The 72,089-nt window shown below is 46.4% G+C and overlaps 1 protein-coding gene across 1 annotated transcript; it reads left to right on the forward strand.

Annotated features, from left to right (window-relative positions):
- Window positions 1-18,357: 18,357 nt before the first annotated feature.
- On the forward strand, window positions 18,358-60,013 carry LOC142255014 (dispanin subfamily A member 2b-like). The gene is made up of 3 exons (XM_075326441.1): window positions 18,358-18,413; window positions 40,063-40,382; window positions 59,045-60,013. The coding sequence occupies exons 2-3, from the start codon at window positions 40,134-40,136 to the stop codon at window positions 59,222-59,224; spliced, it is 429 nt and encodes a 142-aa protein (XP_075182556.1). The 5' UTR covers window positions 18,358-18,413; window positions 40,063-40,133; the 3' UTR covers window positions 59,225-60,013.
- Window positions 60,014-72,089: the final 12,076 nt, after the last annotated feature.

Consider the following 72,089-nt stretch of genomic DNA (forward strand, 5'->3'; position numbering starts at 1 on the left):
CCAGTTCTTGGCTTTCCTCCTTCTTGCTTTTGCACTAAAACTGGTGAGCCAGTGATCCCACTGGGGGTGTATAGCCAGAAGGGGAGGGGCCTTACACTTTTAAGTGTAATGCTTTGTGTGGCCTCCGGAGGCAGTGCTATACACCCAATCATCTGGGTCTCCCAATAGGAGCTAGAAGAAAAGGAATTTACGGTAAGTAACAAAATTCCCTTCTTTAGGGTAAGTTCACACAATGCGTTTTTCGCTGCGTTTTTCGGGTGCGTTTTTGCTCAGAAAACTGCATGACTTTGCTTCCCCAGCAAAGTCTGAGTTTTCATTTTTGCTGTCTGCACACAGCGTTTTTTTTAGCTGCGTTTTTGTGCAGAAGGTGGAAGCAGCTGCAAAAACACAAGTGAACCGTAGAAAAAAAAGTGTCATGCTCACCTGTCTGCAGACTCCCGGTGCCATGTCCGCTCCCAGCTACTCTCCAGGTACCGTCGCTCCGGCTGTGTGCAGTCTCCCCGGGCACGTCCGATGGCTGCAGGACCTGGTGGTGGATCACCTGATGCGGTCACCTGACGCATCAGCTGAACGTAAGTCTCGTGGTGACGCCGGCGCCCAGACGGTTTCACGTATCAGCTGATCCTGCCGTCAGGAGACTTTATCAGCTGATTACCGGCAGCTCCTGCAGCGATCAGACAGGATCAGATTCCCATCCGATCACTTCATGAGCTGCCGGTAATCAGCACATAAGTACGTTGTTTTTTTTTTGCACTAATGCATCAGCTGATTGTATAAACTGCTTTTATACAATCAGCTGATGCGTGATATGATTCACGTCCTTGAACCTGACACATCATTTGATCGCTTTGCCTTCCAGCAAACCGATCAGATGATATTGGATCTGGATTGGATTGCGCGGGATCCTTGACCCAGGATTACTGCGGAGGGGGGAATCTTTATTTCAATAAAGATGGAGTCACTAATTGTGTTGTGTTTTATTTCTAATAAAAATATTTTTCTGTGTGTTGTTTGTTTGTTTTTTTTATCTTTACTAGAAATTCATGGTGGCCATGCCTAATATTGGCGTGACACTATGAATTTCGGGCTTAGGGCCAGCTGATAATATACAGCTAGCCCTAACCCCATTATTACCCAGCGAGCCACCCATCACCGGGGCAGCTGGAAGAGTTGGATACAGCGCCAGAAAATGGCGCTTCTATGGAAGTGACATTTTCTGGGGTGGCTGCGGACTGCAATTCGCAGCGGGGGTGCTCAGAAAGCATGGGCACCCTGCACTGTAGATTCCAATCCACAGCTGCCTAGTTGTACCTGGCTGGACTCAAAAATTTGGCGAAGCCCACTGTGACGACATGGACTCTCATGGGTTAAAGTTTCTTAATATTCAACCAGACGTATTGTTCTTTTGTGTCTTAACTCATGTTTGCTTAGCTATTGTTTCCCCAGCCCCTTCCAGTAATCATTGTAATGTAGTTGTGTATTGCTAATGTAATTACCTTAGTAGCCATTGTCTAGTCTGTGACTTGCAGACTCCATGTAGATATCCTTAGTCTTCCTACCCACATCATTTAAATGAAGAAGCAAGAACTGTGGAAAAAAGAAGCGCAAATAGGGTCTTACCCGAGTAAAATTAGGGTGATAAGAGTAAAATACACTCACCAAATAGAGTTGTGAAAGTCACAACTACTATGCAAGCATGGAATCCAGGTCAACGGCAGCAGCACACAGGATGGCTGATAACTGAGAGTGGTGAAGTAGGGCTTTCAAAGCCGCGCAAATGACCACTATGACCGATTGTAAGATTAATGTTACTTTTTATTACATATTCAGGTCAACGCGTTTCTGGAGTCTCTGCTCCCTTCCTCAGGACATACAGGAAAAAGTACATCAAATCTGCACTTGAATCAAAATGGATTGAATCAAAGCAGATTTGATGTACTTTTTCCTGTATGTCCTGAGGAAGGGAGCAGAGACTCCAGAAACGCGTTGACCTGAATATGTTAGATTAATGTTACTTTTTATTACAATCGGTCATAATGGTCATTGGCGCGGCTTTGAAAGCCCTACTTCACCACTCTCCACATCATTTAAATGAACATTATCCATGCAGCTTGAAATTCATCCAATGGGAGAAGCAATATTGTCCAACCAATCCGATGAGGATGCAGTGTATCCAAAGGGAAGGCTGTGGCTATAAAAGGGGATTTCTTTAAGTCACCAGGTTGTTGTTGATGGATGTGCATGATCTTGTCTAAGCTCTTAGGAGCTGGCTAGAGGATCAGGATACCTTGTGGCTTCAATCTTTCGACTCCGGTTCCGATTGGAGACCATATCCACAGTCTAGGGATTTCGACTCCGGCTGCCAGGATTTTATCATTATACCAGAGACTACTTAAGGAAGAAACCCAGGTTGGGACAATTTGGTCACCTGGCTACAGACTTTGCAGACCTCACACAGCTTCCTAAATCTGGTGCTATTCCATTCTCGGTGGGTGCCCGCCGAAAGCGGGGTGCTGCTGGATTGGAGTAAGTGGCCCTGGAAGCTCTGAGGCAAGGACATTCAAATCCCTGGTGAGCCAGCGGAAGGTTGAGACTCTGTTGCCTGTTACATTTGTGTGTTTTGCTGGTTATGTGCCATTAATTGATTAGGGATCCAATAAAGTCTTAATATTGTGATTCCCTTCGCCCTGTGTTGTCTGAGTAGTGTTCCACCCACGGTTAAGGAGGTTGTACGTTCAGTTGGGATGAGCCCTGAGCCACGCTGTCTTTCTAAAGGCGGCTGGTTCAGTGGACGAGAGCACCCACTGAGCCCCGTGTCTCCACAATTGGTGGCAGCAGTGGGATACTACTCAGCCTGGTTTATCCAGGGGAGCTGCAGAGGACTGGTGTTCGTGGACACCGTCCAGGGCTCAACAACCAGGCAGGCACATAAGCATACCCAGCAGGCTATAGGGGAGGCATTCAGGTTTTGGACGCTGCCATGTCCAACCCCACCAGCTCAGCCATGGGACAAGGACTAGAGCGGAGATATGACCGAAGCAGTAAATGGATACTACAGGATCTGTGCCAGAGGCGAAAGATTGACTACAGGAACGCTGACACTCGGTCGGACTTGATCCGGAAATTAGTCTGTTGGGATGCCCAGAATGATGCAGAGGACGATGAGGATCCCGCCTATATTGACCCAGAGGATTTAATCTATGTGCCACATCATGGATCTAGTGACAATCGGGAATCAACTTGGTCCAAAATGGCCCAAACCACAGCGTTGTTGACTGCATTGGGGCCTAAATCCTCAAGAGAAGAGATGGCTTGTGTTCTGGAATATATTTATGGAGTTCCAGCTGCCGTACTGCTAACACCAGCCGCTCGAGAAGGATGGTCCCGCTACCCAGCAGAAGCTGCACCGAAACAAAGGTCTACAAACAGGGCCTGTGACTTGCCCAATCTACGGCGCTGTTATACATGTGGGCGCCATGGACATATCGATAAAGATTGTCTCCAAAACAGAGGCCGCATGCTTGGAGCCCGTCTGCCAGTCCAACTAGTCAACATATGCCGAGATGAACCAACGAGACCTGAGGAATGCTACTCCCGAGAAACACCAATAGCTGAGGAAGTGGTTTACCCAGTCCACACCCTACGGCAGGCCGGACACCGTACACCAGCCAACCTCCATCCCCACATCCAGACGGTCAAGGTCGGTGATATACAGGCTCAGGGACTTCGAGACACTGGATCTTCCATCACCCTGGTCAGCCCAGATATTGTTCCCACAGAACATCATTTACCTGGCCGCCAAGTGACCATCACCCTTGCTGGGGGCCAGTGCTTGGACATCCCTCTGGCATGTGTGCAGTTGGACCTAAGGACCGACTAGGGAGAGGTCGAGGTGGAGCTTGTGAACAGCCTCCCCACACCTGGTATTTTGGGGACTAACCAGGAAGTGATCGATGTGGGACTTGTGAACAGCCTCCCCATACCTGTCATTGTGGAGACTGACCAGAGCAAGGCTGATGTGGAGCTTATGGACACCGTCCCCACACCAGTTATTTTGGGAAATGACCAGGAAGAGGTTGATGTGAGACTTGTGGACAGCCTCCCCACACCTGATATTTTGGGGACCAACCAGGAAGCGATCGATGTGGGACTTGTGAACAGCATCCCCATACCTGTCATTGTGGAGACTGACCAGAGAAAGGCTGATGTGGAGCTTATGAACAGCATCCCCACCCCTGTTATTTTGGTGTCTGACCAGGAAGAGGTCCATATGGAGCTTATGGACAGCCTCCCCACACCTGTTGTTTCGGGGACTAGCCAGGAGGAAGTTGAAGTGGGGTTCATAGATGGCCCTACCAAGCCTGTTGTTTCGGTTACCACACAGAGGGAAGTGAAAGTGGGGCTTGTGGATTACCTGCTCACACCAGTTATTTTGGAGTATGACCTAGGACAAGGACTATCCAGTCAGTTTGAAGCAGCCATAACCCACTTCCAAGTCAAGCAGGACCATGATGTGGATCTTTCTAACATCTTTTACAAAGTTAATTCACATTTCCAGTCTCCATCATCCACCTCTGAGCCAACAACCGTGAGTAAGCCTAACCAGACTGTGGCTATTGACTGGGGAAAGATTGATAGTAAGAAATGTATGCAAGCCCAACTCACGGACCCCACCTTAGTGCTTGTCTGCAATATGGCTGCTCAACCTGGGGGAGGTAATCAGGGGGAGGTGTATAGATGCGAGCCTCTGATGCTGACCTGACCATTAAAAAGGACAATGCCGTCAAGAGGAGAAGGATGATCGGAAGCCTATCATGTCTGGCTAATATTAAGAAGGGAGAGGAATGTGACGACATGGACTTTCATGGGTTAAAGTTTCTTAACATTCAGCCAGACGTATTGTTCTTTTGTGTATTAACTCATGTTTGCTTAGCTATTGTTTCTCCAGACCCTTCCAGTAATCATTGTAATGTAGTTGTGTATTGCTAATGTAATTACCTTAGTAGCCATTGTCTAGTCTTTGACTTGCAGACTCCATGTAGATATCCTCAGTCTTCCTACCCACATCATTTAAATGAACATTATCCATGCAGCTTGAAATTCATCCAATGGGAGAAGCAATCTTGTCCAACCAATCCGATGAGGACGCAGTGTATCCAAAGGGAAGGCTGTGGCTATAAAAGGGGATTTCTTTAAGTCACCAGGTTGTTGTTGATGGATGTGCATGATCCAGTCTACGCTCTTAGGAGCTGGCTAGAGGATCAGGATACCTTGTGGCTTCAATCTAGGGACTCCGGTTCGATTGGAGACCATATCCACAGTCTAGGGATTTCGACTCCGGCTGCCAGGATTTTATCATCATACCAGAGACTACTTAAGGAAGAAACCCAGGTTGGGACAATTTGGTCACCTGGCTACAGACTTTGCAGACCTCACACAGCTTCCTAAATCTGGCGCTATTTCATTCTCGGTGGGTGCCCGCTGAAAGCGGGGTGCTGCTGGATTGGAGTAAGTGGCCCTGGAAGCTCTGAGGCAAGGACATTCAAATCCCTGGTGAGCCAGCGGAAGGGTGAGACTCTGTTGCCTTTTACATTTGTGTTTTGCTGGTTATGTGTTATGTGCCGTTAATATTTTGGGGATCCAGTAAAGTCTTAATTTTGTGATTCCCTCACCCTGTGTTGTCTGTGTAGTGTTCCGCCCACGGTTAAGGAGGTTGAGCGTTCAGTTGGGATGAGCCCTGAGCCACGCTGTCTTTCTAAAGGCGGCTGGTTCAGTGGACAAGAGCACCCACTGAGCCCTGTGTCTCCACACCCACGTCATTTTTTTTTAAATTATTTCATGAAATTCATGAAATAATTAAAAAAAAAGGGGTTCCCTATAGTTTTGGTTCCCAGCTGGGTACAAATAGGCAGCTGGGGGTTGGGGGCAGCCCGTACCTGCCTGCTATACCTGGCTAGCATACAAAAATATGACGAAGCCCACGTCATCTTTTGGGGGGGCAAAAAAACTCCTGCATACAGTCCTGGATGGAGGATGCTGAGCCTTGTAGTTCTGCAGCTGTCTGCTCTCCTGCATACACTAGTGGAGAATGAAGGAATGAAGAACATATTGAAGAAGGAAATGACATCAGACCTTTTTTTTTTTTTCAACAATCTTTAATGGCATTGTTCACTGATAAAAAACGCATAAAAATGCAGCAAAAAACGCACCAAATCGCGGTAAAAACGCATGCGTTTTTGCCGCGTTTTCTTTTGCCGCGGGTGCGTTTTTGTGCGGTCTTTGAGGCAAAAAACGCAGCGTCAGAAAAACGCAGTGTGTGAACTTAGCCTTATTTAACAAGAGAAAATACAGGCCAACAACGTTTCAAGGGACTCAGCCCTCTTCCTATCATGTCCTGAGGAAAAGGACTTGAGTCCCTTGAAACACATTCACCTGTATATTCTCTTGTTAAATAAAAGACATGGATTAACCCTATCTGACTCCTGGATTTGGTGATAAGCGCGGCATGATATCCAGTTTTCCTGCAACTTCCAATACCTTCTGTTTTTATGGGACAGGACTGTCCCCTTTGTTGACCGACCAATCAATCTTCCACTTCGAGTCAAAAAATTTCTATCCTGGTGGCTGATATCTCATCTCTTTCACCGCAGACCCTCTTCCCAATTTTATTGGCAGTGCATGACAACAAATATCACAGTTCAGCATCAGTGGAACAAGCTGGTCACCCTGGACGTTGATTGGATGATATCCATAATGAACAAGCTTCCTTGGTTTATATCCAGATCACGCAAACTGCTCGCAATCAGGTCCAGTTTCCTGGTAATCTCTTGGTTTGTTTGCTCTCCTCCACTTCCCTTACCCAGGCTTATCAAGGCAGGAGGCATCCCAGTCATCCTTGTAGCTCCGGACTGACCCAGGAGGCCCTAGTATGCTGAAGTGGTCAACCTGCTTACAGACGCTCCATGGAAACTCCCAGACCGTCCAGACTTGCTTTCTCAAGTCACCTCTTCCTCCAGAATTCAGACTTTAAATTTAATGGCATTGCTGTTGAAACAGTTTTGAGAGCTTCCAGGTTCTCTGATCAGGTTATTCAAACTATGATCAAAGTCTGAAAGTCCTCCTTCTTTCTTATATACCATCGTACCCTGAAGGTCTTTTCCTGCTGGTGCAATCACGTCGCCCTCATTTCCTTTGCTCAGCCATCCCTCCTGGCTTTTTTTTTTCTTTACAGACAGGCCTTAAGGCCGGTCTTGTTATCCGTTCCCACAAAGGTCAAGTTTCTGCCTTTGCCATCCTGTTTCAGAAAAATCTCGCTTCATGACCCCAGATTCGTACCTTTCTCCTTTGTGTAGCCCATTCAGGTCCCCCTACTGTCCCTCAGTGGAGCCATGGAACCTCAATCTGGGAACGGTATTCAGCATTCCCAAACTTCGAACCGCTCCAAGAGGTCTTTCGGCTCTACTGTCCTGAAAGGTTTCCCTTCTGATTGCCTTAATGTCTGAGACTAGTTTCCGAGCTGTCAGCACTCTCCTGTGGTTTTTCAGGCAAATGAAACACCTCCCTCTGGGGTTATGGTTCATTCCTTTTGGTCATTGGTAGCCTCCTGGGCCGTTCGTCATCAGGCTTTTGTGTTGCAGGTTTGCAAGATGGCCACCTGGTCCTCTGTACACATGTACTAAGAAGTTCATACCAATGCCTCAACCAATGCTAGTCTAGTTTTTGCAAGCAGCAGTTGTTAGGTTTTTGACCTGAAAGGAATCTGTAGTCCTGTGTTTTTTGTTTTTCTATCCCACCCTTGGGAAGAGTATTTTGGGTTCTCATCGTAAAAATGCAGTCTCTATTACGGGAGACAGCACACTGTTCCCTTTCCTTTGTTGGCCTGTCCTGTGATATCCTACTTCTCTTTTCCTTTCTCACTAACTGATTAGCTTTGTGCCCATTGGTAGGTGTAAACTGCTGGGAAGGAGCCAAATTCTTTTGCATAGTGGCAGCAGTATGCACCAATGATCTTCCTGAAGACACGGAGACAGAGATTTTAAGGTGCGAACATAAAATCCTCTCTTTCCCCCACTTGCATTATTTTAGAAGATTTATTACTGGCTAGTTACAGGTTTGTACACATTATTGAAAGTAAACCCTATTCATCTGGAAAATGTGAGTGCAGGCTTGGGGGACACAGGACCCTGTGTTATAGGTGCTTTCACTCGAGGTGGATGCTATCTAGTTGTTTGCTCCTTGCAGCTGCTATACTCCAAAGGACTACTTCCTGACAAAGTGTGTAAAAAGTCAATTTTTCACATCTGATCTGTATTGTCTACATTTTTTTTTTTTAAACACCAAATTTTATTCCAAATTTTCATATGCATTACATCTTGTTAAACAATATAGCAAGTATGGATTCACCATGTCCATTAACAGGTTATTGGCAATTAACTATTCCTCCTGTTTCCCTTGTTTTCCCCCCCTTCTATTCTAAAATAACCCCCCCAACAACTTAGCACACTTTTTCCTCCTCCTGTCTAGCCCACCCGAAGAATGTCCAACCACGCCACATTTTGTCATTTATTTTTTTTTCCACCCCATGCCTCTAGTCTAGATGAATCATTTGCCTTCTTATCACTCCTTCACATTATGGCTGTTTTAATTTCCCCAATGTTCCCTTAATGTCTTCTAGTAGATACCACTCTGTGTACGTGAAGGGGGTAACTATTGTTTGTATTTCTGTAGCTTCACATTGTTTTTCAATGAATTTTCTCCATTTTTTAAAGAATGTGTCGGTCAAACCATCTTTGTTTTTTTCTGCTGTCCTCTGTTCAATTCTAAGTAGCATTTTAATCTGCCTCATTACCTCGTATTCTGACGGAACCTTGCCTTTGAGCCATTTGCCCAGTAAAGCCCTTTTTCCTATTATGGCTATACTATGGAACAGCTTTGGTATTCTATCTCTTTTTTCATTCACCCTTGCCATTTGTTCAACATGGTCATCATGAAAAATCCATATCAATGGGTCCATCGCCACCTCTACCCCCCATATACTAGTTATTAGCGCCTGCATTTTTTTCCAGAATTTTTGACTCTCTGGGCATTGCCAAATCCCATGTAACAGATCCGTGTTTAGCATCCTACATTTGGGACAATGTACTATCTTATTAACCTTCTGTTTGTTTGGTATGTTGAAGCCATAGATCGCCCTGTGTATCAGTCTAAACTGTGTGTCCCTCCAGCTCTCATTAACCACCTCTTTTCTCATTCTCATCCATCCTCTTAGTATCTTGTCCCCTGCTGTCTCATCTACCAATTGTCTCGCCCATGTTCCCAGGGTCTTATCCGTGCTTAAGGGAACTAACACCTCTCGTAAAGCTTTATATAGTGAAGTTATGTTAATCTCCCGCTGCTCCTGCATAATAAGTTGGTCCATATCATTCATCCCTTGTTCCTTCCCGACATCTCTCAGTAGCTGCATTATACCTTTTTCTATCTGTTTATATTGTATAACTTGGAATGGAGGTAGCCCATATTTTGTCACGATTTCTTGATAGGACAACCATCTATTTTCCGTCTCATGAAGTAGATCTTTCACCCCTTTTATACCTTTTCTCCTCCATTCTATAAATAATTTGTTTTCCCTGCCCGCTGGGAATTCCGGGAAACTCCATATGTTTAAGTATTTAGATATTCTCCAGGGTGAGTTGAATTTTTTTCTCATCGCCTTCCACGCCATCACTGTATCTCTGCATATTAGTGAGTTTTTAATGTGCCGTGGTATGTTAGCAAGTGACGTATGCAATATTGCCCCCAAATCCCAGGGTTTACAGAACTCGCCTTCCAATCTCACGTCCAAGTAACCATTTGTCTTCCTTAACCAGTCTATTACATGTCTCATGAGGCACGCCAGATTGTACCCTCTAATGTTTGGCATTTTAATACCCCCCTTCTCCAGCGTCTGTATTAGTTTCTCAGCCTTTATTCTTGGCCTTTTCCCCCTCCACAAGAAGGTCGAAAACGCCTTGTTCAGCCTGTTTACGTCTGTGTGTTTTAATAATATAGGGATAGTCTGCATTGGGTATAATAGTTTTGAGAAACTCATCATTTTTAGAAGATGGTTCCTACCCAGTAGTGATAATGGAATCCCCTCCCACATCTTCAGTTCCCGTTCTATTTTCGTTATCAGTGGTTTAAAATTTAACTCATATATCGATGCAGGTTGGCGTCCCACTTGGATTCCCAGATATTTAACGTGGGTTCTCGCTATTGGTATCCCATGGACATCGTCTCCTATTCCCTGAGCTGCCAACACCGCTGTGCTCTGTTGGTGCAGAAACAATATTTCACATTTTGCCTTATTTAAGTTAAAACCTGCCAAGTTTCCGAATTCCTCTATCCGTTGTAGTGTCATTGGGAGTTCCTTCTGGGGTTTATTCATAAACAATATAATGTCGTCCGCGAACAAGGATGACCGTAGCACCTCCCCTCCAATGCTGATACCTTCAAAGCAATTTCCCTCATTCAACATTCTTGAAAGGGGCTCGATCGCCAGGTTGAACAGGAGGGGGGACAGTGGGCACCCCTGTCTAGTCCCTTTAGTCAATGAGAAAGGTCTCGACAGAAATCCTGGGGTCGCCACCCTGACTTTAGGATTCGCATATAATACTCTAATGAATGTTCTAAATGCTCCCTGAATGCCTACCTCATCCATTACTGTTTCCAGCCATGACCACCTTACATTATCAAATGCTTTTTCGGCATCTAATGTGATTATGGCTGGAAATGCTCCCTTCTGTGGTTGTCCGTGCCTATTGGCATCCATTACTACCATGGTTTTTCTTATATTCGTCACCGCCGATCTCCCCTTCACAAACCTTATTGTGCCGGAGAGATTACATTCGGCAATAGCTCCGCCAGTCTGTTGGCCATCAATTTGGCCAGTAATTTTAGGTCCTGGTTGATCAAAGAGATCGGTCTATAATTTGCTGGATTATATAGGTTTTTCTCTCCCTTAGGTATGAGTTTTATATATGCCGTGTTGAGGTGACTCGATATTGCAGTGCCTCCCATTATGTTGTTAAACATACGTGTCAGTATCGGTGAAATCTGCTCCTTCATCACTTTATAGAATTCTCCATTGTACCCATCGGGTCCCGGAGCTTTATGTACGTTTAACTCTCCTATCACCTTTTGGACTTCTTCTATTGTGACTTCTGCATTCAGACTAGTCAGCTCCTCTGTGCTAAGTCGGGTGAGATTTATTTGTTTCAGCCATTCTGCCCCTCCTTCACCACCCTCATTCCCCTTACTATACAGTTTCTCATAGTAATCCCCCAGGATCTGGTTAATTTCCTGTGGTTTTGTGGATTTGTTCCCCCCCTGTCCAGTCATGCTGGTTATTGAAGTCATTGGTCGCCTTCCCTTAGCCAAGTTGGCCAGTAATTTCCCTGCTTTATTGCCGTATCCTGTGTAGGTCAACCTCCATTTGTGACCGTACTAGCTCTTCCCTTTTTCCTGCCCAATGCTCGAACTCTTGTTTCGCCCCCCTCCATTCCTCTTTTGCTTTTGGGGACATAGAGAAAAATATATGAAATATCTGGAAACTAAGCGTGTCACTAGCTTCTTGGTATTGTGCATGTGTATGTCTCTTGATTGTAGCAGTATACCCCATTAGCCTCCCTCTCAGCACTGCTTTTGCTGCTTCCCAGAATAACATTACATCTGTCTCATGTTCGCTGTTGGTGTTGCTATACTCTTCCTACCAGCCTTTCAGAATTTTGACTAAATCTGTATCTCTAAGTAGAAAGGACGGGAACCTCCACAAATAATCCGATTCCCTCTGAACTGTGTCATTTATTTCTAAGGTCACCGGGCTGTGGTCCGATATGACCATGTTCTCAATATCCACTTCCCTGATCCTACTCAAAAATGATTGGTCAACCAGAATATAATCAATTCTTGACCATGCGTCATGCGGATGTGAATAGTGAGTGAATTCACGGTCATATGGGTGCTGTAGCCTCCAACTGTCTTTCAGATTTGTGTCTTCCAGCAGCCTAGCCATCAAGCCTTCTGTCGTTCTTGTCTGCCCACCTTGACCCCTGTTATGTCGCCTATCCTCTTCCCCTAGGACCACCGCATTGAAATATCCTCCCACTATTTTGTTCCGTTCTGTATCCATTCCCACTTTACTTGTGATGCGTTTGAAAAACGAATTAACTATAGTCCCCGTTGCTCATGTTTTTTGTGTCGCTATGTGTCCCCCCGTGTGCGTGGCTTTGCATTTCCTCTAACTCCGCTGTGCGCTTACAACTATATATTGCCTGGGCGCAACCTTGTGTCCCAATCTTGGCATTAACTATAAACCTGTGAATAACAGAGAAAAGGAGTGGTACGAGTCCAATTCATTGATATAAAATAAACTCTTTATTAATTATGCATTAAAACAATATGACAAGGAGTCCTGAATGGGATTAATCAGAGATGCATGCGGGCTAGTTTACATTTATCGTGGTTCAGATTTTACTATAATTTAGTACAGATAAATGACAAGGTTACATGTGGGGTGTATAACAAGTAACGATCATATATTAAGCATATTGCTGTGATCAATTATTACATACACCATACAGCAACCATATGGTCCAATACACTATCTCCTATTGCTGTTTCCCAAGTGACTGAACATCTAGCCATATACCATGTGTATCTACGTGTTTATGGTATAGAGAGTTAAACCCTATATACCCAGCTCATAGCATGTATGCAATAGTTTTCTGTGGGCAACTCCCAACCAATACACCGTATTCATACAAGTATCAAAGTATAGTACCAACCTATTCCGCAGCGGTTCTGGATATCCCACCTGTCCCTACGCGCGTTTCACCTCTTCTTCAGGGGACGTGTGACTAACTATAAACCTGTTGGCTACCCCCCCAACTGCCCTCAGTTGTCTTTCGGTGTGCTTATAGCGTTGCTTTTCCTGAACCCAACTATTCAACCTAGATCTAATATCAACTAACAACCCCTCAACTGTCCCCCCCTTTACAATCAATCATCTCGTCACTTCCATTTTTTCTGTGATGCTCCTGGCTCCGCAATCCCCTCTCAGCCAACTGATTAACATTTACATATAGCCTGTCCCCCATTGTTTTGTTATCTAACCCACCAGAGCAAGGCCTTCCTGGTCAATAGCCATGCCAGCATACAATACCCCCTCCCTCATTGCCCATACCTATTATTTGTTGCCTCTGATCTCAATTTCACTCCACCTCCCATCAGCATAAGTGACCTGGTTACCAGAAGAGCGATTTATCAGTAGATACTAAAGAGAGAGAAACCCGGTCCCTCATATATGTTAGGATCCCCCTACACCCCCGAGGGGGCAGGGCACCTTGGTCAATATAAATTGAAAAGGCGAGGGGAACTGAAGAGAAAGAAAAAAAGAAAGGAAAAGCCTACAAGACGAGAGAAGAAAGGAGGAAAAGAGAAAGAAAGCACAAGGGAGATGGGAAATGAAAATGGAAAAGGAAGTGGGAAATATAAAGGGAAGTGGGAGAGGAAGTAGGAAGTGGAAGTAGGAAGAGGAAGTGGAAAAGGAAGTAGGAAGTGAAAGAGGAAGTGGGACAGGAAGTGGAAAAGGAAGTGGAAGAGAAAGTAGGAAGTGGAAATAGGAAGTGGAAGAGGAAGTAGGAGAGGAAGTGGAAGAGGATGTAGGAAGTGGAAGTAGGACGTGGAAGAGGAAGTGGGAAGAGGGAGTAAGAAGTGGAAGAGGAAGTGGAAAAGGAAGTAGGAAGAGGTAGATTGGGTGGAAGAGGAAGTGTAAGAGGGAGTGGAAGAGCAAGTAGGAAGTGGAAGAGGAAGTAGGAAGTGGAAGAAGTGGCAGAGAAAGTGGAGTAGGAAGTGGAAGAGGAAGTATGAAGTGAAAGAGGTAGTGAAAGGGGAAGCAGGAAGCGGAAGGGGAGGTGGAAGAGGGAGCAGAAAGTGGAAGAGGAAGTGGAAGCAGAAAGTAAAAATGCAATAATAAACAGTAGATGTTACTCATCCCCTGCATTCCGTCAGTCCCCTCTCTCTTGGGCCCCTCAGTTCAAAATATCAATTCTTCTCCTTGCAGCCTCTCTCATGGTGCTCCCTTCTACTGGTTTCCAGGCCTACGCGACGGCGACCTCCTTGCCTTTGGGCTTCCTGCATGTATCTCCTTCCCCTCCATCCAGTCGTTCCGGCCCGATGCCCGGCTCTCCTCCTCTCTTCCTTGCCGATCATGTTGCCTCTCCGGGAAGTCCTCCGTCTGGTTTCTGTTCTCCATCTCCTCCATCCATCTCTCCGCCTCCCTCAAGTCTTTTGTCGCAAAAAGGGATCCATCACGTCTTGTTACTCTCAGTATTGCAGGATAGAGCAGTTGGAATTTTATGCCTTTACGATACAGCGTGGTACAAATCTTACTAAAGGCTTTCCTTTTGCGTGTAACCTCCGCCGATTAGTCCCCGAAGATCAGCACTTTATGCCCTTGTAAAGACAGTGGGGTCCTCCTTCCTCTAAACGCTCGCAGTATCTCTTCTTTGTCTTTGTATTCCAAGTATTTTATTATCACTTGGCGCGGCCTGGCTTGTCCCGTCACTCCCGTGCTGTCTTCCTTCCCACTTGTTCCTCCTGTGCCTGGGCTCTTACAGGGCCCACTCTGTGTGCTCTTTCCACCCTGCATTTGTGCGTCAGACCTAGCACCTTGGGGAGCTCTGCTTCACATATGTTGTCCAATTGCCGCATGCTTATGGATTCCGGCAGTCCCACCAGCCTTAAATTGCTTCTTCTGGAGCGGTTTTCCAGATCCTCTAGTTTGTCTCTCATGGCCTGGGATCCCTCCACCATCTCCTGCAGCTGCCCCTTTAATGCTGTCACCTCGTCCTCTGTGTCAGAGATTCTTTGCTCCATCTCTGACATCCTGGCTCCCTGCTGTGTGATCTGCTCCTTTAAGGGAGATAGTGCTGCCCCCACCATGGCCTCTAGAGAGTCTTTGATCTTGTCTGCCAGGTGCACTGCCACTGCTCCAGCCAGACGAGCATAATCAATTTGCAGGCCTGGGAACTGGTTGTGCTGCTGGGCTGTCTGCTGCTCGTTCTGCCAGGCTGTCTGCTGCTCGTGCTGCCGGGCTGTCTGCTGTCTGCTGCTCGTGCTGCTGGGCTGTCTGCTGCTCGTGTTGCTGGGCTGTCTGCTGCTTGTGCTGCTGGGCTGTCTGCTGCTTGTGCTGCTGGGCTGTCTGCTGTGCGTGTTGCTGAGCTCTCCGCTGCTCTCTCAGCTGCTCCCCCTCCTCCTCCTCCATCCGTCCCCGCTCACCTCCCTGCATATCGCCGCGGCCCGCGGCCGCCATTTTGTGCTCCATGTGCTCTGTGTGCTCTGCTCTCTCTGCAGCCCCCTGCCTCAGCTGTCTGCCGCTGCTCCGGAGGTACCGCTCCATGCACGGTCACCTCCTGCTTCTCGCTTCCCGTTCTCCGCCTCCTCCCGCGGCCGTGGGGCTCTTGTAGTCGGTGTGTTGGGCTGAGGAACGTGCAGAGCTCTGTCTCCCGCGTCCTCACATCACAGCGCCGGAACCGGAAGTCCATTGTCTACATTTTGCATACATTTTTTTTTATATCATCAGAATAAGAATAGCTTGATATTGGGAAAGGTAGCTTGGTCAGCTGTTTTGGTTTTTTTTTTAATTTTTTTGTTAAAAAAAATGACGTGAGTTCCCCCCGATTTTTCATATCCCGCACAGGAACAGCAGCAGCTGCAGGCTACAAGCCTCAGATGTCTGCTGTACCTTGGCTGTTTATAATAAATAGAGGGGTCCTACTCCCTACTCTTTTTTTTTTTTTAATTATTTCATTTATTTAAAAAAAAAATTTGACATGGGTTCCCCCCATTTTTCTAAAACCAGCCAAGGTACAGCAGACAAGTGGGGGCTGATATTATTAGAGTAGGAAGGGCCATGGTTATTTGGTTCCTTCCAGCCTATCCATAGCCCACAGCCGCCCCAGAAGTGGTGAATCCATAAGATGCATCAATTCTGGTACTGGACTTGGCCCTTCCCGATTGGTGCAGTGGCAATCATGGTGATAAGGAGTTAATAACAGCCCACAGCTGCCACTAAGTCCTAAATTAGTAATGGATGGTGTCTACAAGACACCCCCCCATCATTAATCTGTAAGTTAAAGTAAATAAACACAAACACCGAAATAACGCTTTATTTGGAATAGAAGACAAAAAAACACCCTCTTTCACCACTGTATTAACCCCCCAAACACCCCTCCAGGTATGACATAATCCACACGAGGTTCCACGACACTTCAAGTACTTACATCTGAAGCTCACAGCACGCGGCATAGAACAAGACTGCCCATTGTGAGCTCCACGCAGCAACTGAATGAGCCGCCAGATAAGCGGTGACGTCACTCAGGTTACCCCCAGCTATAGCTGGAGTCCTCTATCTGTGACAGCAAATCACCTGTATCACGTCCCGCTGATCACTCAGCTCACTTCAGTCACGGCCTGATTTGCGGTCACAGCTTGAGTCCTTTACCTCATAGACTTTGCTGGGGGAAGGAAATGCATGCATTTGGGTGCATCTTTGGGACCTCATAAATGCACCAAAAACGCCTTAGAGCCAACAAAGTCATCCAATATATCATCCTCAAACACATTAATGGCTGATAAGTCAAAGTGAGATATATTTTTATGTGTCCAGTGTAATTAAGGAGGATTCTTCTGCCTTCAGGTCATTGCTGGGAGAAGGAGCAGGCCCGGCTTGTGAGAATAATTCATGAAAATAGCTTTCTACGATAAATATATAAGGAGACCACAGAGAGTTAGGGGTGACAGATGTATGAAGATGGACTTATTACTGATGTATAATGCCACGTTCGTGGAGGAATTATATTCCGCATACCATCTCTCCCGCAAAGAGTCTGTGGAGAAGAAAGTAGAAGATGGATCAGTGGTTGGTTACATACAAATAAGTGATCAGACTATTGCAGGCCAAGTTCCCTGAAGGGACTTTTAAATCCAGTATAATTCTAAAACGTTAAAATTACCCTTTTTTAGGCTATGTGCGCACTAGAAAGTGACTTTTTCTTAAGAAAAAAACGGACCGTCTGCAAGAATCCCGCACCCGCGTATTTGCAGATTTACCGCGGATTTTCCGCAAGTTGATCCCCGTGGATTTTTACCATTATCTATAGCAAAAACTGCAGGTACCTGAGGAAAAGAAGTGACATGTTCATTAATTCCACAGCAAAAAATATTTTTCAGAATTTCTGAATTTTTTTTGTACCACTTAAAGAAAAACTATGACCAGGGTTTTGCTCTCTCATCTGAGAAAAGCATAATGTAGAGACAGAGACTCTGATTCCAGTGATGTGTCACTTACTGAGCTGTTTGCTGTTATTTTGATAAAATCAATGTTTTCTCTGCTGCAGATCTGGCAGTTATACAGAGCTCATGAATATGCTGGACTACCTGCAGCAGGACAAGTAGTCCTGTAATGATAATCTACTGCTGATTAAACATTGATTTTTTTATCAAAACTACACTAAGCAGCCCAGTAAGTGACACATCGCTGGAATCAGGGTCTCTATCCCTACATTATGTTGCTCTCAGATTAGGTGTTAAAAACCTAGTGACAGATACCCTTTAAAAGAAATAACAACTATATATGTTATACATGTTTGGTACCTATGTAATCGTACTGACCTGGTGAGTCATACTGCCAGGTCAGTTTTATGGTAAAATAAACTGTTAAAAATAACAGATGCAGATTTTCACTCTTTTTGCTATATTGCCACACTTGGAATTTTTTTTCTCGCTTACCATTATATTACATGATAAAACGTATGCTGTCACTAAAAAGTACAACTCATCCCACAAAAAAACAAGCTATATTGACAGAAAAATAAAAAAAGTTATGGCTCTTGGAATATGGGGAGGAAAAAACGAAAGCGCAAAACAAAAAATTCACCCATCTTTATGGGGTTAATTAATTCAATTCAATAACCAATTAAAAACTTATGTTATGTATCTGCTTATTCTCTATAATCTATACAATTACATCTTTAAATACTTGCAGTTAATTCCAAAAATAAAGGAAAATTAACTTTTTCTATACATTCCACCATCTAAGTAAAACATGCCAAAATATGTCCCAAAATCCCAGTTTAGGGAATACCAGTTTAATGCATTTGGCATACACAGAACCAATGACATTTTATTTCACTGGTTTTTATCTTTTTATCTAAACAAAACTACATTCTTGTGCTTGGATGGTTTATCAGATATGAGCGTGGTCTGAATAAGGGGAGAGTTGTTCTCCAATTCTAAGAAGTCTGTGTCCTGCCCCTTGCAGCGTCTTTAGACTATCCAGCACTTCTGCACATCAAGAGATAAGGAGCTGACATGCAGTAAGTATGATGGGTTTGTTTGTGTCTATTCTTACAGTAACTGTTTCCCATATATATATATATATATATATATATATATATATATATATATATATATATATATATATATATAGATAGATACATATAGATATATATATACAGTATATGCAGATACTAAGATTCCATTTTATGTGATATTAATTAAAGGGAGCCAAACATCAGGATTTTCATGTATAAGGTGCAGCCAGTGCAGTACTGGCACTATCATGCACAGTGTGTACATACCATTAGGGTGCAGCTCGGGTGTTTAGTCAGTGAAATCCAACTTTGTAAAGTTTAAAAATTCATGCACTTTTTGATTGACGTGTGCACCTCCCTCCTAATGTCCGGGCGTGTTATGGACGTTTATCCCCGCCCCCTGTTCCTCCCTCTTACTGGCCGTATGTAAATTTTTCTCTTCAGAAACATGGCGCCGGAGTTGGCACCTACGCATAGCGCTTATCTCCGGCGCCATGTTTCTGAAGCCCGCTGTACTTAGTATTTTGCAGGAGAAGGCGGTGCATGCGCCCTCGCTTCTTCAGATCCCGTTGTGACCGCGGGAGCGCGCATGGTCACAATAGGACTGCAGAACAGCTGATGAGAGGACACGATTAGCTGCAGGTAATCGCGTCCTCTCATAAGCTGCTCTGCAGTCCTGTTGTGACCACACGCGCTCCCGCGGTCACAGCGGGACCTGAAGAATTGAGGGCGCATGCGCCGCCCTCTCCTGCAAAATACTAAGTACAGCGGGCTTCAGAAACATGGCACCGGAGATAAGCGCTATGCGCAGGCACCTACCCCAGCGCCATGTTTCTGAAGAGAGAAATTTACACACGGCCAGTGAGAGGGAGGAACAGGGAGCATGGATAAACGTCCATAGCACGCCCAGACATTAGCAGCGAGATGCACACGTCAATCATAAAGTGCACGAATTTTCAAACTTTATAAAGTTGGATTTCACTGACTAAACACCCGAGCTGCCCCCTGATGGTATGTACACACTGTGCATGATAGTGCCAGTACTGCACTGGCTGCACCTCATACATGAAAATCCTGATGTTTGGTTCACTTTAAGCAAAGACCCTTTGTGTTTTATTTTCCGTGTTGCATGTTACATTACATTATGAGAACCACCAAACCGTGCAAAGCAGACCACACACATTCAAGACTGCAGTGAAAAGCTCTGTTCTTAAATTCAGCTCCGTGTGCAAAGACACTAGATTTAAAGTGAACCTGTCAGGTGCAATATGCATCTAGAAATACGAGCAGTTTTAGGTGCATATTAGTAATCCCTGCCTAACTGTCCCTGTGTCCAGTAGCATAAATAAAGAGATCTTTAGAAAAAGTATTGTTAAAGATCCTTTATGATATGCTAATGAGCGCAGGGATTAAGGCCCTGTCACACACAGAGATAGATCTGTGAAAGATCTGTGGTTGCAGTGAAATTGTGGACAATCAGTGCCAGGTTTGTGGCTGTGTACAAGTGGAACAATATGTCCATGATTTCACTGCAACCACAGATCTGCCAAAGATTTATCTCTGTGTGTGACGGGGCCTTTAGTTGCAAGGGTGTTATATCCCCTGACTAGTCTGCCATCTCAGCACATCCCTGTGAATGTGCTAACATGCTATGCAATGGCCAGCGTCATTGACATGGACGCGCATACTTGTCCGGTGTCACCGCCTCCGATGCCAGGTTTAGGCTCAGTGCGCATGACCAGAAGTCCCGACACGTCCGGTCATGCACACTCGACCTCTCTGAAGCTGGGATGCATACACCCGGCTTCATACTGCGCATGACTGGAAGTGCCGGCACTTCTGATCATGCGTACTGAGCCTAAATCCGGCACCAGAGACGGTGACAACAGAAAAGTATGCGCGTCCATGCCGATGACGCTGGGCATTGCATAGTGTGTTAGCACATTCACAGGGGCATGCTAACATGCTGAGAATGCAGACTAGTCAGGGGAAATAACGGCCTTGCGACTAGTCCCTGCGCTCATTAGCATATCATAAAGGATCTTTAGAAATACTTTTTCTAAAGATCTCTTTAGCTGTGCCAGGGGTGGGGAACCTTTTTTCTGCTGGGAAATTTCTACCAACCTTCGGGGGCCGCAAAAAATGTTCAACTTGAAAATTACCCTAATATATTTGGTGAAACAATTAATTAACTCACCCCTACTGTGGTGGCTGGAGCGGCTTCTCTTTGGTGCGGCTGTGATGTTTGGTGACATTGTTCATGTCGCTTCTCACAGCTGCTTTTCCAGGTTTGTCTCAGTCTGGAGCACAGTCAACTTTATGAAATTAAGATTGGTAAACTAAATACATCACATAGGAGACGCTGTACATACACACACAGCCCTCACACACTGACCGTATACTGAACACAGCCATGTCACACTGGCTGTATACCGCACACAGCTCTGACACACTGGCCGTATACTGTACACAACTCTGACACACTGTCTGTATACCACATACAGCTCTGACACACTGGCTGTATACCACATACAGCTCTGACACACTGGCCGTATACCGCACACAGCTCTGACACACTGGCTGTATACCGCACACAGCTCTGATGCACTGGTTGTATACCGCACACAGCTCTGACACGCTAGCCATATACCGCACACAGCCCCGACACACTGGCCGTATACTGCACACAAAATTGACACACTGGCTGTATACTGCACACAAAATTGACACACTGGTTTTATTGTATACTGCACATGACACACACTGGCCATATACAGTACACATGTATACCATACACAGCACTCACACATGCTGTACACAGCACTCTCACGCCGTACACTGCACTCACAGATGCTGTATACACCAATCACACCCTGTATACAGCAATCACACCCCATATACAGCACTCAGACACTGGACATATATAGCATACATACACTGAACATTGAAGTCACTAATATATTAGATATACGGTTGGATATATTAGATATAAACACACTTAGCTCAGATATAAGTACCTGTTGCTTAGTTGCCCCTGGAAGATCAGGTGCAGCACAAGTTCCTGACTAACGGTCCTCCTCATGCAAGATGGATGCAGCAGCTGAGCTCAAGGGCTACAGCAGGAAGCAGCCGGGCACTGACTGGTTAATGTCAATCAACGCTGGCTTTATTCTGTCTCCTGACTCCTTTGCGGTGCTAGACCTGAGCAGCCAAGCGCAGAGACCTGAGTGCACAGGACGGGAGGGTGAGAGGCTGAGCACATGGCACTATGCAGCCCCCTCAGTGCCGTGCAAGCCCCTCCCCCATAACTCTGTTTCTAACTGTAATTTGACAGGAGATCATGCAGGAGCCAGAGGTCAGAGGGAAACTCACCCCCCCCCCCCCCCATGCAGTCTGCCGGCAGGCTCTGTATGACTGTACAGCTTGCACATCGCTATGGCTATGGGCAGCCATATTTGCAACGCATATGGGGATTTAAAGGGTCGGTAGCCGACAGGAGGAGCGTCTGCCCGAGCACTGCGGCCACCATGAATCTGCAAAGGGGCCGCAGAAAAAGCCATAGCGGGCCGCATACGGTTCTCCACCCCTATGCTACTAGATACGGGGACAGTTAGGCAGGGATTAGCAGTATACACCCAGAACTGCTTGTGGTTCTGAGTGCATAGGGGACCTGACAGGTTCCCTTTAATCAACTGACAGACTTTTAATTGAGTGACAATGCATCTATGGAAGACTCCCCCTAAAAGATGACCTGTCATCAGCTATAGGGTCAGAAAATTTATCACAGTGCTTGGGAGGGAATTAAAAAATAATCCGATAAATACTCCTCTGCTTTCCAATGGATTTTCCATAGCTGAGAAAATGAATTTAAAGCGGTGGTCCAAAACTAAAATTTACTTTAATCCTAAATCTCTGTCATAAGCTAATCTTTTCTCTAATACATGTTACTTAAAACGTCCCTCACTACACTATCTTACTGCTTTATTATTTTTTTTATTACTTCCTCTTTGATGACGCACCAGTTGAGAATGTCAGTGCATGTAGGGATACTCAAATGAGTCATCAGGGGGAAAAGGCTGCGGTCATTGCTGCAGACTCTTTTTCCCCTTGCTGAAATTACGTCCATTTAAGCAGCCCAGTAAGTGACACATCTCTAGAATCGGGGAATCGTAGCTACTTCACTGTGTGTGAAGCCGCAGGAACAAGGAACATCTTACCTGCCGCCAGCGGCTATATGGAAGGAAGGAGGTGGGCGGGATGTTTACATCCTGCTCATCTCCGCCCCTCCGCCGCCATTGGCCACCTGCCGTGTGACGTCCCTGTGACGCCGCATGACCCGCCCCCTTAGGAAGGAGGCGGGTTGCCGGCCAGAGCGACGGTCGCAGGGCAGGTGAGTGCATGTGAAGCTGGCGTAGCGATAATTATTGCTACGCCAGCTATCACAAGATATCGTACCTGCGACAGGGGCGGGGACTATCGCGTGCGACATCGCAGCATCGGCTTGCGATGTCGCAACGTGCAAAGCCCGCCTAAGCAAAAACAATCATACAATTGGTATATAGAGATTAGATCACTATTATAAAATTATTTATGAATATATTTATAAAGGACATGATGCTTGACTATTTGCATGAAGATGATCAGTTGCTCCACAGAGAAATAGTAACCATGGATATCCTAAGGGATTCGACCCAGAGATGAGTACCGACATGTGGAAATTAATCCATAAAGTAAGAGGTTGATGTCTAGATAAAACATATAAATACAATAGTTAAAAACAAGAAAAGTACTACAAGAGCACCCCAGAACCACAGCTATCACAAAAATGAGGCATACGATACATTCTCATTAAGGCCCAAGGGGGTGGAGGGTTTTTAGGGTCCAAATCCACTTTGTTTCCATTCTAGCTAATTTTTGACTAATTTTACCACCATGAATGTTAGAGTCGAGATGGTCAATGCCTCTGACCCTTAACAGTGTTGGATTGGATTGGTGATGTTGCCTGAAGTGGCGGGGAATGGTCTTCAGAGATGAGATGTCAGAACAGTCAGTAGCCGCCACTATCCCATTCACATGTTCTCTGATGCGTACCTTAAACTATCTGGTCGTCAGACCAACATAAATTTTTGGTCAGGGGCACACAGCGTAATAGATAACTGCTGTCGTGGTGCAAGTTATAAATTTATTAATGCGGAAGGTGTGGGTTCCTGCAGAATCTGTAAAAGAATTAGTCCTATCCATATTAGGACAGGCCACACAGTGGCTACACGGTGTGCACCCAACACGTGATGTTACAGAGCCGAAAGGGGAAGGCTGAACAATTGACTCATAGTGACTGGTGACAAGATGATCACGGAGATTTTTAGACCTGCGGATACTCAGCATGGGTCTATCAGGAATGATCCGGGTCAAAATAGGATCGGCCTGCAACACAGGCCAAAATGTTTGCAGGCAGGAACGCATAGCTGAACATTGGCCATGATAGTTGGTAATAAAGCGCAGTACTTCCCGTGATTGTGGTTTTTTGGAGGTATACAGTAGGGTGTGTCGGGTAGAATATCTTGCCCTATTGTAGGCCCTCTTTATGCACCGTTTACTGTAACCTCTAGCATAGAACCGATGTTTCAAATCAGTGGCTTTTTTTACAAAACCAGAATCCACAGAGCAGATTCTGCGAAGCCGCAGAAACTGCCCTACTGGAATGGATTGAATCATGTGATGTGGGTGTGATGACGTCGCATGTAGAAGCATGTTACCCGCTGTTTCTTTCCGAAAGATGTCGGTTTGAAGGACATTAGAGGAATCTTTAGTGACCATGACATCAAGAAATGAGACTGACTGTGTGTGGAGGGTATATGTAATATGTATATTCATGTCATTGGAGTTCAGGCATCCCATAAACTCATGGAGCTCTATCTCCGTGCCCTGCCAGATCATAAAAATGTCGTCGATGTACCGCGTCCAAAAGAGGACCTTTAAATATAGCGGCTTGGTCGCATCAAGATGTTCAGGACGCGCCTGAACAGCACAGTGTGCGTTGTCAGGTCCTATCACACCGCGCACTTGTCTGCAGATGATTCACGGCTGTTCCTCCAGAACCTGCAGTGCTCAGTGCCGGCTCCGCCTCCATCTGCTGTGTCAGTGATTCCCTCCTACTGCACAGGGAGCTCTGGGCTGGTGGTAAGATGCAGAGAGTATCTAAGTTTGTGTACAGAGAGGGAGGAAAGTAAGTTACTGTGGAGGCAGGTGGCAGAGTGTTCATTACTGTGCAGTGTGGAACATGTATGTAATATGATGATGTGTGTGGGGGAGGGTGCTATTACACTGTGCAGTGCGGGGACCTGATAACGTATGTAATGAAGTGATGTGTGTGGGGGAGGGGGGCTATTACACTTCTGTACAGTGTGGGGGCCTGATAACATGTATGCACAGTGCCTTGTGAAAGTATTCGGCCCCTTTGAATTTTTCAACCTTTTCCCACATTTCAGGCTTCAAACATAAAGATAAAAATTTTAATGTTATGGTGAAGAATCAACAACAAGTAACACAATTGTAAAGTTGAACGAAATTTATTGCTTATTTTAAACTTTTTTTAAAAAATAAATAACTGAAAATTGGGGCGTGCAATATTATTTGTCCCCTTTACTTTCAGTGCAGCAAACTCACTCCAGAAGTTCATTGAGGATCTCTGAATGATCCAATGTTGTCCTAAATGACTGATGATAAATATTAGCCACCTGTGTGTAATCAAGTCTCCGAATAAATGCACCTGCTTTGTGATAGTCTCAGTGTTCTGTTTAAAGCACAGAGAGCATCATGAAGACCAAGGAACACAGCAGGCATGACCGTGATACTATTGTGGAGAAGTTTAAAGCCGGATTTGGTTACAAAAAGATTTCCAAAACTTTAAACATCCCAAGGAGCACTGTGCAAGCGATCGTATTGAAATGGAAGGACTATCATACCACTGTAAATCCACCAAGACCATCCAAACTTTCATCTCAAACAAGGAGAAGACTGATCAGAGATGCAGCCAAGAGGCCCATGATCACTCTGGATGAACTGCAAAGCTCTATAGTTGAGGTGGGAGAGTCTGTCCATAGGAGAACAATCAGTCGTACACTGCACAAATCTGGCCTTTATGGAAGAGTGGCAAGGAGAAAGCCATTTCTCAAAGATATCCATAAAAAGTGTTGTTTAAAGTTTGCCACAAGCCACCTGGGAGACACACCAAACATGTGGAAGAAGGTGCTCTGGTCAGATGAAACCAAAATCGAACTTTTTGGGCAAAATGCCAAACTATATGTTTGGTGTAAAAGCAATACAGCTCATCACCCTGAACACACCATCCCCACTGTCAAACATGGTGGTGGCAGCATCATGGTTTGGGCCTGCTTTTCTGTAGCAGTGACAGGGAAGATGGTTAAAATTGATGGGAAGATGGATGGAGCCAAATACAGGACCATTCTTGAAGAAAACCTGTTGGAGTCTGCAAAAGACCTGAGACTGGGACGGAGATTTGTCTTTCAACAAGACAATGATCCCAAACATAAAGAAAAATTTACAATGGAATAGTTAACAAATAAACGTATCTAGGTGTTAAGCCCCCGTCACATTTAACGACTTTCCAGCGGTTCCGACAACGATACGACCTGGTAAGGATCGTTGGTAAGTCGCTACGTGGTCGCTGGTGAGATGTCAAACAGTCAGATCTTCCAAACGATGCAGTAACGATACAGCAACCATAGCGACCTGTATAACGATCTCGGTGGTCGTTGGGACCCGTACATGGCTGTACATGTCTGAAATCTGAGTCGTCAATGAGATCGTTGGTAAGGCGTCAAACACACCAATACACTGGGCAGGACCTCGACGATCAAAAAATGGTCCAGGCCACTCTGACACGACCAGCGATCTCACATCAGGGGCTTGGCCGCTGCTATGTGTCAAACGTAGTGAGATCGCTGGCGAGGTGGTTGTTGCGTCATAGAATCTGTGACTCAGCAGCGATCTCGCTATGTGTGAAGGTACCTTTAGAATGGCCAAGTCAAAGTCCAGACCTGAATCCAATTGAGAATTTGTGAAAAGAGCTGAAAACTGCTGTTCACAAACGCTCTCCATCCAACCTCAGTCAGCTCCAGCTATTTGCAAAGGAAGAATGGGCAAGAATTTCAGTCACTCGATGTGCAAAACTGATAGAGACATACCCCAAGTGACTTCCAGCTGTAATCGCAGCAAAAGATGGCGCTACAAAGTATTGACTTAAAGGGGACAAATAATATTGCACGCCCCAATTTTCAGTTATTTATTTTTTAAAAAAAGTTTAAAATAAGCAATAAATTTCGTTCAACTTCACAATTGTGTCCCACTTGTTGATGATTCTTCACCATAACATTAACATTTTTATCTTTATGTTTGAAGCCTGAAATGGGGGAAAAGGATGAAAAATTCAAGGGAGACGAATACTGTTGCAAGGCACTGTAATGAGGTGATGTGTGTGAGGGAGGGGCTATTACTCTGTGCAGTGTGGTGGGGTGCTGATAACATGTATGTAATATGGTTATTTGTGTGGGGGGGGGAGGATATTACACTGTGCAGTGTGGGGGCCTGAAACATGTAATGAGTTGATGTGTGTGGGGGAGGAGGGCTATTACACTGTGTAGTGTGGGGGCCTGATAACATGTATGTAATGAGGTGATGTGTGTGGGGGAGGGGGGCTATTACACTGTGTAGTGTGGGGGCCTGATAACATGTATGTAATGAGGTGATGTGTGTGGGGGAGGGAGGCTATTACACTGTGTAGTGTGGGGGCCTGATAACATGTATGTAGTAAGGTGATGTGTGTGGGGGAGCGGGGCTATTACTCTGTGCAGTGTGGGGGCCCGATAACATGTATGTAATGAGGTGATGTGTGGGGGGGAAGGGGGCTATTACACTGTGCACTGTTATGGTCTGTACTGTGTGTTGCACTGTATACTTAGTCTTTGCTGCTGGTGGGTGTTATATTGTCAGGGAGGGTATTTTTAATTAATGTACATTTAGAAAAGTTTTATTCAAATATTAAATTAAAAAGATATACATTAAACAGGAAAGACAAATTTGGTTATCGATCACCCCTGTAATCTGAGAGGTCCAGCATCAGTCGCCCATCATACTCTGTATAGATGTTGGGGAGTTATGGACCCATCATACTGTGTATAGCAAAGCTGTGGGGAGTGGGGACATCATACTGTGTATGGCCTGCGACACCCATCCGTGCCGCCAGGATGTGTTTGCCATTTTTTATACGTACCGGCGGCACGGAGACACATACAGCAATGCTACCCTATTGTAGCAGGCACGCACACATAAAACCACACGGAACGTGTGTCCGTGTGCGTTTGTACATGTGTGCGTTTTTCTACACGCTGACATGTCAGTGTTTTCTCCGGCAGCACGGGTGTCACACTGCCCGCACCCGTACCACACGGGTGTAGTGTGGATGCGGTCCCGTGTGACACGCGGCCGGAGAAAACACACGTGTCAGTGAAAAAAAAAAACCTTAACTTACCCTGCCCTCCTGTCTCTGCCACTGCTGCCACTTGCTGCCGACCGCCGCTCATTATTCTCATTTAATATTCACTTCACTGCGGCCGGCAGCAGCAGCAGCGGGGAGACGGCAGGACCGGAGACCGAAGATCAGCATCACGGACAGCAGGAAGGACCACATGAGTATGCAAATTACCGGTTCTCCGTATGTTATCACGGATAGCATGCGGAGAACACACGTGGCCCGCACGTACCAGAGACACGTACTTACCTGCATGCAACACGCAGGGGAAATACGTGTCTCTCGGCACGTGCGTGATTTTCACGTGAGCGTGTCGGAGGCCTATACTGGATTTGTGGTCCCATCATACTGCGTGTAGGGAAGCTGTGGGCCTATTATACTGTGTATAGAGGAGCTGTGGGCCTATCATAATAGGTGCAGGGGAGCTGTGGGCCTATCATACGGTGTGTAGGGGAGCTGTGGGCCCATCATACGGTGTGTAGGGGAGCTGTGGGCCCATCATACGGTGTGTAGGGGAGCTGTGGGCCCATCATGTGGTGTAGTGGAGCTGTGGGCCCATCATACGGTGTGTAGGGGAGCTGTGGGCCCATCATACGGTGTGTAGGGGAGCTGTGGGCCCATCATGCGGTGTAGGGGAGCTGTGGGCCCATCAGGCCTGTGTTCAGGGGAGCTGTTGGCCCATCAGGCCTGTGTTCAGGGGAGCTGTGGGCCCATCAGGCCTGTGTTCAGGGGAGCTGTGGGCTCATCAGACAGTGTGTAGGGGAGCTGTACTTGGGAGACTCAGGAGCAGGGGTGTAACGATCGCAGTTGCAGGGGTTGCCACTGCGGCCGAACCGGGGCTTCAAAAGGCCCGTTCTGGACCTCAGCACTTGGTTCTGCTGGATGTGAACCACGCCCAGCTGAAATGTGTTGCAGCACTGAGCCCAGTTTGGACCCTGCGCTGAAAACTGCGGCGGAACACGGTCACTGTGTCGCGGGCGGAGGAGGGGACGCCGCGCTCTCCCTTCTGCTGCTCGGGTCCGGCTGGCACTTGCGGCCTGCTGCCGCCGCTGCTCGGTGGCTCGAGCGATGGGCCGGATCCCGGGGACTCGAGCGGCGCTCCTCGCCCATGAGTGAAAAGGGGGTTGTTTGGGTGTGGGGATTGTTTATTGTCCGTGACGCCACCCACGGTTGTGGTGATTTGTTGGCACCACCGCTGCTCTGTATGGGGATCCCGGGAAGGATGGTATGGAGCAGCCAGTTGTTGTGTTGCCCCTCCGTGGGTAGGGGTTGGTGATCCCGGGGCCCAGTGATGAGGTGGGAGATGCAGGGCTTGGTGGGCGCAGGGACGCGGGGGCAGCGCTGTGCCTTGCGGCACTGTGGTACTCACTCAGCCTGAGACGTTGACACAGTTTTTTGGTAAACCACACGGCTGGAAAGACGGTTCCCACGGACGGCTGCACTTGCTCTCCCAGTAGGTGACGGTGATGTCCCTTTGTCCTGCACCTAATGTTTCTTTGTTGGTAGTGATGGGTTCCCACCGGTAACCCGCTCCCCGGCTTGGATATGGGCCGGAGGAGCCCTACTTTGCCCGCAGGCGCTGGCCCTGAGAGACTGGTGCCCTGGCGGTGGCGGTGTCTCTCCGTTACGGTCGGACTGTTGCCTTCAATCGGGAGTTGGTTGTTTGGAGACAGACATCCCCTTCACTGACGGATTTGGCAAATTATGGCGACTCCTAGCCTTGCCGGGGTCCGAGAGGCCCCTGCCCTGGTGCTGACTGTTCTTCGTATACTGCTCCAGACCGCCGGGCCACTACCCGTCCGCGGTCCTTCCAGCAACCTCCGAGCAGTCCCCCTCCAGACTGTCACCGCCTCTGTCCTGCACACAGCTGGACTAACTTCAGGCTTTTCTACTCTCACTTTTACTCCTTTTCTTCTTTGCTCCACTACTACTTCACTTTTACTTCACTTAGCTCCTCTACCACTCCACTGTTTACTCCTTCTTGTCCAAACCCTATCTGTCTGGTTCCTCCCGCCTCCAGGGCTGTGTACTCCTCGGTGGGCAGAGCCAACCGCCTGGCCCACCCCCTGGTGTGAACACCAGCCCCTGGAGGAAGGCAACAAGGATTTTAGTAGCTTTGGTGTTCCTAACTGGGATATAGGGTGTGGTGGTGTGATGACCTGTGACCCCTGGCTTGCCCAGGGCGTCACAACTGCAGCCGGCTCTGGGAATAACACATGTCCCGGCTACTTAAAAAATGCATATTCACTTCTCTCTCCACCCATAATCCCGCCAACCTCTTTCCACTGAAGCCGGTGCTGAGAGGTGGGCGGGGTTATGGGCGGGGAGAACAGTAATAGCAGCGCAGTGATGACCCGGCCTCGGCTTTGTGTATCTGCTGGGCTATTGTCTGCTGCTATTAAAGAGAGCGATTTCATTGCTCTCCTGCCCATCTGGAAATCAGTGGATTCCCCACTGGGCCACTGACAGCCTCTCCTCCAGTATACAGCACAGATGCTGTATGCTCCATATAAGTTCCGCCCCTCCCGTCCATCAGAAGAGGGGACAAAGCTGATCATTGCCTCCTCATCAGCAAAGCCAGCCCCTACCACAGGAGTAAGCCCCGCCTACCGGGAGTATGCCCCTCCCACTGCCTGTACAGTGAGTGCTGCAGAAATATGAGAGACTTCTGAGGAGAGCGTATCCCTCCCTCCTGCATGTCATCGCTCTGTAGTCGGAAGGAGGGGGAGGTTTCAGAGGACATAATGCGACCAGAAGTGAGTACTGGAGCTCCCTGAATGATTTCTCTAGCCTCACTATCCTCTTCTATCCTTCTATTTGCCCCTCACAGCTGCACTCTCCTCCCCCTCCCCCACTGTCCTGTAGCTGATGATGCCTCATTGCTGTCAGACATCCAACTTTCATATTTCTTTGTATATTTAGTGTGTTTAAAAATGCAGACATATACAGTATATAACATAAACATAACAAATATAGTGTGTATGTCTGCATTTGTGTGAAGACGTGACTGTGTACATCCGACAATTTAATGATAAAATTCAGACATTAAAAAGCATAAATAATACTAAAAGCACAAACAAATCCACTTAAGGCCCTGTGCACACGCTGCGGTTTTTGCCACGGTTTTGCTGCAAGAATTGCTGCAGAAAATGTTCATAACCTTGCCGCAGTTCTTCCCCAGCAAAACCTATGGTAAAAAAAAAGGTGTGCACACTGCGTTTTTTTCACCTACAGGTTTTGCTGCAGAATTTCTGCAGTAAAAAAAATGAGCATGTCACTTCTTTTCTGCAGGTACCTGCGGTTTTTGCCATAGATAATGGTAAAAAACTACAGGGACCAACCCGCGGTAAAACCGCATGAGGATTTCGGGGCATTTTTTGCCACAGGTCCGGAATTCTTTCACAGGGTGTAGAATTTTCTTAAGAAAATTCCATTTTCTAGTGCGCACAGGGTCTAAAAATGGAAAAACTTGTGTACCATTAAAAAAACAGCTACCATTTTTATATGCAAAATGAATAAATCTATAGTGTTATTCTTAGCACAAATATGTACATAAAAAAAGGTGAATGGGGCCATATACAAAGATGAGAACATAAACTAGGATGGGGGAGAAAGATACAAGCATGGGATGGGAAAACTGGATGCTGAGGGAATAAGGCCCCTTTCACACTGCGTTTTGCCTTACGTTCAGTGGTCCCGTCGGGGAATCCATCCAAACTGCCCCTCCCCCACCCCGCAAAATGTGTTTCGGACGCATGCGCCGACGGGGCCATTGATTGTAATAGAGCACACTACGTTAGCGTGTTCTCTGTTTTGTACCATTTTTGCACATATACGTTTTCTGCAGATGGACACCCAATTGTAGTCGTGTGCACCATTACAGTCAATGGCTCTGTCGGCGCTTGCATCCGAAACACGTTTTGCAGGGTGGTGGAGGGGTGGTTCGGATGGATACCCTAACGGGACCACTGAACGTAAGGCTATGGCTCTTTCCCTCGGGACCCAGCTTCTGCATGCTTTGCTACACATTTGTCCCTGAATCCCACTTTCCCATGCTCTACTAAACAACTTTCCCTCAACACCCAGCTTTCCCATGTTCTATAACACATCTTTCCCTCAGCATACAGCTTTCCCATGCTCTGCTATACATTTTTCTTTCAGTCCCAGCTTTCCTATGCTCTGATATCAAGGGCAAGCTGGGTGCTGAGGTAAAGATGTACAGCAGAGCATCGGAAAACTGGATGCTGAGGTAAAGATGCATAGCAGAACATCGGAAAGCTGGGTGCTGACGGAAAGATGTATAGCAGAGCATGGGAAAGCTGGATGCTGAAGGAAAGAGGGATATCAGAGCATGGGAAAACTGGGTGCTGAGGAAAATATATATAGAAGACCATGGGAAGGCAGGGTGCTGAGGGAAAGATCCGAGTATCAGCATAATTATCCTGTACTCCGAGCTGGGGGGAAGTAAGAGGAAACGGGGGGGGGGAGGCTGGTCCAAATTTTGCACCTGGGTCCATTGAACTCTAGTTACGCTACTGCTCAGGAGACATTGTTAAATGTTAAGTCTTAAGTGAAAAAGCATTATTGTTACAGGGGCGCTCAGGGTATTGTGACTGTTAAAGGTGCACTGGGGGCATTATTACTTTCTAGGTGCAAAATGTGGACACTTTTCTAGGGCACTTGCAAGGGCAATAATATTTTCCAGGGGGCCAATTTTACCATCTAGAGAGTACAAAGGAGGCAATATTACTATCAGCAGCAGTGGCTCAGTATTGGGGATGAGGAGTTTGTGCAGGTCGGATATAGACGAGGACAGTGCTGGAAATGTGAGAAGTCAGATGTGTCTTTGTTGTAATCTCTGCAGACAAGCCCTGGCTGGAGAAGTCATGTCGGTCTGGGCCAGATGGAAAAGATGAGAAAAGTGAAAGGGTCCATCAGAAAAAACATTAGCTGTAAGTCACTATCTGTAATTATACAGTTATCTCTTAGACCTCCAACACACTTCCGTGAAACACGTGCATGTTTGGTCTGTTTCCGTATATACCGGAGATACGGACAAACGTGCACCAAAGTTATGCTATGTTTGAGGTCACACGTGCGTTATTCCATATGGTCCGTGTGTCCGTGTCCGTGATACGTATGTGTTTCCGTTTTGCATGGAAGCATGTCCGTTTTCTGCACGGAACACGCAAACACGGACCCAATGGAAGTCTATGGGTCTGTGAGCACACGTACGTAACACGGATGCATCTCCGTATGCTCCGTGTACGTTTTGTGCTTTTTTCTAGTGAGGTAGGTCATTTTTTCTTGTGTATGTTGGTCAATCTCCCTCAGTCCGTCGGTCGGTCTCTCTGTCTTGTCTGTCCCTCTCTCTCTGTCCATGTCGGTCAGTCTCCCCCCTCTCTCATACTCACCGTTCCCCGATCACCGGTGCGACGCTGCACAGCTGTTAAAAAAACTCCGGCGGCTTTTACTATTTTGAAAAAGCCAGCCGCTCATTAACCAATCTCGTATTCCCTGCTTTCCCCGCCCACCGGCGCCTATGATTGGTTGCAGTGAGACACGCTCCCACGCTGAGTGACAGCTGTCTCACTGCAACCAATCACAGCCGCCGTTGGGCGTGTCAATATCAAGCAGAAAAATAAATAAATAATTAATTTTAAAAAACCACGTGTGGTTCCCCTCATTTTGATACCAGCCAGGGTAAAGTCAAACAGCTGAAGGCTGGTATTCTCAGGATGGGGAGCCCCACATTATGGGGAGCCCCCCAGCCTAACAATATCAGCCAGCAGGCGCCCAGAATAGCCGCATCCATTAGATGCGACAGTTCTGGGACTGTACCCGGCTCTTCCCGATTTGCCCTGGTGCATTGGCAATCGGGGTAATAAGGAGTTAATGGCAGCAGCCCATAGCTGCCACTAAGTCCAAGATTAATCATGTCAGGCGTCTCCCTGAGATACCTTCCATGATTAATCTGTAAGTTACAGTAAATAAACACATACACCCGAAGAAATCCTTTATTTGGAATAATAAACACTAGCAAATACCCTTGTTCACCACTTTATTAAGCCCAAAAAAGCCATCTATGTCTGGCATAATCCACGGAGGTCCCGCGTCGCTTCCAGCTCTGCTACATGAAGGTGACAGGAGCAGCAGAAGAACCCCGCCGCTCCTGCTAGATCCACTGATGTCACTCAGGTTACTCGCGGCCACCGCTGGATCCTCCAACTGTGACTGCAAATTGCCCGAGTGACAGCGATGAAGTCACAGGTGAGTTGCGGTCACGGGTGGAGGATTCAGCTAGCCACGGGTAACCTGAGTGACAGCAGCGCTAATCGCGCTGATCACTTCAGTCACTCAGGGGATTAGCGGTCACCGGTGAGTCCTTCACGGGTGACCGCTAATCAGTACGCGACACAGACAGAGCCGCGGTATGACAATGAAGTCGGTTGAAGTTCACCCGAGTTCATTCTCATCGCGCGTCGCTGTCTGCTGTCAGCGGGTATGTATCAATGACATTGTGCATCACACACGGAACATTTCACACAGACAACACACGGACATGTCACTTACGTATCTCACGCACACACGGACATTCAACACGCACACACGGCTAGCATATGCAATACACACGGATGTCACACGTACCATAAAAACGGACTTAAAAACGGAAAACAGACCTTAAAAACGGACCGTATGACATGTGCGTTCTTTTCACAGATGTGTGTTGGAGGCCTTACATGTACTGCAGACTGGTATTTCCCACTATATGATCACCATATGGTGGTAATATTGCTGTTAGCCTTTGTGTAGATATATTTTCAGTAACAGTGCGGTCATGTGCTTGCGGTCATGTGCTGAGTTGCCTGTATACCCACTGTTAAGGTGCACTACCATAGTTGTTACCTGGTTAGGGTTCCATTCAGATGTTTTGACCCCCCCCACCCCCAAACTGAACCACTGGCTATGCCTCTGGGTTGGGTTATTCCTTTATTGTTTATGCATTGGTTGTCAAGTCCAATATATGTAGAATCATTGAATGGTAGGGTTAGAAGGGACCTCAAGGGCCATTGGGTCCAACCCCCTGCGAGTGCTGGATTTCCTAAATCATCCCAGCTATATGGTTATTTAGCTTCCACTTGAAGACTTCCCTTGATGGAGAGCTCACTACCTTCTGTAGTAGCCTGTTCCACTCTCTGAATGCCCTCCCTACCTTCTGTAGTAGCCTGTTCCACTCTCTGACTGCCCTCACTACCTCCCATGGTAGCCTGTTCCACTTTCTGACTGCCCTCACTACCTCCCGTGGTAGCCTTTTCCACTCTGATTGCCCTCACTGTCAGAAAGATTTTCCTAATGTCTAATCTGAATCTCCTCCCTTTTAGTTTCATCCCATTGCTTCTTGTACTTCCTTGTGATAATGAGAATTGGGTAATTCCCTCTGCACTGTGACCACCTTTTAGATATTTGTAGACCGCTGTTAAGTCTCCTCTTCTCTTTTGCAAACTAAATATTCCTAGTTCCTTTAGCTGGTCTTCATATGACCTGGTTTGAAGACTTTCTACCATCTTGGTTGCTCTTCTCTGGACTTGCTCCAATATATCGATGTCTTTCTTGAATCGGAGTGACGACACAGTATTCCAGTTGAGGTCTGATCAGGGCAGCGCATAGGGCAGACCTGGGCAAGGGGCGGCCCGCGGGCCACATCCGGCCCGCCTACTCTCTGTGACCGGCCCGCCTGGCTCAGGGCGTCCTTGCTGGCCGGTCACTGATGAGGGCAATCTGACCTGATGTCCGGAGCTCCAGGCTCCGGGAGGCCCGTGGTCAGATTGCCCTCATCACACGCTGCGTGCCGGGTAGGAAACAGAGGACAGATCCTGCAGCTCCGCACAGTCAGTGCAGACAGCGGAACACAGGAATCTCTCCTCTGTTCCCTGCGGCAGCTTTTCTCTGTGACACACGCGCGCCCTGATATCGTCAGTACGGCGCGCGTGTGTCATTTGAAAAGTTCCCGCCCGGCAGCAGAAGACGCTGCAGCAGCCGGGGCCGCACGGAGAGAAGCAGTGGCTCCTAGGAATACAGCGTCGGTGCAGCCTGGGCATGTGAAAGAGAAGCTGCTCAGCGGGGGGAACGTACGGAGGTGCCTGAGGAGGGGACAATAAGAAGACAGGTGAGTGGTTACTAGTAACCTGCGGGGCAATGAAGGGGGGGTTAACTGTTGACAAATATTTGGGGTGTAGTGGTTTAGTATACGGGAATGTAGTTTTACAGGTGTGGTATATGGGGGGGTGTAGTGGTATACTATATAGTGGTGTAGTGGTGTAGTATAATACAGGTGTATATAGGGGTGTAGTGGTGTAGTATAATACAGGTGTAAATAGGGGTGTAGTGGTGTAGTATAATACAGGTGTATATAGTGGTGTAGGGGTGTAGTATAATACAGGTGTAAATAGGGGTGTAGTGGTGTAGTATAATACAGGTGTAAATAGGGGTGTAGTATAATACAGGTGTATATAGGGGTGTAGTGGTGTAGTATAATGCAGGTGTATATAGTGGTGTAGTGGTGTAGTATAATACAGGTGTAAATAGGGGTGTAGTGGTGTAGTATAATACAGGTGTAAATAGGGGTGTAGTGGTGTAGTATAATACAGATGTATATAGTGGTGTAGTGGTGTAGTATAATACAGGTGTAAATAGGGGTGTAGTGGTGTAGTATAATACAGGTGTAAATAGGGGTGTAGTGGTGTAGTATAATACAGGTGTTTATATAGGGGTGTAGTATAATACAGGTGTATATAGTGGTGTAGTGGTGTAATATAATACAGGTGTATATAGTGGTGTAGTGGTGTAGTATAATACAGGTGTAAATAGGGGTGTAGTGGTGTAGTATAATACAGGTGTAAATAGGGGTGTAGTGGTGTAGTATAATACAGGTGTAAATAGGGGTGTAGTGGTGTAGTATAATACAGGTGTATATAGGGGTATAGTATAATACTACACCCCTATATACACCTGTATTATACTTTCCCTATATACACCTGTATTATACTACACCACTACACTCCTATATACACCTGTATTATACTACACCCCTATATACACCTGTATAATACAGGTGTATATAGGGGTGTAGTGCTGTAGTATAATACAGGTGTAGTATATAGGAGTGTAGTATAATAGTGATGTTGTATAATAGTATATAGTGGTGTAGTATAATATTATTATTATTATTATTATTTATTATTATAGCGCCATTTATTCCATGGCGCTTTACAAGTGAAAGAGGGTATACGTACAACAATCATTAACAGTACAAGACAGACTGGTATAGGAGGAGAGAGGACCCTGCCCGCGAGGGCTCACAGTCTACAGGGTAATACAGGTGTATATAGGGTGTAGTGGTATAGTATAATACAAGTGTAGTATATAGGGGTGTAGTGATGTAGGTTATCACTGGTGTAGTATATAGTGATGTAGTATATTACAGGTGTATATAGGGGTGTAGTGCTGTAGTATATTACAGGTGTATATAGGGGTGTAGTGATGTAATATATAGTGGTTTAGTATATAGAGGTGTAGTTTATTACAGGTGTAGTGTATAGGGATGTATATTACAGGTGTATTTTGTGGCGGGTGTAGTGATGTAGTATATGGGGATTGTGTGTGCATGTATGTATACATTGTGTGTATGTGTATATATATTATATACATACACAGTATGTATGCGTGTGTATATATATATATATATATATATAGTAGAACCGAGTTAATTATATTAGTCCGGCCCTCTAAAACCATCCCAACTTCTCATGCGGCCCCATGGGAAAATTAATTGCCCACCCCTGGCATAGGGGAATAATGACTTCTCTTGATCTAGAGTCAATGCTTGTCTTGATTCATGCCAGAATTTTGTAGGCCTTTTTAGCTGCAGCTCCTCATTGTTGGTTCATGTTGAATCTGGGATCTACTATTATGACCAAGTCATTTTCCCAGGTGCAACTCACCCTCCCATCCGCTCAGTGGTAGCTATTCCGTCTCTACTTCCTGCCATATCTGTCTGTGTCCATACCACTGGGGCCAGCTGTCACAGCACTGTGTCTCCCTGAGTCGCACCTGGTTTCTACCTGCAGCCAAATCCACCCTCACCATCAAAGCTCAAGTGAAAACCTAGTGTGCGCCATAGTCAAGCCCCTCAGGTGTACTGTGTGTTGCGGCCCAGTGGATCCACTACCCTCTTGCACCCGTGAGCATTACAGTATGCTCAATAGGTTCTTGTTACTGGGCAGTATTCTTCTCGTGGCAAAGTGACAGCACGCTCTCTCTCATCAGCTGTGATGAAAAGTGATGAGCTGGCAAGAGAGTGCACTGTCAGTGTGTATTTTAAGGAGAGAACAGACCACCCCCAATAGTGACTTCCTGAAGTGGCACTGATCATTGCTTTTCCGGCACACTGAGTAGTCATCTTACAATACACATTGACAGGTCACTCTTTTACTGCACTGTTATTGTGTACGGAGAAAAAAAATGAATAGTGTCAAAGCTCCTACTGAGCAGACATCAAAATTAGCAACCGATGCATGTTCAGTAGAGCAGAGACTAATCCTGCTCTTGAAATAGAGGTCTCTGATGACGCTTCATTTCAGTGAAGGGGCATCCAAGGATGCACATTCAGCTGATATGTATTGTATCTGAGAAACCTGCCATGTCCCAGCACCTCAATATACACCACAAACCAATTAGATGCCGTGCCAGTTACAGGCAGCGCAAAGCAGTGATGTCATGTGTTAAATAGCAGGCACGCCAAAGTCAGCTGCCAGTCTCTGTGCTGGCTAAAGAGGAGGAAAACGCACATCATGTGAGTGGGGGAAGGTGAGAAGAATGTTTGTTTTTTAATGCGTAGAGAAAGAGAACTGTGGCAGGATAGGGAACAATATTACAGGATAGGCCCAGGAAAGGAGACATTATTAATGGAATTGGACTGGATGCTGACATTGTTATGGGAAGGGACTTTAGAGATGAGCAAACCTGAGGTTCGAGGGTTTGGGTTTGGAAACACGATTCAGGTTCAAGATTTGAGTGAGTGATGAGTACGAACCAATCAAGCGAGCAGTGCTGTGCTGTGCTTGGATATATATATCTTTGTTTTATTAACAAACATGAGCCGAACAAACACTGCATGCGGCTCACACAGGGCTGAGACTTTCTCATTCCCAAGCACAGAGCTGGTCACTTGAGTGGTTCATACTTTTCACTTGCTCGAACCCGAACCTTGTTTTGTTTTTTTTGGGAAGTTGGTTTCCAAACCAGAACCTTGAACCTCAGGTTCGCTCATCTCTACTCAGGATCGAGGACATTATACAAGAAAGGGGCCCTGGATGGGTGACATGTAAAGTTTTAAATCCTATAAAGACTTACAAGGCCTATACAGTGTGTGAATAGGACTTGCGCCGCCAAGAACAATGGCAGCCTATAATTGTTGAATGATCTATTACAGATCTTTTGATGTGTTAAGTGCGGTCTTCCAGTGTAAAACAGGCTATTAAACGACCGCCGATAGGTACATATTTGGCAATGTATACCTACCTACCTTTTAGAATTTTTATGTAAACAAGGCAGCAAATGCAGCAAGGGCAGGGTGATTCCCATCTAATGCATCACTCCTTCATATATGCCCCTCTAGAACCACCCCACTATGATTGATTGATGTCTGTCCAGCCCTGCTGATAACAGTGACAGAGCTCTCTTCCAAGACAAGACATCAGTGTGAGAATCTAAAATATGATCCTTTGTCTTCAGTGTGCACTAGTTTAGTATGTTTTCTTGCACTTGGGATGATACACTCCAACCATGTTATCTTTCAGGTAGTGTAAATACAGAACAGACAGCCTTCACCTTTCATCCATTAATGATCAACCTATTGTTTGTCCTTCACCACCTTTGAATCTCTCTCATTAGCTTATCTTTACCCTTTACTTCCATTTCACAATGATTTCTTTCTGATCCGGTAACCAGGGATTTACATCAGGAATGAGTTCATGTATAATTGTTGGGTTTTAAATCCAAAACGTAAAGCAAATAACCCGTCATTTGTTCCTCCCTCTCCAGTCTTTTTCCATCCTATACCTTCCCAGTAGAAACGTCAATAGAAGGTCTTCAACTGCTTTCTCTCCTGGAAAATGGAAACCAAGGAAGATATTTCTACCCAACATCTTAAGGAGCCTCTATCTGTTTACGTTGATGACAATGAATCTCTGAAAGTAGAAATGGTTCCTCTGAAAAACACCACCATTCAAGCTGACTCCACCATGGTGACCATAATATCTGATCAACCTCCTGTAAAAGATCACATCATCTGGTCCATACTTAACACTTTCTATATGAACTTCTGCTGCCTTGGACTTATTGCACTTATCTTTTCTGTTAAGGTGAGTGTGAGACTATTTTTTTCATATAAACAAGTTGCCAAAATGATAAAGTGAATGAAAGTCTGGATTAATAACTACATTTTCATTCTTATATATGAGCAGCACAGACTGGGGCACATTGGCTTTGTAGAACCATCCAGGTGCTGTTAGGTCATGCTGGGATTTGTAGTTATAGCGAAGCAAATAATGGAAGCATAACAACCAATATTGGCTCTAATTTTTTTGTGCTAATCTAGTTAGGGAGGGTTTGCATCATTTGTCCTTAGACCATAGCCCCTGTATCAAGGGGTCACACCAATAAATCTATATTACCACAAAAGACCATATGGGACGGTGTATAACCTTAAAATTTCATTTTTATTCTATCAAATATCAAAAATCATTTAACAACCATATGTATGTATCAACGATGGAGTCATCAGAAATATCACACTGGACATGTCATTATGCCAAAGTTATCACAGTAATAACCAGCTCCCTAATCACATAACCAATATCTAGCCCAATAACAGTTATAATCATTCTATGCAATATTATATAGGATATGTGATGTCGGCAAAATTTGCCCCCACTGGGTGCTCCCACTAGAGCAATGTTTAAGGCTGTGTGCACACGTTGCGTTTTTTACCGCGGAAACGCTGCGTTTAGAACCGCAGCGTTTCAGTGGCAAATTGCATGCTTTCAGCTTTCCCAGCAAAGTGTATGAGAAAGCCGAAAAATCAGTGCACACGCTGCTTTTCTAAACGCAGCGTTTTGGATGCCAAAAATCGGTGCGGAAAGAAAAGCAGCATGTCACTTCTTTTGTGCGGTGTAGCTGCGTTCTCTCCCCCATTGAGTCAATGGTGTGGGTCAGAACGCAGCTACACCGCAGTGAGCTGCTTTTTTGTTGCGGTCCGCGGCCTTTGTCGGCACGCCAGAACGCAGGCATTTACCTGGAAGTGAGGTCAAGAGGTTTCCTGTTGACCTCACTTCCTGGCAAAGTCCAGGAAAGCCCCCGGTGTCGCCAAAGTGCCCGCCCCGACCCCCGACCCCCCTCCCGAAAATCCAACATGGCCGCGCGCACAGTAGCGCACCGGCCGCCCTGCTCCTATGATTTCTGTCGCATGTGCAATAACACATGCGACAGAAAAATGCCCCCCAGGCCCTGCCCGGTCACCCCCTATTCCCCCCGGTATTCCCCCTTACCTGTCCGGTCGCAGCGCTGATCCCCCGCGGCCCCCTCCTCCTTCACAGTGCACGCTGGCCGGTCACATGAGCAGAGCAGCTGACAGCCAGCACTGTGTTCAGTGTGAGCTGTGCTGGCTGCTCGGCAATCTGCAGCTGTGACCCGGGGAGAGTGGGTGCAGATTTTTGGCACCCACTCTCCTCAAATGGAGGGTCTGCCCTCCTAGAAAATGGGGGATACGTTCCCTGAACGTGCCCCCATATTCTAGAAGGTCCAGAGGCGACGTGGGACGTCCATATGGATTTCTGCGGACCCATTTTTTTAAAATTTTTTGAATAAATTGGAGAACAAGGGAATGATTTGGGGAGTGTTTTTTCTAATAAAATTTTTTTTGTCATTTTTTTTTGCTTTTGTTTACTGTCAATTAGTTATGTCGGGTATCTAATAGACGCCGTGACATCACTAATTGCTGGGCTTGATGCCAGGTGACATTACACATCTGGTATCAACCCCATTTATTACCCCGTTTGCCAACGCACCAGGGCGCGGGATGAGTTGGGGCGAAGCGCCAGGATTGGCGCATCTAATGGATGCGCCACTTCTGGGGCGGCTGTGGCCTGCTATTTTTAGGCTGGGAAGAGTCCAATAACCATGGCTCTTCCCACCCTGAGAATACCAGACCCCAGCTGTCAGCGTCACCTTGGCTGGTGATCTAATTTGGGGGGACCCCACGTTATTTTTTTTTTAATTCTTTATTTATAAATAAAAAAAAAAAGCCTGGGGAGCCCTCCAAATTGATCACCAGCCAAGATGAAGCTGCCAGCTGTGGTTTGCAGGCTACAGCTGTCTGCTTTACCCTGACTGGCTATCAAAAATAGGGGGGACCCCACGCCATTTTTTTTCATTGGTTTTTTTTTTATTGGATAAATACTAAGCTAGGCACCCTTTAGTGCCACATGAAAGGTACTAAAGGTGCCAGCTTAGAATATGCAGGCGGGGGTGGGACGTTATATATATTTGACATCCATTCATCCATTGACGCTTTTTAGGTTGTGTGCCCACAATCAGGGTTTGCAGCGTTATGGGCGCTGAGTGTTTTCCCTGCGTCCATAACGCTGCGTTGTGCAGTAGAAGCACAGTGGAAGGATTTTTAGAAATCCCATGCCCACTGTGCTTCTTTTCTCCGCAGCATAAACTGACTGGTGGCGCAGCTTCCCGAGCCTCAGCATGTCAATTTATGCTGCGGAGATGAGTGTGCTCTGCAGGTAGCATAGAGCTAAAGTCCACAGCATCCTGAACCCAAATCGTGGGCATGGGCAGCTGCGTTCTCCCGTGGACAACACTCACATCTCTGCAGGAAGGCTGACACTGTGTACTAGACGCCGTGTCGCTGGATCATGGCCACATAGCCTTAGGCCTCTTTCACACGTCAGTGATTCTGGTACGTTTGTGCTTTTTTTTTTAAACGTACCAGAATCACTGACATACGCAGACGCATTGTAATGAATGGGTCTGCTCACACGTCAGTGATTTTTCACTGCATGTGTCTCCGTGCGGCGTACCCGCGTGTGCGTGATTGCCGCACGGAGACATGTCCATTTTTTTCTGGCATCACTGATGTTCCACGGACCACGCAGTGGTGTGGTACATGAAACACGTGCCAGAAAAAATGTGCTTTCTTCGTCGCTCCATTGGGAGACCCAGACGATTGGGTGTATAGCACTGCCTCCGGAGGCCACACAAAGCAATTACACTTAAAAGTGTAAGGCCCCTCCCCTTCTGGCTATACACCCCCAGTGGGATCACTGGCTCACCAGTTTTTCGGCTTTGTGCGAAGGAGGTCAGACATCCACGCATAGCTCCACTGTTTAGTCAGCAGTAGCTGCTGACTATATCGGATGGAAGAAAAGAGGGCCCATATGGGGCCCCCAGCATGCTCCCTTCTCACCCCACTGGTGGTTTGTAAGGTTGAGGTACCTATTGCTGGTACGGCGGCTGGAGCCCACATGCTGTTTTCCTTCCCCATCCCCCTGAGGGGCTCTGAGGAAGTGGGATCTTACCGGCCCCAAAGCCCTGAGGCCGGGCTCCATCCACAGACCCATTGAACCTGCTGGATGTGGAGCGGGAGTGCCGTTCAGGGACATGGCCCTGCACCATTCAGGTACTCTGTGTCCCCGTACACACAGGCACAGCACACTCCAGACTTGCTGGGTGTGCTAGTGCGCCGGGGACAGTAAAGGGTTACAGTCACTGCAGCCTAGCTGAGTGACTTTATTTATTGGGAACTACCGCGCCGGACGCTCCGGGAGCGGCGGCGCGGCTGGGACTTGTAGTGCGCCGGGGACTTAGCGCCGACCGCGCTTTTACGGCGGCGGCGCTCATAAATCCAGTCCCCGGCTTTTGCGGCCTAGCTCAGCTTCGTTCCCGCCCCCACCCTGTCAATCAGGGTAGGGGAGAGACGCTGTACAGTCAGCAGCGCCGAGGGCTGGAGCCTTATTTACATGCTCCAGCCCTCTCACTAGACACTGTGGGACGCCGGTTTCCCGCTCTGACTTGGGGCACGCCCACGGCCCGCCCCTACTCACACGAGCTGGAGAAGGACGCCGGCAGCCATTCCTGCAGCCCGAGCTGAGAGAACGGACTCTGGGCAACCAACAGGAATAGGGCGACCACACACCCGCTTATAGGCGGGCGGTAAGCGGCACCTGGGGTGCTGACACTAAATACCGCAGTTTGTCTATTTGTATTTAAGTACACTGCATAGGTCGCTATTTCGGGCTATATGCCCTCTTAGATGGCGACACATCAGCAGCAGGAAAGCATGGGTGCTACGGCACAGGCTTTCTATGCTGCTTGTATTGCACGTACTGAAGTGTTCATGTGTATTTATGCTTGTATGCTATACACTGCACTGTACGGTCACTAGTCTTGGCTATATTCGCCATAGAATGGCTAGACTACAGCAGCAGAAAAGCAAGGGTGCTGAGGCACAGGTTTTTTTCTATGCTGCTTGTATTGCAGGTGTTGCAGTGTTCATTTGTACTTATGCTTGTATGCTATACATTGCACTGTATGGTCGCTATTCTGGGCTATATTCCCCTAGATGGCTAGTCTACAGCAGCAGAAAAACAGGCTTTCTATGCTGCTTGTATTGCATGTGCTGCAGTGTTCATTTGTACTTTATGCTTGTATGATATACATTGCACTGTACGGTCGCCATTCTTGGCTCTATAAGTCGGCAGCAGCATATAAGCAACACAGGCTTTCGATGCTGTTTTTGCTGCATGTGATACTGTTCCACGGCACTGCTCCCCATTGGGTGCAATGCTCCCCTGTAGCACTTGGTCAGCCGGGGTCTCTACTTGACGTGGCCAAAAGAACCACCTCTCAACCCTGTCCAAGGACAGGGACGGAGTTGCAATGGGATAGAGACTTGCAGTCCGGACAGGCCATGGGCAATCTGGATCATTGCTCCCTGGCCACCCTCACTTGGATTAAAAATCGGTGCTCCGGGGGGGTCCCAGGAGGCTCTCTGTATGATGAGGTAGACGTAGCTCATCAGGACTTTGATCCTGACACCGCTCTCACTCCGGATACACCGGATGGTGACGCCATAAGGAATGATCCTATAGCGTCCATCAATGGAATGTTGGATCTTTTCTCCCTCAGCTCCCCCAGCGGAGGAGTCAGCTTCACAGCAGGAGAAGTCCCATTTCAAGCTCAAACGTATATTGAGTATTGTTCTGGCCACGCTGACTGCAGAGAAGCAGTCCAGGAACACCACGCTTCCCAGATAAGCGTTTTCTCCAAACGTATTAAGGATACACGTTATCACTTTCCCCCTGACGTGGTCAGGCGTTGGACCCAGGGTCCAAAGGTGGATTCTCCAATCTCCAGGCTTGCGGCTAGAGCCATAGTTGCAGTGGAGATGGGACTTCACTTACAGATGCCATTGACAGACAGATGGACTCTGGTTGAAATCTGTCTGTGAGGCTATCGGCGTGTCGGTTGCTCCGGCATTCACAGCCGTATGGGCACCCTAAGCTTTTCAGCTGTTCTTGCGCAGCTGGTCTTGAGCACAAGTACATCTGTGCCGCAGGGGCGTCCGTAACCTCGCAATGTCTGCATTGCGACTTACCCTATTAATGCTGTCCTGGAAGGACAGCCGAGGTTTCGGTCCTTCCCAGGCTCGGGCAGGTCCCAATTGTCCTCGTCCAAAAGGGCTGAAAAGCCTCAGAGGGGCTCAGCTGCCGGCCGGGCTCAATCACGCCCAAGGAAGGCAGCCGGAGGAACCGCTACCAAGGCGGTCTCCTCATGACTCTCAGCTCTCTCATCTTTCCGCATCCGCGGTTGATGGCAGACTCGCTCGCCTTTGGCGACATTTAGCTGCCACAGGTCACAGACCGGTGGGTGAGGGACAGTGTGCCCACGTGCACAGGACAGAGTTCTGTTCTCGTCCTCCGACTCGATTCTTCAGAACGTCCCCACCTCCCCACCGAGCAGATGCTCTTCTGCAGGCAGAAGGAGTGGTAATCCCGGTTCCTCTTCAGGAACAAGACACGGTTTTCCTCCAATCTGGTTGTGGTGCCAAACAAGGATGGCTCTTTCCGTTCCGTTCTGGACCTAAAACTGCTCAACAAGCACGTGGAGGCCAGGCGGTTCCGGATGATACCCTCCGCTCCGTCATTGCCTCAATGTCTCAAGGAAATTTCCTAGCATCAATAGACATCTAAGATGCTTATCTCCACGTGCCGATTGCTACAGAGCACCAATGTTTTTCTACATTTCGTGATAGGAAACGACCAGCTTCAGTTCGTAGCTCTGCCATTCGGGCTGGCGACAGCCCCACGGGTGTTCGCCAAGGTCATGACGGCAGTGGTAGCAGTCTTGCACTCACAGGGACACTCTGTGATCCCTTACTTGGACGATATACTTGTCAAGGCACCCTCTCAAGAGGCATGCCAACTCAGCCTGAATGTTGCGCTGGAGACTCTCCAGACGTTCGGGTGGATCATCAACTTCTCAAAGTCAAACCTGTCACGACCCAATCACTAACGTATCTTGGCATGGAGTTTCATACCCTCTCAGCGGTAGTGAAGCTTCCGCTGGACAAGCAGCGGTCACTACAGACTGGGGTGCAGACTCTCCTTCAAGGTCAGTCGCACTTCTTAAGACGCCTCATGCACTTCCTCGGGAAGATAGTGGCGGCAATGGAGGCGGTTCCGTTTGCGCAGTTTCATCTGCGTTCACTTCAATGGGACATTCTCCGCCAATGAGACGGGAAGTCAACATCCCTGTACAGGAAAGTATCCCTTTCACAGACGGCAAGGACTCTCTGCAATGGTGGCTTCTTCCCACCTCATTATCACAGGGAAGATCCTTCCTACCACCGTCTTGGGCGGTGGTCACGACAGACGCGAGTCTGTCAGGGTGGGGAGCGTTTTTCTCCACCACAGGGCTCAGGGTCCGTGGACTCAGCAGGAGTCCACCCTTCAGATCAATGTTCTGGTAATCAGAGCAGTGTATCTTGCCCTACTAGCCTTCCAGCAGTGGCTGGAAAGAAAGCAGATCCGAATTCAATCGGACAACTCCACAGCGGTGGCATACATCAATCACCAAGGGGGGACACGCAGTCGGCAAGCCTTCCAGGAAGTCCGGCGGATTCTGATGTGGGTGGATGCCACGGCCTCCACCATATCCGCAGTTCACATCCCCGGCGTAGAAGACTGGGAGGCAGACTTCTTCAGTCGCCAGGGCATGGACGCAGGGGAATGGTCCCTTCACCCGGACGTGTTTTCAGGAAATCTGTCGCCGCTGGGGAAGGCCGGACGTCGACCTAATGGCGTCCCGGCACAACAACAAGGTCCCAACCTTCATGGCACGGTCTCGCGATCAAAGAGCGCTGGCGGCAGACGCCCTAGCGCAAGATTGGTCGCAGTTCCGGCTCCCTTATGTGTTTCCACCTCTGGCACCCTTGCCCAGAGTGCTACGCAAGATCAGATCCGATTGCAGCCGCGTCATACTCGTCGCCCCAGACTGGCCGAGGAGGGCGTGGTATCCGGATCTGTGGCAGCTCACGGTCGGCCAACCGTGGGCACTACCAGACCGACCAGACTTACTGTCCCAAGGGCCGTTTTTCCATCGGAATTCTGCGGCCCTGAACCTGACTGTGTGGCCATTGAGTCCTGGATCCTAGCGTCTTCAGGATTATTCCACGGGGTCGTTGCCACCATGAGACAGGCTAGGAAGCCCACGTCCGCTAAGAACCACAGAACGTGGAGGATATTCTTATCCTGGTGCTCTGCTCAGGGAGTGTCTCCCTGGCCATTTGCATTGCCTACCTTTCTTTCTTTCCTGCTATCTGGGTTAGAAAAAGGTTTGGCGCTCGGCTCCCTTAAAGGTCAGGTATCGGCGCTATCCGTCTTTTTTCAGAGGCGTTTGGCACGCCTTCCTATGGTGCGCACGTTCCTACAGGGGGTTTGCCATATCGTGCCTCCGTACAAGCGGCCGTTAGATCCATGGGATCTGAACAGGGTACTAGTTGCCCTCCAGAAGCCGCCCTTCGAGCCTCTGAGGGAGGTTTTCACTTTCTAGACTATCCCAGAACGTGGCTTTTCTGGTAGCGATCACATCTCTTCGGAGAGTGTCTGAGCTGGTAGCGCTGTCATCCAAGACTCCCTTCCTGGTCTTCCACCAGGACAAGGTAGTGCTGCGCCCCATTCAGGAGTTTCTCCCGAAGGTGGTATCCTCTTTTCATCTTAATCAGGATATCTCCTTGCCTTCGTTTTGTCCTCATGCAGTTCATCGGTATGAGAAGGATTTACATTTGTTAGATCTGGTGAGAGCACTCAGAATCTACATTTCCCGCACGGCGCCCTTGCGCCGTTCGGATGCACTCTTTGTCCTTGTCGCTGGTCAGCGCAAAGGGTCGCAGGCTTCTAAGGCCACCCTGGCTCGATGGATCAAAGAACCAATTCTTGAAGCCTACCGTTCTGCTGGGCTTCCGGTTCCTTCAGGGCTGAAGGCCCATTCTACCAGAGCCGTGGGTGCATCCTGGGCATTACGACACCAGGCTACGGCTCAACAGGTGTGCCAGGCAGCTACCTGGTCGAGTCTGCACACTTTCACCAAACATTATCAGGTGCATACCTATGCTTCGGCGGACGCCAGCCTAGGTAGAAGAGTCCTGCAGGCGGCAGTTGCCTCCTCGTAGGGGAGGGCTGTCTTGCAGCTCTAACATGAGGTATTTCTTTACCCACCCAGGGACAGCTTTTGGACGTCCCAATCGTCTGGGTCTCCCAATGGAGCGACGAAGAAGAAGGGAATTTTGTTACTTACCGTAAATTCGTTTGCTTCTAGCTCCTATTGGGAGACCCAGCACCCGCCCTGTTGTCCTTCGGGACTTTTGGTTGTTTTTCGGGTACACATGTTGTTCATGTTGAACGGTTTTCAGTTCTCCGACGTTACTTCGGAGTGAATTTGTTTAAACCAGTTATTGGCTTTCCTCCTTCTTGCTTTTGCACTAAAACTGGTGAGCCAGTGATCCCACTGGGGGTGTATAGCCAGAAGGGGAGGGGCCTTACACTTTTAAGTGTAATTGCTTTGTGTGGCCTCCGGAGGCAGTGCTATACACCCAATCGTCTGGGTCTCCCAATAGGAGCTAGAAGAAAAGGAATTTACGGTAAGTAACAAAATTCCCTTCTTTAAAATAAAAATCATTTTAACTCACCCGGCGTCCAGCGATGTCCTCTGCAGCCCGTTCTCCCTGCTGCTTCTGAGCCGGCTCATTATTGTCGCGGATATTCATGATGTGCGACACAGCCGACCTGGAAGCAGCTGCTGCGGGGGTCAAGGCCGGCTGGATGCTGCACCGCGGGAGCGATCAGCACCATGGACAGCGGGAGCGGGCACAGGTGAGTTAATCTCTAAGTGCAATCACGGGCCACGGAGAACGGAGCCCGGATTGCACTTAGACAACCCATGTGTGCCGTGATTCACGGCACACGGAGGGACATGTGCGTGTTTTACATGCCAGTGAAAAACGTCAGTGTTTTTCACTGACGTGTGAAACGGGCCTAAAAGTGAGAATATTGTTGCTACAGCAACATTTTGGGTGAAGTAGCTGTGGATTCAAAATGCTTAATATACTCCTGAATAAAATCCTTGAGGGGTGCAGATTCCAAAATGGGGTCACTTGTGGGGGTTTTCTGACGTATAGGTACCCAAGGGGCTCTGCTAATGTGACATGATGCGCGAAGTTTATTTCAACTTAACCAAAATTCAAATGGTGCTCGTTCCATTCCAAGCCCTCCCATTTATCCAAACAGAATGTGGAGAAGGAAATGACATCACAGGTTTTTTTTCCAAAGGTCTGTGTTCAACCAACTTAATTAACACTGACAAGTCTTAAAAAACGCACCTAAAAAAACGCATGAAAAACGCATGCGTTTTCGATGCCTTTTTCTCAAAAAGCATTGTTTACAATTCTCCCCTCTGCCAGAGGGTGCGTTTTTTTCCGCGCTGAAAAAAAAGCAACGTGTGCACATAGCCTAAGTCCCCCAGTAATATCTATCGCATTTCTATGTTCAGTGTTATGGGCTCAGCGTTTGACAGAAGAGCGCTCCCCCTGTACCAACCGCTGAATCACCTATTGTATGGATCAAAATGCCACGTTTTTACTGACCTGAATACTGTAGTGATTGGCCTGAGTGTCCTTAATCCCGACACGCGTTTCTCACTTCTTCAGGGGACGTGTGTAGGCATCTTTGAAAATTACGCCTTTTTATAGCGATACATGTGACTCTGGAGTGGGTGAGATTCATCTTGACACACAATTGTTTTTGTTTCAAGATGAGACCTATGTTCAGAGTCAGGGGACTGCAATGGGGGCGTCATGCGCCCCCTCTTATGCAAACTTGTTTTTGGGCTTATGGGAAAGGAACATCTTCCAGGTGGACCCGGTGGAGTCGATGTATCTGGTCCAGAATTGGATCAGGTACATCGATGACATCTGGTTCATCTGGGAGGGCCCGGAGGAAGATCTACATCAATTTATGGATAAATTAAATGACAACAACAAAAATATCAAACTCACATATAAATATGGTCGAGAAGTGGAATTTCTGGATGTAAGAATTAGAGCAACGGAGGAAGGGGATTTGATTAAAAATGTTTTCAGGAAAGAAACAGCGACAAACACACTGTTACATGCCACATCCTGCCATCCCCAATCTACATTAAAGGGAATCCCTGATTAGGCAGCTGGTTATTAGTGTCATAACTTTGGCATAATGACATGTCCAGTGTGATATTTCTGATGACTCCATCGTTGATACATATGGTTGTTAAATGATTTTTTATATTTGATAGAATAAAAATGAACTGTCAGGGAGGTGTCTGATTGGCACCAAATTTATTCTGCAGCAGAGGAACGACCCAAAACATACAATCAATGTGATTAAGAACTATCTTCATTATAACAAAGAACAAGGAGTCCTGGAAATGATGAGATGGCCTAAAAAGAGCCCTAATCTCAACGTCATCCAGTCTGTTTGGGATTAGGTGAAGAGACAGAAGAATTTGTATGAGCCTCATACTGTGTTATCCACGAAAATAAGACCTAGCAGAGGTTTTTGTACTAAGGCTTAAATATAAGCCCTTCCCTGAAAATATGCTTTAGTCCCGATTCAATAATGAAGTGTCCATGCAGCTAAAAAAGTTAAAGATACTGAAGGACACTTCATTACAAAAAGCAGACACCCCCAAAAGAAAGAAGAGAAGACCCCGCAATCATACTCACCAGACCCCGAATGAGAGGACCTGTGTTCCACTGCAGGTCCTCGTGCTCCACTGCACTGCGTACCAGATTCCCCTGCAGGCCGGAAGCAATAGGTATCTCCGGATGTTGTGCGTGTGTGTGTATGCGATCTGAGTGTGTGTGCAGTCTGATTGTGTGTGTGTGCGATCTGATTGTGTGTGTGTGTGCGCGATCTGATATGTGTGTGAATGCCGGTCGGAAGCAAGGGAGGACCCCGCTGTGCAGCATATACCTGCTAGGAGCACCTGCCGAGGATTGCAGGAGGACCTGGGAGCCACGCAGATGTCTGGTAACTATTGTTTTCCTGGGGGGGGTGTCTGCCTTTTTTTGAGGGTAAATTTACCCCCAACCCATGTTCCCCCGGAATAAGCCCTACCCGAAAATAAGACCTAGCACATTGTTCGGGGCAAAAAATAATGTGGCTTATTTTCAGGGAAACTTGGTACACAGAAGATCTGTGGTCAGTTCTCAAGGATGGAACATCATCCCTGTTGAGATTCTTTAAAACCTGTACAAGTGACAAGTGTACCTAGAACAATTGATCCTGATTTGTGGGCAACATCACAGATATTGATTTGATTTAGATCTCTCTTGTTTATTCACGTTGCACTTTGTTAATTGATGGCAATAAACTAGTAACAATTCTATCTTTTAAAGCATTCTTAAGGTCCAGTCACACTAAGCAACTTACCAGCGATCCCAACAACGATAGGGATCGCTGGTAAGTTGCTAGGAGGTTGCTGGTGAGCTGTCACACTGCGACGCTCCAGCGATCCCACCAGCAACCTGACCTGGCAGGGATCGCTGGAGCGTGGCTACACGAGTTGCTGGTGAGCTCACCAGCAACCAGTGTCCAGCCACACGTGCAGAGAGCAGGGAGCAGCGCACACTGAGCGCTGGCTCCCTGCTCTCCTAGTTACAGCACACATGGGGTTAATTACCCGATGTGTGCTGCAGCTAAATGTGCACAGAGCAGGGAGCAGCGCACACTGCTTAGCGCTGGCTCCTTGCTCTCCTAGCTACAGCACACATCGGGTTAATTAACCCGATGTGTCCTGCAGCTACATGTTTACAGAGCAGGAGCCGGCACTAACAGTGAGAGCGGCTGAGGCTGGTATCAAAGGTAAATATCGGGTAACCAAGGACAGGGCTTCTTGGTTACCCGATGTTTACATTGGTTACCAGCCTCTGCAGAAGCCGGCTCCTGCTGCCTGCACATTTAGTTGTTGCTGTCTCGCTGTCACACACAGCGATCTGTGCTTCACAGCAGGACAGCAACAACTAAAAAATGGCCCAGGACATTCAGCAACAACCAACGACCTCACAGCAGGGGCCAGGTTGTTGCTGGATGTCACACACAGCAACATCGCTAGCAACGTCACAAAAGTTGTTCGTTAGCAGCGATGTTGCTAGCGATGTTGCTTAGTGTGACGGGGCCTTTACTCTGAGGCATTCTTTCACTCCTGCTTACATTTTTGAACAGTACGGTCTGTTTTTCCTCTGAAAAGATGCAGGCTTTCAACAAATACTTACTTATACAGTGGGGAAAAAAGTATTTAGTCAGACGCCAATTATGCAAGTTCTCCCACTTAAAAAGGTGAGAGAGGCCTGTAATTGACATCAGAGGTAGAGCACAACTTTGAGAGACAAAATGAGAAAACAAATTCAGAAAATCACCTTGTCTGATTTAGCAAGATTTGTTTTGCAAATTATGGTAGAAAATAAGTATTTAGTCATCTAAACACATGCAAGATTTCTGTCTCTCACAGACCTGTACCATCTTCTTTAAGAGGCTCCTCTGTCCTCCACTCTTTACCTGTAGTAATTGCACCTATTTGAACTTATCAGTATAAAAGACACCTGTCCACAACCTCAAACAGTCACACTCCAAAATTCACTATGGTGAAGACCAAAGAGCTGTCGAAGGACACCAGAAATAAAATTGTAGCCCTGCACCAGGCTGGGAAGACTGAATCTGCAATAGGCAAGCAGCTTGGTGTGAAGAAATCAACTGTGGGAGCAATAATAAGAAAATGGAAGACATACAAGACCATTGATAAACTCTCTCGATCTGGGGCTCCATGCAATATCTCACCACGTGGGGTCAAAATGATCACAAGAACGGTAAGCAAAAATCCTAGAACCACACGGGGGGAACTAGTAAATGACTTGCATAGAGCTGGGACCACCATAACAAAAGCTACCTTTAGTAACACACTACACCACCAGGGACTCAGATCCAGCAGTGCCAGACGTGTTCCCCTGTTTAAGCCAATCATGTCCGGGCCCGTCTGACGTTTGCTAGAAAGCATTTGGATTATCCAGAAGAGTATTAGGAGAATGTCATATAATAATAATAATAATAATAATAATAATTTTATTCATTTATATAGCGCTATTAATTCCACAGCGCTTTACATACATTGGCAACACTGTCCCCATTGGGGCTCACAATCTAGAGTCCCTATCTGTATGTCTTTGGAGTGTGGGAGGAAACCGGAGAACCCGGAGGAAACCCACGCAAACACGGGGAGAACATACAATGGTCATATGGATGAAACCAAAGTAGAACTGTTTGGTAGAAACACAACTCTTGTGTTTGGAGGAGACAGAATGCTGAGTTGCATCCAAAGAACACCATACCTACTGTGAAGCATGGGGTTGGCAAAATCATGCTTTGGGGCTGTTTCTCTGCAAAGGGACCAGGACAACTGATCTGTATACATGAAAGAATTAATGGGGCCATGTATCGTGAGATTTTGAGTGCAACCCTCTTCAATCAGGAAGAGCATTGAAGATGAAATGTGGCTAGGTCTTTCAGCATGATAATGATCCCAAGCACACCCCCAGAGCAATGAAGGAGTGGCTTTGTAAGAAGCATATGAAGGTCCTGGAGTGGCCTAGCCAGTCTCAAGATCTCAACCCCATTAAAAACCTTTGGAGTGAGTTGAAAGTCTGTGTTGCCCAGTGATGGGTCCAAAACATCACTGCTCTAGAGGAGATCTGCATGGAGGAATGGGCCAACATACCACCAACAGTGTGTGCCAACCTTATGGAGACTTACAGGAAGCGTTTGACCTCTGTCATTGCCAACAAAGGATCTATAACAAAATACAGTTAGGTCCAGAAATATTTTCGCGAGTTGGGCTCTGCATGCCACCACACTGGATTTTAAATGAAACCTCTACAACAGAATTCAAGTGCAGATTGTAACGTTTAATTTGAAGGTTTGAACAAAAATATCTGATAGAAATTGTAGGAATTGTACACATTTCTTTACAAACACTCCACATTTTAGGAGGTCAAAAGTAATTGGACAAATAAACCAAACCCAAACAAAATATTTTTATTTTCAATATTTTGTTGCGAATCCTTTGGAGGCAATCACTGCCTTAAGTCTGGAACCCATGGACATCACCAAACGCTGGGTTTCCTCCTTCTTAATGCTTTGCCAGGCCTTTACAGCCGCAGCCTTCAGGTCTTGCTTGTTTGTGGGTCTTTCCGTCTTAAGTCTGGATTTGAGCAAGTGAAATGCATGCTCAATTGGGTTAAGATCTGGTGATTGACTTGGCCATTGCAGAATGTTCCACTTTTTTGCACTCATGAACTCCTGGGTAGCTTTGGCTGTATGCTTGGGGTCATTGTCCATCTGTACTATGAAGCGCCGTCCGATCAACTTTGCGGCATTTGGCTGAATCTGGGCTGAAAGTATATCCCGGTACACTTCAGAATTCATCCGGCTACTCTTGTCTGCTGTTATGTCATCAATAAACACAAGTGACCCAGTGCCATTGAAAGCCATGCATGCCCTTGCCATCACGTTGCCTCCACCATGTTTTACAGAGGATATGGTGTGCCTTGGATCATGTGCCGTTCCCTTTCTTCTCCAAACTTTTTTCTTCCCATCATTCTGGTACAGGTTGATCTTTGTCTCATCTGTCCATAGAATACTTTTCCAGAACTGAGCTGGCTTCATGAGGTGTTTTTCAGCAAATTTAACTCTGGCCTGTCTATGTTTGGAATTGATGAATGGTTTGCATCTAGATGTGAACCCTTTGTATTTACTTTCATGGAGTCTTCTCTTTACTGTTGACTTAGAGACAGATACACCTACTTCACTGAGAGTGTTCTGGACTTCAGTTGATGTTGTGAACGGGGTTTTCTTCACCAAAGAAAGTATGCGGCGATCATCCACCACTGTTGTCATCCGTGGACGCCCAGGCCTTTTTGAGTTCCCAAGCTCACCAGTCAATTCCTTTTTTCTCAGAATGTACCCGACTGTTGATTTTGCTACTCCAAGCATGTCTGCTATCTCTCTGATGGATTTTTTCTTTTTTTGCAGCCTCAGGATGTTCTGCTTCACCTCAATTGAGAGTTCCTTAGACCGCATGTTGTCTGGTCACAGCAACAGCTTCCAAATGCAAAACCACACAGCTGTAATCAACCCCAGACCTTTTAACTACTTCATTGATTACAGGTTAACGAGGGAGACGCCTTCAGAGTTAATTGCAGCCCTTAGAGTCCCTTGTCCAATTACTTTTGGTCCCTTGAAAAAGAGGAGGCTATGCATTACAGAGCTATGATTTCTAAACCCTTTCTCCGATTTGGATGTGAAAACTCTCATATTGCAGCTGGGAGTGTGCACTTTCAGCCCATATTATATATATAATTGTATTTCTGAACATGTTTTTGTAAACAGCTAAAATAACAAAACATGTGTCACTGTCCAAATATTTCTGGACCTAACTGTATTTAGATGAACTTTTGTTATTGACCAAATACTTATTTTCCACCATAGTTTGCAAAAACAATCTTGCTAAATCAGACAAGGTGATTTTCTGGATTTGTTTTCTCATTTTGTCTCTTAGTTGTGGTCACTTATAATGTCAATTACAGGCCACGTTCATCTTTTTAAGTGGGAGAACTTGCACAATTAGTGGCTGAATAAATACTTTTTTTCCCCACTGTAGAAGCTGGCCATGGACTATGCTTCTCAACTAATCAGTCCAAGGCAGGTCTATCAAATAAGGAATAACGTTTGGAACACCATTCTAAGTCTGAACTGGGTGCAAAAACCTAAAAAACATCACTATGGGGAGATAAGGTATGCACACCAGTGACTATGTAAGGGGAATACATGAAATAGCAGAAACTGCTGTGTGAATACTGACTTGAAAAATCCAATAGCTATATGTAAGAATGAAATGTGAAAAGTGGAATCTGCATTACTGCCATGAACATATGAATCAAGAGAAATTTAGCTACTGAATTGATCAATGCAATAGAGCCCCAACACTACGCCAAAGTGTTTCTCTACGTTGGGGTCCCTAGCTTGTGTGTGTCCTCTCATGCAGTTAAAAAACTTACCGTTTTTGGGAAGCTGAGACCCAGGCTATTTATGAATCAAGAGAAATTTAGCTACTGAATTGATCAATGCAATAGGATTTTTCAAGTCAGTATTCACACAGCAGTTTCTGCTATTTCATGTATTCCCCTTACATAGTCACTGGTGTGCATACCTTATCTCCCCATAGTGATGTTTTTTTGGTTTTTGCACCCAGTTCAGACTTAGAATGGTGTTCCAAACGTTATTCCTTATTTGTTAGTAGTTTTTCGTTTGTGAACCCTCCCCAACCACACCTATTGCCAATCCATATCATACGCATAAATAGCCTGGGTCTCAGCTTCCCATACACGGTAAGTTTTTTAACTGCATGAGAGGACACACACAAGCTAGGGACCCCAACGTAGAGAAATACTTTGGCGTAGTGTTGGGGCTCTATTGCATTGATCAATTCAGTAGCTAAATTTCTCTTTGTTCATATGTTCATGGCAGTAATGCAGGTTCCATTTTTCACATTTTCACTCTTACATATAGCTATTGGATTTTTCAAGTCAGTATTCACACAGCAGTTTCTGCTATTTCATGTATTGCCCTTACATAGTCACTGGTGTGCATACCTTATCTCCCCATAACAAGGCAGGTCTATGGCCGGCTTCCAATTCACTAACAGGTCTCTCCTTTAAAAAAAAAAAAAGTCCACAAAACATTTTAGCTTTTTTCTTTTGTTGTTTCACAGCATTTTGATTTTTCCATGATTTCTCAGTACATTGTATGGTAAAATGCAGATTCTCATTCAAAATACAATTCATCTTACAAAAACAAGCCAATATCAATTAAAAAATAAAAAACAGTCTTGGCTCTTAGGGACGGAAAAAAACAAATATACAAAAAGGGAAAATCGTCCAGTTACAAGTGGGTTAAAGGCACTATTTCTGCATAAATCTAATGTTATTGAAGTGGAGCAAACCAAAAATAACAGCACTTACTAAATTTTGCAAAACTTTTTTCGGCTTTTGTTTTTATGGTTTTCATCTTGCAAAAAAATATATATGTTAACTTTATTTTGTGGGTCAGTATGATTACAGTAAAACGAAATTGGTATAGTATTATATTTTATTATTACATCCAGAGAGCCTAAAGTTTTTATTTAAGTTTGTCTACAAAGGTGTGAGGATTGGGGACGATCGGATGAAAAAGGGAGGCCAGCGAATAGTCATCTATAATCATGGCTGATACTGAAGAGTGTCAGCTGTAATATACTGCCAACAACTGATGCTTTTGGCACAAGCTCAGCACCTGAGCCAACGCTGTACATGTACAGTGGATTGCATGACCTGCAGAAGACATTCTACCAAGGGGTTAAAAGTAGATAGGTTGATCTGAACAACTTTTTTTTAATTCTATCCTCCCATGTGTAACCTTAAAATCTTCAAACAGACCAATGCTAAATTCTCCCAGCTTAACGTCAACCAGCAATATGGAGTACAACACTTGAACCCGCGACTTTAGACAAGAGGAGGAATATTCTCTGACATTTGGCTTATTTTGTAGGAACCTGTTGGGCTACCAATTCTTCTCTAGATTCCCAGTGTACTGACTTCACAGAACTGGAACTATCAGGTCATTTCTAATCCACAAAGGAGCCAATTCTTGACTGTGACCTCAGTCTCTATGACCATCACTACTAGTCAGGTTCTCAACCTTCCATTGCTCTAATTATGTGCCACCAATCTAGCACTCTTGATGATCTTGGTCTCAGTTTCTTCTTCTGGGACCCACTGTACAGCTTCAACTGATCCTTACAGTCACTTGCTCCTACTGGTCTTGTCTTACAACCCACTGAAACATTCTTCAGGGGACAAATTCAAGCCACCTTGGGCCTTATAAAAGACAGCTTTCTGCACCCTTCTACCTGTGTTGTGGTGTAGCTCTTCAGCTCCACAATGCAAGCGTGGGAGTGCTTGATATAGGTCCTTAATCCTGGGCAGCTTCTAGCCTAAATGTTTCTGGAATGTAAATAGTTTACTTTACCAGAGAAATCAATGGTCAACGTGTCTTATTCTGTCCTGGGAAAATTGGGTTATTAAGAGGACCTGCTTATAGGTCTATTTTATTAATAGAATGAAGGAAAGAAAGATAGTACAGCTACTCACAGATGGTGGCAACAACTTCCTTTAGTTTATCAGTGGGACTCCTAGAGTTGGGATCACCAGCAATCACATTTGAATTTATTGTCCTAAATATGAAAATTTTCTAGAAAGATTTGGTGCAGAGTCTGACAGTACGGATAGTCAATTTCCATTAACTATGTATTTCTTGTTCTTTTTTTCTTGCAGTCTCGAGATCAGAAGTTAGTTGGAAATCAAAATGGAGCCAGAAACTATGGAACCACTGCCCGTTCCTTAAATATTGCATCCTTGGTCTTGACCGTACTATGGTTCCTCATTACAGTCACCATCATTTATATCAATCTGGTTCAGCTGAAAGCTACCATTAGGGGCTGGTTTGGGTTGTAAAGACTACTGACACCAAACATTACATCTGTACAACTTTTTGGATCTGATTTGCTCAAAATTAGATATGGGAGAATTAAGTTGCAGGAATCTGGTCCATCAGCCAGGTCAGTACAGGAGGCCTGCAAAACTTCCTACCTTCTCTTTTGATTACACAAGGCTGATAAACATTATCATTGCTACGTGATGACCACACTGCGTCGAACCTACCCTAGCTAATAACACGAAGAGTTGGGAATTCCGGAAGATGAGGAGAATTGTAGGCCTCATTCAGTGGCAATGGAATACTGACCGGACCTGTGAACAGGAGTCCTGAAAATCGAATCTCCCATCTCTAGCCAAGACTGAAGTCTAATATCATTATTAGTATTAAGACTACATTATATGTTGTAGAATAAAAGTATACTTATCTCTATCATGTTGGCCTTTGTTAAGCTCACTCTATGCAAAAATGTGATTTCGAAATTTTTTTTTAATACATTTTGTATGTTCATGTTTTTAATTTTGAATTGTGGTCAATGGCAATAAAACTACCATGAAATAGTCCAGATTAAAGGGTATTCTTAAACCCATAAGGACCAAGCCAGTTTTGTACTTAATGCCCAGTCCATTTTTTGCAATTCAGGTAATAGCTCTGGAACGCTTAAGCGGATCCCCGTTAATCTGAGATAGTGGGTTTTTTTGTGACATATTCTACTTCATGATATTGGTAAATTTAGGACAATAATTTTGATTTTATTTGTGAAAAATCAAATTTGATGAAAATTTTGCAATTTTCAAACTTTTAATTTTTATGCCCTTAAATCACAGTTATGTCACACAAAATAGTTAATAAATAACATTTCACACATGTCTAATTTACATCAGCACAATTCTTGAAGCAAAATTTTTTTGGGGTTAGGAAGTTAGAAGGGTTTATTGAGCGATTTCTCAACAAAATTTACAAACCCTTTTTTTAGGGACCACATCACATTTGAAGTGACTTTGCGTCACCTACGTGACAGAAAATACCCAAAAGTGTCACTATTCTGAAAACTGCACCCCTCACACTGCTCAAAACCATATCTAAGAAGTTTATTAACCCTTCAGGTGCTTCACAGGAACTAAAGCAATGTGGAATTTAAAAAAAAAATTGTAATTTTACCTAAAAATGTTGCTCTAGACCCATTTTATTCACTTTTAAAAGAAATACATTAAAATGGGCCAAAAATTTGTTACCCAGTTTCTTTTGAGCGTGGTGATACCTCACATGTGGTCAGAAACCTCTGTTTGGATAAATGGGAGCACCCAGAACAGAAGGATCAATATTTGAATTTTAGAATACAAATTTGGCTGAAATTGATTGCTGGCACCATGTTGCCTTTTCTGGGCCCCTAAGGTACCTAAACAGCAGAAACCCTCCACAAGTTATCCCATTTTGGAAACTAGACCTTTCAGTGATTTTAACTAGGGGTTAATTGAGTATTTTGAACCCACAGATATTTCACAGAATTTGATATTAGGCCGTCATATTGAAAATTTTCAGGCTTTTTTCACAGAAATGTTGATTTAGGCCAAATTTCTCACTTTTTCAAGAGGCAACACCAAAAAGTGGACCCCACGGTTTGTTATCTATGAGCATAGAGATTCTCCACATGTGGTCAAAAACCTCTGTTTGGACAAACGGGAGGGCTTGGAATGTAAAGCCCGCTTTACACGCTGCAATATATCTTACAATGTGTCGGCGGGGTCACGTCGTAAGTGACGCACATCCGGCATTGTAAGGTACATTGCAGTGTGTGACAGCTACATGCGATTGCAATTGAACGGTAAAACGTTCATCGCAAACACATCGTACCTGTCTCTAGAGTTGCACATCAGATTGTTCATCGTACCCGGGGTAGCACACATCACAGTGTGTGACACCCCGGGAACGATGAACAGATCTCACCTGCCTCCTGCGTCTCCCGGACAGTAATGCGGAAGGAAAGAGGTGGGCGGGATGTTTACGTCCCACTCAGCTTCGCCCCTCCGCTTCTATTGGCCGGCTGCCGCAGATACAGCAGAAACCCCACAAATGACCTCATTTTGGAAACTAGACCCCTCAAGGATTTTATTCAGGGATATAGTAAGCATTTTGAATCCACAGGTACTTCACAAAAATGTTGCTGTAGCAGAAAATGTCTCACTTTTAGGCTATGGGCCCATGACTCGGCGACACTGTCTAGGACACAGTGACAGCCCTCATGCAGAGATATGAGTGTTGTCCACAGGATAACGCCGCTGCCTGTGCCCACAATCGCATTCAGGCCACTGCAGACTTTAGCTCTATTCTCCCCGCGGACAACACTCTCGTTTGCGCAGCATAAATTGACATTCTGCAGCTCAGGAAGCCGCGCCGCAGGTCTTTCTATGCTACGGAAAGAAACAAGCACAGTAGGCATGGGATTTCCTAAAATCCTTCCAATGCGCTTGTACTGCACAACGCAGCATTTTAGACGCAGCAAAAACACTGCGTTCAAAATGCTGCAAACTTCAATCGTGCACAGGCAGCCTAAAAAGCTAGGATGGATGGATAAACAGACGTAGGTAAAACACATATATAATGTCCCATCTTCCTGTATATTCTATGCTGGCACCCTTTAATGCCTTTCATGTGACACTAAAGGGTGTTTAGCCTTATATTTAGCCAAAAAATAAATAATTAAAAAAAACAAAGTGGGGTACCCCCATTTTTGATAGCCAGCTAGGGTAAAGCAGACAGCGGCAGACCGCAGGTATCAGCTACACCTTGGCTGATTATCTAAAACAGAGGACACCCCAAGCTGTTTTTTGTTTAATTATTTATAAATAAATAATTAAAAAAAAACCCAAAAACGTGAGGTTCCCCCTAAATTGGATTACCAGACAAGGTGAAGCTGACTGCTGGGGTCTGGTATTCTCAGGGTGGGAAGGTCCAGGGGTTATTTGGTGGCCCTTCCCAGTCTAAAAATATCAGGTCGAAGCTGCCACAGAAGTAGCGCATCCATTAGATGCGCCAACCCTGGCGCTTCGCCCCCGGCTCATCCCATTGCCCTGGTGCGGTGGCAAACGGGGTAATATATGAGGTTCAAACCAGCTGTGTAATGTGACCTGGCATCAAGCCCAGGGGTTAGTGTGGCACAACGACTATCTGATACCCAACATCACTAACCCCAGTGAGTAAAAAAAAAAAAAATAGACTTCAAAAAAATTTTATTTGAAAAAACAACACGTTCTCTGTTTCACCAATTTATTGAAAAGACAAAAAAATCTAGTCCGCCATAATCCATTTTGGTGGTCCCACGACCTTCCAGAATATAGGTGACATGCTCAGGAAAATGTATTCACCATTTTCTGGAAGTGCAGGCACTCCATGTGAGCAGCATGGCTGCATTGACCTGAGAATACTGCAGCCACTCTCCCCGGGTCCATCCGAGAGCATTGTGAGCTGCAGTAAACTCACTGCCACTGCGTGCAGAGAGCCGGTATAGGCTGGAGTCACACTTGTGAGGGACTCATATGTAATACACATGAGTCTCGCATCACATCACCTGGCACGGCCACACACTATCCTGACAGGAGCAGATTTGCTGCATGTATTTCTATGCAGCGGAGACAGACGCTCCTGTCTGGAGAGTGTCCCAGGTGATGCGATGCAAGACTCGCGCGTATTACACGTGAGTCATTCGCAAGTGTGACTCCAGCCGTTCAGCCACTCTGCGCATGCGGACGATATTTTTCAAAGCAGGAGGGATCACGGCAGACCGGAGCAGCAGCAGGTCAGGGCCACCATCAGGGCATTACAACCATGACTCCAAAATGGGGCCAGTTGAGCAGAAGGCAGAAAAGAGACAGAGGCACTGACAGCCCGGGCCCCTCCCCTTTCATTCCTTTGCTCACCAGGCTCCAGGGAACAGGGCCACGATCAGGGTGATGAGGAGGGAACGGGCTGCTCATAGAAAGCTGCTCTCTCTCTTCTTGCTCTGCACTGATCTATGTGATCAGTGCAGAGCAGGACAGGAAACTTATTGGACTTGAATGGAGGCTGTAAGAGCTGAGAAGGTGAAGGACTTTCCAGGTCATCTGACTAATCATGTACCTAATCACATAACCGGAAAGGTAAATTGGAAGGTTCTGTAGCTGACTAGTGGCTAAATATCAGATGCCCGTAAACTACCATCGCGTACCGCGCATGCACCGCTGCCTCCTATTCTCCTGCCACACCTCCTCTCCTGTGGATCTGCCCGCCTGCTGCTGATCGCGTTCCCGAGGGTCGCACACACGCCGCCTGCCAAGCACCCATCGGGAAACCCATCAATATTCAACGCTGCACTCTAGTGCCATGGTGATTAACCCTTACACCAGCGTAGGGAGCTATATACCAGGGAGGGGAGCTGTATACCCTTGGGGGAGCTATATACCAGGGAGGGGAGCTGTATACCCTTGGAAGAACTGTATACCCTTTAGGAGAGCAATCACAAAAACAGATCCAGCATCCAATCCAGTAGGTAAGATAAAAACTTCTCTCTTTATTGAATTTCCATTAAAATAGCCATTAGTATGGCTTGGTGCGTAACCTACACAAGACGTATTTTGGACGTCGCAGCGTCCTTGATCACATAGCATCACTGAGTGCACACACAATTTAAAAAGACAAGAACCGGAACTGACATAATACAATAAAGGCCACGTCTCACTAAGCAACATCGCTAGCAACATCGCCGCTGAGGCACGACTTTTGTGACGCAACAGCGATGTTGCTAGCGATGTTGCTGTGTGTGACATCCAGTGTGACATCCAGCTAGGTAATTAACCCGATGTGTACTATGGCTAGGAGTGCAGGGAGCCAGCGCTAAGCGGTGTGCGCTGGTAACCAAGGTGAATATCGGGTTTGTAACCCGATATTTACCTTAGTTACCAAGTGCAGCATCGATACCAAACGTCGCTGCTGTCTGGGGGCTGGTCACTGGTTGCTGGTGAGATCTGCCTGTTTGACAGCTCACCAGCAACCCGTCTAGCGACGCTCCAGCGATCCCTGCCAGGTCAGGTTGCTGGTGCGATCGCTGGAGCGTCACTTAAGGTACCGTCACACTAAGCAACTTACCAGCGATCCCAACAACGATAGGGATCGCTGGTAAGTTGCTAGGAGGTTGCTGGTGAGATGTCACACTGCGACGCTCCAGCGATCCCACCAGCAACCTGACCTGGCAGGGATCGCTGGAGCGTGGCTACACGAGTTGCTGGTGAGCTCACCAGCAACCAGTGACAAGCCCCCAGCCAGCAGCGCCGCGTGGAAGATGCTGCGCTTGGTAACTAAGGTAAATATCGGTAACCAACCCGATATTTACCTTGGTTACCACCGCACGGAGCTACACGTGCAGAGAGCAGGGAGCAGCGCACACTGAGCGCTGGCTCCTTGCTCTCCTAGCTACAGCACACATCGGGTTAATTACCCGATGTATGCTGCAGCTAAATGTGCACAGAGCAGGGAGCAGCGCACAATGCTTAGCGCTGGCTCCTTGCTCTCCTACTTACAGCACACATCGGGTTAATTACCCGATGTGTGCTGCAGCTAAATGTGCACAGTGCAGGGAGCAGCGCACACCGCTTAGCGCTGGCTCCTTGCTCTCCTACTTACAGCACACATCGGGTTAATTACCCGATGTGTGCTGCAGCTAAATGTGCACAGAGCAGGGAGCAGCGCACAATGCTTAGCGCTGGCTCCTTGCTCTCCTAGTTACAGCACACATCGGGTTAATTAACCCGATGTGTCCTGCAGCTACATGTGCACAGAGCAGGAGCCGGCACTGACAGTGAGAGCGGCGGAGGCTGGTATCAAAGGTAAATATCGGGTAACCAAGGACAGGGCTTCTTGGTTACCCGATGTTTACATTGGTTACCAGCCTCTGCAGAAGCCGGCTCCTGCTGCCTGCACATTTAGTTGTTGCTCTGTCGCTGTCACACACAGCGATCTGCGCTTCACAGCGGGACAGCAACAACTAAAAAATGGCCCAGGACATTCAGCAACAACCAACGACCTCACAGCAGGGGCCAGGTTGTTGCTGGATGTCACACACAGCAACATCGCTAGCAACGTCACAAAAGTTGTTCGTTAGCAGCGATGTTGCTTAGTGTGATGGGGCCTTTAGTGTGACGGTACCTTTACATGTGGATCAGTTGTTTAACATAATTAAATTAGCATATTATCACACCTGGCAGTGGACTGAAGAAAAGAAAAAAAAAAGGGTTTAATAAATGTTTAATTCATTCTTAAGGTTCAGTCCAAATGGAACTCTAGTATTAAGAATAAAAATCCATTTTGATTCTCTAATGTGGAGTGTTTTATGAAAATCTCCACCTCTCTTGGAGACAGACACCTTCTCAATAGCATTTACCGCTAAGGAATCTAGTTTGCCATCGTGCACATTGGTGAAATGCTGAAAAGCTCCCGAGGGGCTCCTGCTACTAACATTATTAGCGTCGTACATATGTTCAGGGATTCTTCTCCTAAGCACATGATTTGTGCTTCCCACATACTGAAGTTGGCAAGAAGTGCAGGTAACGTAAATTACACAACATGACCCACAATTAAGAAAGGAATCAATATCATTCATAAACCTTATGAGTAGCACAGCAGCTAAATTTGTTTCCATTAGTCATGAATTTACATAAACCACATAGTTTTTTGCCGCACCTGTATGAACCTACTGTAGAAAGCCAATTATCATGACTTCCAGCCCCCACAGCAATGCACCTGCTGGTATGGTCACTTGGAGACACAATAGATCCAATGGTGCAATTTTTTTTGGTAACAAATTTAACTCTTACTTGCAAAATTTTTTTGTTGATTTCATCCGTATTGAGAATTTCAGTGGTACAGCATCTTTTGGCCCTGACGAACTCCCCAGTGGGAATGTTGTTGATGACATGCCTGGGATGGCAATTCCCTGCATGAAGAAGGGAGTTACCCGCTATTTTTTTCCGGAAGATTGTGCAGTCAACTTTATTGGTGAAAGCACTTGAAGAAAAATAAATGTCCAAAAAAGGAATGCAAGTTATATTAAACTCATAAGTAAACTGTAAATTAAATGGGTTATTCCGTAATTAGGAGGCGAAGTTCTCAACATTCCTCTCATCACCACTCCAAACCAGGATGATGAAATCGATGAATCTTAAAAAAATCACAATGTTATTCGAGAAAGGATTGTTGATTGTAAAAATATACTCTTCCTGCCACCATGTTAAAAAAATATTCGCAAGGGATGGTGAGAACTTCGCCCCCATAGCACAGCCACATAGCTGCAAAAAAAATTTCCCCATGAACATAAAAAAATTGTTTTTCAGCAAAAAATGTGTAGCTTCCATCAAAAATTGCTGCAAATCATCCGAAAAATTACTGTATTTACGTAAAAGAGTCCGGAGGGCCAACACTGCTAGATCATGCGGAATGGAGGTGTAAAGACTCTGTATGTCACAGGTTACCCAGCTACACTCCTCACTCCAATGGAAATTATAAAAAACATTCGACACATGCTTGGTGTCACGAATGAAGCTGGGAGAAACACAGGACAACAACTGCAATCTATTACCACCCATTCAGATTCAAGAAGGGACTCTACACCTGAAACAATGGGTCTAAACCCAGGCGGATTCGTAAACGACCCACAATGGAATATGATGAGGATTTTGTAAAAGCATGGGATAGAAAAACCACAAAGAACTATATCAAAAAAACACCAAAAAGGAGCCAAGACAAATGATATGTGCACACACAGAATGTGGTGAGCCTTCCTCATAAAGATGACGCCACTGCCCCACCATCGTGCGGAGCTGCCGCCCCACCACCGCGCGGAGCTGCCGACCCACCACCGCGCGGAGCTGCCGACCCACCACCGCGCGGAGCTGCCGCCCCACCACCGCGCGGAGCTGCCGCCCCACCACCGCGCGGAGCTGCCGCCCCACCACCGTGCGGAGCTGCCGCCACACCACCGTGCGGAGCTGCCGCCCCACCACCGTGCGGAGCTGCCGACCCACCACCGTGCGGAGCTGCCGACCCACCACCGTGCGGAGCTGCCGCCCAACCTACACCCCACCTACTGTCTCCTCCCCAAAATCCTTTAGGATGTAAGCCCGCAAGGGCAGGGCCCTCTTCCCTCTGTGCTAGTCTGTCTATTGTAACTTGTATATGTATTCTGTATGTAACCCCCTCATGTACAGCACCATGGAATCAATGGTGCTCTATAAATAAACAATAATAATAATAATAATAATAATAATAATAAAGATGGCTGCAGCCGAGGTGCAAGATGCTGATGTCACAGCCATTCAACCTCCACACTAGAGGGGAGGGGCGGCTGCTTAGCATAAGACATGCACACTAATAAGGCTTGCACTGGGAGCCCATCATATAATGAGTGAAATGCACAGTGTCTGAACTGTGACCTATAAATGACGCCAGAAACCCAGGTCAGGCGGGCTAAACAGCACTATATAGGTGCATCTCGCACGGATACACGAGACGCACAGTGTCTGAATAATGGCCTATAAATGACGCACAACACCAGGTCCAGGCGGGTCAGTTAGCACTATGAGTACATAACACATGACAGGCTCACCATTTAACCACCTGAATTCAAAAGGTCCACACACATCCTGCAAAAATGGATAAAATGTGCCATACCTCAAATAGTGAGATATTAGTTTATATTTTGGCCCAAAATATGTAAGCTCGCAATCCGTTCGTCAAGGATTCTCACACTTGCGAGTCCCTACACTGAATAAGTTAGAAAAACCACAAAGAACTATATCAAAAAACACCAAAAAGGAGCCAAGACAAATGATATGTGCACACACAGAATGTGGTGAGCCTTCCTCATAAAGATGGCTGCAGCCGAGGTGCAAGATGCTGATGTCACAGCCACTCAACCTCCACACTAGGGGGGAGGGGCGGCTGCTTAGCATAAGACATGCACACTAATAAGGCTTGCACTGGGAGCCCATCATATAATGAGTGAAATGCACAGTGTCTGAACTGTGACCTATAAATGACGCCAGAAACCAAGGTCAGGCGGGCTAAACAGCACTATATAGGTGCATCTCGCACGGATACACGAGACGCACAGTGTCTGAATAATAGCCTATAAATGACGCACAATGATACTATCTATGAAGGTCTCAAGTATAAAATTAACAACAATTTATCTAAATTGGAGGACCTGATTGTCAGTACGAAGGAGAGAAGATTTAAGAGAGACACTCTAGATTTTGAAAACTACCAGGTTTATAGTTGGCCCTTGTTCAGACAGCGTTCTGGACCTAAATCCATTATGAAGAGGAACTACCGCTCTGGGGGATCCATTAACAGAATCAGTTTCTCTTCGACTGAGAATGAGACTTCTGAATATAATACTGACTTGTCTGATTTGGACAGTGTTGAAACTCTAGTGGTGGTTAATAGTTCAATCTCTCCCAAAAAAAGGTTCAAGGAAAAAAGGAGAAGAGCTCGACGAGCGGGGCGAAAGCAGGTCAAGTGCAGGCATCTTCCACCACCACACCAGGAGGGGGAAGTATTGTATAATCACCAGCAGCGTATAGCCTGGTGATTACATGGTGGCATGGGCCCCCTGACGTTATGTTCATAGGTGTTACAAGTTTAAGTTGTGGCATTCAGCGGTGCCAAATTCAGTATGGGGAATGAAGGGTTAATTCCCTTCATGTGGTAACACGAGCAGGCTGCTGTGATTGGTCAGCCTGCTGCGTGGTGGTAATGGAAGTAGTTATGATGGGAATTTATGGGGTTAATCTGCCCCCTGTGAGTAACGCGAGCAGGCTGTGTGATTGGTCAGCCTGCTGCGCGCCAATTTTAAAGTCTGTCATTGGTGGACAGAGGTAAATATGCAGGAGACTTGCCTTTATAAGAAGACAGCTGTGAGCCAGCTGTGTCAGTTTCCAGCTGTGAAGAAAGAAGAATCCAGATGGAGTCCCTCCTGGAGAAGATGATGGCTCGGGTCGGCGCAGTGGACGGTGAGGAGTGGCTGAAGAGGTGTCTGGCGCCGGTGAACGAAGCCGCCGAAGTGGTCCTGGATCCAGCTCCGGATCCCGCCGGCGTTCCTGCGCGGAGGGAAGAGCTTCTGCGGCCCGGAGATGGAGAAGATGTCCGGAGATCCCTGCGGAAGAAGAGGAAGAAGAGCGACGTCGACTCACCGCCTGCATCCTGTTCCCAGCGGTCCGGCGGAGGGAGGAAGAGGTCGGCATCTGCTCGCGGTCGGCGCGGCGCTAAGAGGAAGGCGTCGGAGACATCGCGAGAGGCGGGAGTTCCAGCGAGAGGAGGGACCGGAGCATCGCGAGACCGCCCAAGAAGCCGACGGGATTTGGCCGCGTCATCAGGACGCGACTCCCAGAATGCCTGGCGGGCGATTATTCCGGAAGTCGCCGCCGGGGGTTCCGCTCCGGCTGCTGTGGCCGGTCACAGCAGAGATCCTGGGTCGCTTACAGGCCTGTACGCGCCGCCGGTCCCATTGCAAAAGAGCTCAGCTGGGGCTTTGGCGGCGGCGACGCAGGCCTGGAGCTCGACTGAAGAATCTGAAGAGGACGTCGCGGCAACATCCGTTCAACGCGATGGAAGGACCCTGGAGCGAGGACATGGTGAGAGCCCCCTTGCTGGAGCACCCAATGTTAGGGATAACGGTAAAGGACATTGTCATTAGGACTCTGTCTGAGCTACTTGGGGGCTATGTAGTGCTACCCCAGGCACCTGCTGCTGAAGTTTCTATTCAGGACAGGTTCCCTGGGGTGGCGGAACCTCATTTAAAGGAAGCACTGACATGTGATGTTTCCCCTTTGGGTTTTCATCTCAGTGCTTCCATTAAGGAAAAGATTTGGAGACAGGAGTATGTAGAGATCTTTTCTCTTTTACCGGTTGCTAGGGAATTGCAGCATAAAGTGGAGAAACCTGATGGAAAACAAGAGGTTGAGTCAGAGCGAAAGAAAATTTTAAATCATTTTATTCATGGTTGCAGGCTTTCTCCATTTATGCTGCAGTTCTTGGGGAAAGGTTTCCTAAATTATGTAGTGGTTTGTTTCAACACCAAGATTGTATTCTGGAGGCTTATCGTAATTTCGGTGGCTTAGCGTGGCTGAATTACGATGAGTCTTTCAGACAGAAATTGGCGGTTCACCCTGCTGTCAAGTGGGGTGTCAAGGATGTCGGGTTATGGCTGAATTTAATGCTGCCTCAGCGACAGAACCCTCACAGACAGCAGGTGAATGTCAATTCAAAAAGGGGGGTGTGCTTTGCATTCAATGAGTCCTCATGCAGGTGGCAGGGTAACTGTCGCTTTCGCCATGGGTGCTCGTTTTGTGGCGGGGCTCACCCCTTGTTTAAATGTTTTAAAAAGCATGTACCGCATCTTTATGGAACTATACCATGCCTGATGAAGAGACCTGAGTAGTCTCGAAAGCTTGCAATTATTACCATCTTTTCAGTTAGCCATTAAAAGGTATCAACCACTGAGGACTCTCTGTTCTTTTAAACAATTTTTTTTAAAAAGCATGGTCAGTCCACGGTACAGCCATCTGGTGTTAGGGAGCAGTTTTTCAAAGGCTCAGACTCCAGTGAGCCTGGAAGGAATGCTCCCGTGGCTAGACCGTTTTCCAGACAGGCCGAAGGCAGCTCTGGTTCGTAGTAGGTTTCAGGCAGGTTTTCCTGTACCTTCTTTTGAAGGTATAGGTTGTAATGTAACTAAGAATTTACAATCAGTTGATAGCCATAAGGAGGTAGTCAGGTCACATATTGAAAAAGAACGGTTGTTGGGCAGGGTGTCTGGTCCTTTTGAATTTCCTCCGGTCACAAATCTTAGGATATCACCTTTGGGGGGTGTCCCCAAGAAGGAGGGTAATTCTTTTATAATCATACATCACCTGTCTTATCCAACAGGTAGCTCACTGAATGATGCTATTGATCCTAATGCATCTTCGGTGAGTTACACATCTTTTGATGAGGCAGTGGATTTGTTACGGAAGTTTGGCCCGGATTGTTCCTGGCCAAATCAGATATTAAGTCTGCCTTCCGGCTTCTGCCAATTAACCCCTTGGGTTTTAATTCTTTGGGTTTTTGTTTTGAGGGTTCTTTTTATTTTGACAGGTGCCTCCCTATGGGTTTTTCTTTATCATGTTATTATTTTGAGTCATTTTCCACGTTTTTGCATTGGGCAGTTCAAGAGGGGTTTTTCAGAGGGGGGTATGTTCCATTTTTTGGGCGATTTCTTATTTGTTGGTAGGTCAGGATGTTGTTTGCAATTACTAAATAAATTTTTGGGTTTGATGAAGTTTTTTGGGGTTCCGTTAGCTCAGGATAAAACAGTTTTCCCTTGTACAGAGCTCGAGTTTTTAGGGATTGTTTTGGATTCGCAAAAAATGGAATTGAGACTCCCTGGCCAGAAGATTATGAAGTTAAAAGGCTGTATTGCAAGTTTTTTTAGTGAAGAAAAAGTGTACCCTGCGAGAGCTCCAATCTCTGCTGGGTAGTTTGAACTTTGCATTAAGAATTTTGCCAATGGGGAGAGTGTTTTCAAGACGTTTTGTATGATGCAACTAAGGGTGTTAGGTGTTCAGGTTCACACATTAGAATTTCGTGTGAGATGAGGAAGGATTTAACAATTTGGTATGAATTTTTAGAAAGTTTTAACGGGATTAGCTGCGTTCAGCAGGATTTTATGTTGTCTCAGGATCTACTTTGGTTTACAGGGGTGTCTAAGGAAGTGGGGTTCGGTACGATTTTTCGTACACACTGGTGCTTTTCTTCATGGCCTTCATCTTGGTTGTCGGAAGGTTTGCTGGAGAAACAGGTGTTATTGGAGTTTTTTCCGGT

This window comes from Anomaloglossus baeobatrachus, chromosome 10, assembly GCF_048569485.1.
Source record: "Anomaloglossus baeobatrachus isolate aAnoBae1 chromosome 10, aAnoBae1.hap1, whole genome shotgun sequence".
Classification (NCBI taxonomy): Eukaryota; Metazoa; Chordata; class Amphibia; order Anura; family Aromobatidae; genus Anomaloglossus; species Anomaloglossus baeobatrachus.

Bases quoted from the DNA above. Each gene is read 5' to 3' on its own strand.
- LOC142255014 (XM_075326441.1), top strand. From the start codon at position 40,134: ATGGAAACCAAGGAAGATATTTCTACCCAACATCTTAAGGAGCCTCTA. The intron at 40,383-59,044 runs GTGAGTGTGAGA...TTTTTCTTGCAG, and splicing joins CACTTATCTTTTCTGTTAAG to TCTCGAGATCAGAAGTTAGT.